The sequence below is a fragment of the Lucilia sericata genome, unplaced genomic scaffold, assembly GCF_015586225.1.
Source record: "Lucilia sericata isolate MDLA Ls3-8-SP2 unplaced genomic scaffold, ASM1558622v1 Contig000500F_arrow, whole genome shotgun sequence".
Taxonomy (NCBI): domain Eukaryota; kingdom Metazoa; phylum Arthropoda; class Insecta; order Diptera; family Calliphoridae; genus Lucilia; species Lucilia sericata.
Genome location: NW_023994514.1, coordinates 76089 through 136104, shown reverse-complemented (window position 1 = coordinate 136104; position 60016 = coordinate 76089). Strand labels below are relative to the sequence as shown.

General features: G+C 28.1%; 7 protein-coding genes and 1 non-coding gene across 10 annotated transcripts; 5 read left to right on the top strand and 3 right to left on the bottom strand.

Moving 5' to 3' along the window:
• Positions 1 to 12319: 12319 nt before the first annotated feature.
• LOC119605607 (cytochrome c-type heme lyase) lies at positions 12320 to 13818 on the top strand. Its single transcript, XM_037958817.1, has 3 exons — positions 12320 to 12540; positions 12783 to 13397; positions 13459 to 13818. The coding sequence occupies exons 2-3, from the start codon at positions 12802 to 12804 to the stop codon at positions 13715 to 13717; spliced, it is 855 nt and encodes a 284-aa protein (XP_037814745.1). The 5' UTR covers positions 12320 to 12540; positions 12783 to 12801; the 3' UTR covers positions 13718 to 13818.
• Positions 13819 to 16632: 2814 nt separating this feature from the next.
• Positions 16633 to 20911, bottom strand: LOC119605597 (MICOS complex subunit Mic60). 2 transcript variants are annotated; one of them, XM_037958804.1, is made up of 12 exons: positions 20666 to 20911; positions 19721 to 19860; positions 19440 to 19654; positions 19335 to 19375; positions 19084 to 19268; positions 18876 to 19024; positions 18644 to 18810; positions 18014 to 18542; positions 17915 to 17935; positions 17426 to 17584; positions 17069 to 17357; positions 16633 to 17006 (listed from the first exon to the last, which is right to left on the bottom strand). In XM_037958804.1, exons 1-12 carry the CDS (start codon positions 20708 to 20710, stop codon positions 16829 to 16831), a joined length of 2118 nt encoding a protein of 705 aa, XP_037814732.1. In that variant the 5' UTR covers positions 20711 to 20911; the 3' UTR covers positions 16633 to 16828. The 2 variants fall into 2 exon arrangements, with proteins under 2 accessions (XP_037814732.1, XP_037814733.1); XM_037958805.1 differs by lacking the exon at positions 17915 to 17935.
• A 477-nt stretch (positions 20912 to 21388) lies between these two features.
• Positions 21389 to 22131, top strand: LOC119605610 (39S ribosomal protein L35, mitochondrial). Its single transcript, XM_037958819.1, has 2 exons — positions 21389 to 21505; positions 21566 to 22131. Exons 1-2 carry the CDS (start codon positions 21481 to 21483, stop codon positions 22084 to 22086), a joined length of 546 nt encoding a protein of 181 aa, XP_037814747.1. The 5' UTR covers positions 21389 to 21480; the 3' UTR covers positions 22087 to 22131.
• Positions 22132 to 22644: 513 nt separating this feature from the next.
• Positions 22645 to 22728, top strand: Trnal-uaa. Its single transcript has one exon. It is a non-coding gene; the product is annotated as a tRNA-Leu (tRNA).
• A 130-nt stretch (positions 22729 to 22858) lies between these two features.
• Positions 22859 to 24733, bottom strand: LOC119605608 (fumarylacetoacetate hydrolase domain-containing protein 2). Its single transcript, XM_037958818.1, has 4 exons — positions 24418 to 24733; positions 23947 to 24343; positions 23199 to 23530; positions 22859 to 23136 (listed from the first exon to the last, which is right to left on the bottom strand). The coding sequence occupies exons 1-4, from the start codon at positions 24525 to 24527 to the stop codon at positions 22980 to 22982; spliced, it is 996 nt and encodes a 331-aa protein (XP_037814746.1). The 5' UTR covers positions 24528 to 24733; the 3' UTR covers positions 22859 to 22979.
• Positions 24734 to 25904: 1171 nt separating this feature from the next.
• On the top strand, positions 25905 to 28821 carry LOC119605604 (isocitrate dehydrogenase [NAD] subunit beta, mitochondrial). The gene is made up of 8 exons (XM_037958813.1): positions 25905 to 26182; positions 26264 to 26352; positions 26565 to 26618; positions 26679 to 26777; positions 26857 to 26973; positions 27221 to 27676; positions 27740 to 27865; positions 27934 to 28821. Exons 2-8 carry the CDS (start codon positions 26311 to 26313, stop codon positions 28162 to 28164), a joined length of 1125 nt encoding a protein of 374 aa, XP_037814741.1. The 5' UTR covers positions 25905 to 26182; positions 26264 to 26310; the 3' UTR covers positions 28165 to 28821.
• Positions 28822 to 29081: 260 nt separating this feature from the next.
• LOC119605606 lies at positions 29082 to 31305 on the bottom strand. 2 transcript variants are annotated; one of them, XM_037958815.1, is made up of 4 exons: positions 30910 to 31305; positions 30778 to 30852; positions 30409 to 30719; positions 29082 to 29432 (listed from the first exon to the last, which is right to left on the bottom strand). In XM_037958815.1, the coding sequence occupies exons 1-4, from the start codon at positions 31182 to 31184 to the stop codon at positions 29167 to 29169; spliced, it is 927 nt and encodes a 308-aa protein (XP_037814743.1). In that variant the 5' UTR covers positions 31185 to 31305; the 3' UTR covers positions 29082 to 29166. The 2 variants fall into 2 exon arrangements, with proteins under 2 accessions (XP_037814743.1, XP_037814744.1); XM_037958816.1 differs by having other exon boundaries at positions 30493 to 30719.
• A 1339-nt stretch (positions 31306 to 32644) lies between these two features.
• On the top strand, positions 32645 to 34180 carry LOC119605605. Its single transcript, XM_037958814.1, has 5 exons — positions 32645 to 33043; positions 33121 to 33255; positions 33312 to 33411; positions 33536 to 33761; positions 33832 to 34180. The coding sequence occupies exons 1-5, from the start codon at positions 32751 to 32753 to the stop codon at positions 34092 to 34094; spliced, it is 1017 nt and encodes a 338-aa protein (XP_037814742.1). The 5' UTR covers positions 32645 to 32750; the 3' UTR covers positions 34095 to 34180.
• Positions 34181 to 60016: the final 25836 nt, after the last annotated feature.

Below are 60016 nucleotides of genomic sequence, written 5' to 3'. Positions count from 1 at the left end.
TCAAGACAGCAAATACATTTTTTATGTAAAATTGTGTAAGTATGTGTAAGTATCCGCACTATAGTATTGTAGGTTATTAATACCTTGTACAGTTGGGCTTGTCTTTAAGACATCCTCAACGATGGATACACGACAATGTAAAGTCCTGGAAGACAACTGTAGGACAGCCGGAACAAATCGTCAACGACATTTTCGAACAAGTGTCGCGAAAATCGTGGACGACTAGATGAGAGACAATGTCGCTCAGTTTGTCCTTCACCCAAAAATATAGATTAATTCCACCATTTTATCATCAACGACTATATAAGCCACAATATCATCCACTTTGTCGTGAACGATTATATGGGCGACAAGATCATCCACTTTGTCGTCAACGATTATATGGGCTTTGTCGTTAACGACTAAATAAGCGACAATATCGTCCACTTTGTCGTCAACGATTATATGGGCGAAAATGTCCTCAGCTTTGTAATTAACGACTATATTGATGATAGTATCATTCACTTTGGCGTCAACGATTACATGAGTGACAATGTCCTAAGCTTTGTCGTTCACTTTATTTTTTAAAAGAAAATGTTTTAAGTTGAATAAAAATATTTTAAAATATCACATTTAATTCAAAAACAATATTTATTTCATTTGAATACATTTTTAAAAACATATTAATTGTTATAAAAAGGGTTATTGAGAATTATTTGAATTTGAATTTTCTTTATTGTATTGTCTAGCTTTTTCCTTATTGTAAGTATTCTTGATTCTACGAAAGATACCTCTTAAATCTTTTATAAATTCCTCGTAGGTATATCCCTTTTTTTTGCGGATTCTGTTTAAAACATATGAATTTTAAAAAGTTATAGATATGTTTTTTTATTGCCAAGTAATATGTCTTAAAAATACTCACCATATAAAGCTTTGAGTACATTTCCGTATTTATTATTAAATTAAATATATTTTGATAACACTTTTAATTTCACTTTTAAACACTTTAAAACACTCTTACTTATGCAACTGTTCGCACTCAAATGAGTTTTTACTTTTCTATTTTGCCCTTTTTTCAAATGGCAGTTATTTTACCGTTATTTTACATTTTTTTTTTTTTTGCAATCACACTGCATAGAAACATTGACTCTCATCAAATAGAATTAAATAGGGGACAACTTGCAAGACAATGTCGCTCATCTTGCCGTCAGTATAGTCCAATATAAGACAACATCCAAGACATTGTCGCTCATATCATCATCGTGTGTATTTGTTAGAAGAAAATATTTAAGATTAGTCGCTCATACTGTCGTCAATAGAGTTATTTAAAAGACATCGTTGAAGACATATTATCTTAAACTGTCAGTAATATAATTAATAGAGAGAAGTATATACGAGTTTATTCTCTCAATAGCTTATATAGATGACGATTTTAAAGACATTGTCTTCTATGGTGTCTTCATAAAAAAAGCCCAGAAGACAACGCTTAAGAATTTATCGATCATATAGTCGTCAACAGAGTAAGTTACATGACAATATTCTAGACCTTGTCGCCCATCTTTTCATTATTTCTGTTTGATACAGGACTATTTTGAAGGCGTTGTCTTACTTCATGTCTTTGACATCGTTTATAGAAGAATATATTAAAGACACAGTCGCTCATCTCGTCTTTAATAGGATTTAAAAGACGACAACGAACAGGTCTTTGTCGCTAATCTTGTCGTTAACGAAGATTTCTTACACATTGTCGTTTAGATAACTTCAGCGATAGGGGACAAATTCGAAAATGTCTTGCATGAATCGTCGAAGACAATGTCGTCTACGATCATTTTTCCAACTGGGATATTCCGAAAACCACGAAAGCTTTAGGTGAAGATATCTCGAAGAAGAAAGAAGACATGTGGTTAGCCTTTATTTTAAAGTTGATAGAATAGACTTTCAGACGGTATACAATAACATCTCACAAGTTATGGTGGAGAAAATCTGAGATCAGATTTGAATTCAGCGCGGCTCAAAAATATAACATAGTCAGGGTTTTGACTTTTATCAAATTTTGTCGGCCTAAGTAATCCAATGAAATTAGTTGAAATGGTATTTTAGAATGAATGAAATTTTAATTTTTGGCGTGAACATCAGCAACTTCCATTTTGGGGCCATCCTAACGAAAATTAATATGTATTTATAACTTGTAAGAATGCCAAGAGTGTTAGCGAAAATACTTATATTAGAAATGTTTATAAAGTTAGCAATTATTCTTAAGCTTGCAAAAATAATTTTATTAAATTAAAAGGCATCACCTTGACATCTACAGACTTTACCAAACATATTTTCAATAATACATAAATGTTTTTTAACATTTGTATTTGACCGATTTTTTACCCTTCCTAAATCAAAATAATGGACATGGTGTAAAGGTACGTTCACACTTATAAAATATTTCACGAAAAAGATGTCACCAGTATTTTTTGTATAAGTTTTTTCTTTCTTTTTTTGATCTTACTTGATTTTTGTAATTGCAAGTAATGTCGAAAGAAATAATAAAGCAAATAAAAATACATATATTTAAAAGAAATCAAAATATCGACTGTTTAGGGGTCACATCATTATATCCTATAGTGGGAAGGGCTGGCTGTCCATATAAACCTTGTGCGCAAGATACAGGCCACAATTTTCAATATATTTGGATTAAATTTGGACCATACGAGAAATTTGGCACAACTAAGTTTTATATAAGCATAAATGATCATGCCAATTTTTATAATGATCGGCTAGCCCCCAAACAAACCCCCTTTAAAAATATTTTAAACGTCCAAAAATTTACTTATAACCTTTAGTAAGCCATGAAATTTAGCATAACTAACCTTTATATAAAGTAACATTCCTCTTTCCAATTTTTTGAGGATCGGCCCATATTTGACCCTAGCTCCCATATAAAGCCTCTTTTAGAAATTTCATTCTTCATCAATAAATTGCTTAAATACATCGGAATTAAGGTAAAATTCAACAAATTTTTTATGAAAAATAAATAATTTTTAAAATATACCCATGATGTAGGGCATCATATAGTCGGCCGTGTCCGACTATACTTTCCTACTTGTTTTCTTCTAATATTTGATAGGTATGAACGTAGCTTTCTTCCAACAAACTTTAACTTATTTTACGTAATTCTGACAACAAATAGAAAGTTTACTTTTTATTGTTTACACTATTATCTTTCAGAGTCAATATCTTCCTTATTTAGTTTATACCTACGTCATTTGTCTAGTCAGCTAGATTATTTGTCCAAAAATATATGTATGTATGTTTGAGAAGAAATTACTGATAAAATAAATTGTAAAAGTTTCTTTGGGAACCTTCTTTATAACAAACAACAATAAAAAACTACAAAATGCTGACTTAATAACGTATTAATTGCAATAATAAAATCAATCATAAGTAATATATATATATATATATATATATATATATATATATATATATATATATATATATATATATATATATATATATGATAAAGTTCAAGTTATAATTTATATGAAACTAGCTATACCCAGTGTGCTTTGCTACCCTAAAAGCAATATAAATAAAAAATCTTCCTTATAATTTTGAGGATTCTAACTGTAATGTTTTCCAGAGATGCATTTTTTCGGAACGTTAATTAAGATTTTAATGTAATCGATGACAAATTAAAAAAAAATCTAATATTTTTCCGGATATACGAAATTTTGTATTTAATTCATATAGGGGGTGCCAAGACCCCATTGAAAGTCCTCCCGTTATTCTCTAAATGTTCACATTAATGTCAAAGATCTTCATGTAGAATTTGAAGATTCTAGCTCTAATAGTTCCTCAGATATACGAATTTTTCTATTTAATTCATATGGGAACTCACAGTCCCCAGATGAAAGTCCGCTCTTTTTTTCTCCAAAATGTTCATATGTATAATAAGGTTCTTCTTGCAATATTTGAAGAATCTTGTTCGATTAGTTTCTCAGATAAGCGAAATTTTGTATTTAATTCATATGTGAGGTGCCAAGCCCCCCATTGAAAGTCCGCCCGTTATTCTCTGAATGTTCTCATGAATGTCAAAGTTCTTCAATTAAAATTAGAAGATTCTAGCTCTAATAGTTTCTCACATATAATATTTTCCTATTTAATTTATAGGGGGGCTCCAAGCCCCCCCATGACGAAAGTTCGCTCTTTTTTCTCCAAAATGTTCAGATGAATATTTAAGTTCTTAGCGCAAAATTTGAAGAATTTAGTTCTATTAGTTTCCCAGATAAACCAATTTTTGTATTTTATTAATATGGGAGGTGCTGCTCCCCTCATGGGTAGTCCGCCAATTTATTTCCCAAAATGTTTACATGTTAAAGTTACTCGTGCAAATTTTTAATTATATTGATACTAAAGTTGCTCCGACAAAATTTGAAGACTCTAACTGTTATATTATCTTAGACATACTAATTAAATATTTTCTTAATATGGGCGTGGCACCGTCGCCCACATGAAATTTCAAACATAAAAGTAGCCTATAGTTCCCTTCCAGACAAAAGGAAGAAAACGTTAAATTTCAGGAAAAATCGGTCCAGCCGGGGACGAAGGTACAAGAAAGAAAAAATCAAAAAAAAAGAACAGTACAGAACAACAACAATAAATACAACAGACACATACATACAGACAGACAGAAGACTACAGACAGACATACAGACACACAACATACAGACAACAGACAGACAAAAGACAACAGACAGACAAAAGACAGACAGACAGACAGACAGACAGACAGACAGACGACAGACAGACAGACAGACAGACAGACAGACAGACAGACAGACAGACAGACAGACAGACAGATGACAGACAGACAGACAGACAGACAGACAGACAGACAGACAGACAGACAGACAGACAGACAGACAGACAGACAGACAGGACAGAAGACAGGACAACAGACAGACAGACAGACAGACAAAGACAGACAGACAGACAGACAGACAACAGACAGACAGACAGACAGACAGAAAGACAGACAGACAGAAGACAGACGACAGACAGACAGACGGACAGACAGACAGACAGACAGACAGACAGACAGACAGAGACAGACAGACAGACAGACAGACAGACAGACAGACAGACAGACAGACAGACAGACAGACAGACAAGACAGACATACAGACAGACAGACAGACAGACAAGACAGACAGACAGACAGACAGACAGACAGACAGACAGACAGACAGACAGACAGACAACAGAAGACAGAACATACAGACAGACAGACAGACACGACAGACAGACAGACAGACAGACCAGACAGACAGACAACACATACAGACAGACATACATACAGACATACAAAATACAGACATACAGACAGAATACATACATACATACAGACAACATACAACATTACGACATACATACATACATACATACATACATACATACATACATACATACATACATACATCCATACATACATACATACATACATAAACATACATAACATACATACAGCCAATACATACATACAGACATACATACATACTACAATACATACAAATACATACATACATACATACATACATACAAACAAACACACTTTCATTTTTATATATATAGATACATATTATTAGATGTAATATCAACTAAATATCATGTGAAAGATCTATAAAGCTAAGATCTTTCTAATAATATTTAAAGCGAAACTACTTAACTAATTTAACAGGTTAAAATCGTAGGATAAGAATTGATTTAAATTTTGAACTGGTCTTCTAATAACATGCAATTACACGTAATATTTTTAAATAAATTTATTTCTAAAATACATACTTGTTGCTTTGGTTTGCCATGAACTTTAAACCAATTATTTAAAAATAAATCAATACACAAAGTAAATAGAAATACATATTGTTGCAAATAAATGAAATAAAAAGTAGAACAAAAGGAATGAAGACAAATAAAAATCGTTAATTCAATAACCTTTCGTTAAAAATAAAGCAAGACAAATTTTATTTTAGATACAAAAGAAATCGTTAATTGTTAAAGTTCAATAATTTCCCAAAATTATATTGAGGTTTTAGAATACAAGAACAATTTGATTTTTGAAGGAAAGTTTTTTAAAGATTTCCTATTTGATGGACAAAAATAACCGATTTTCGTTATTTTCTCAAATGGATACTTTTTAAGAAAATTTTTATTTAAGGAACTACAGCTGACTTTTAGGTATTTTACATCCATAGTTTTTCGAGTATATTTTTAGAATACACTCTGACTAATGAAATCAGAAATCAGAGGTAATCATATTTGCTATTATTAGTGTAAATTAGATTGTTGTAACTATTGTTGTTTGTTGCTATGTTATTAAAATAGCATTTTATTGTTGTGAATAAACTGTGAAAGAGTTAAACACTTGCCACTCACTCACCATCATTCATTAAATTTTTAATCAAAACGTGTTTGTTTGCGTAATGAAATTCGATCAGAGACTAAAATGAGTCAGTCATTGTTTTTATTGTTGTTGTTGGTGTTTTACAGGTAAAAATTGTGTATTTATAGGTATTTTATTTATTGATGGAATGTGTGCTATAAAATTGCCAAAAGGCTTAACAGATTCGATAAAAACGTGTGTTTTGTCGTCAGATAAAATCTGAAATGCGTCATAAGTGAATACTTTATGTACATATGCATGTATGTATGTATGAATGTACATATGTAAATATATGTGTAATTTCATAAATATACAAAATGTATTTCCACTATGTCATATATTTAAATCAAATTAAGTATAAGTATATGCTTTCGGAATTCTATTACCACAATTTGCTCATTAGATTAGATTATTGCCTTATAACAATAAAAATACTATTTTATGGACTTGGGTTAGTTATGGACTGATCTTTAATTTCATGTTTCTAGGTTCAATATTAAAGAAAATTCAAAAAGTACCGTTTGAAAAATGAAAAAGTACAAAAAAGTACCATTTTATATGTTCTCACTTATTCGGGGCTCTACATGCTCAATTGTGTGTTTCTAGGTTCAATATTATAGAAAATTCAAAACGAACGAAAAGTACCATTTTATAGGTTCCCATTTACTCCGGGACCTACATGCTTAATTTCTAGTTTTAAGCCAATAACAACACACAATATCGTCCGTATTGTGTTGCTACTGCTCTGATTTATAAATAGCGTTCTTCTCGAATGTATGTCTGATAGAAGTATTGAAGATTTGGATTTCGCAGATATCTGTTTTTTTCTGAAAACTGATTTCAACACACAACATACAGATAGAAAGACAGACAAAAAGACATTTGAAAACAAACTTAACTAAAAAAGGACATCGCTAAACCGACTTCGATACCTATAAGAAGTTACAAATCGTCTTTGTACCTTATGAGGTCACAAAATTTATATTTTTTAAATTATGATCAGAATAACAAACTTATAAATAAATTTTTTTCTGGGATATTATTATTATCAGTCTACTAAAACTCACCTGCAACTGTAATGGGCGTCGCGACAGTATTACATTCGAAACCTTTACAACTGGAACTACTTGTTTATTTGCCGTAAACTGTCCAGGGCGAACCAAAATTCAACGAACCCGTAGAGTCTAAATCAAATGGTCGCAAAACAGAATTTGGATGTAAAACCATTTCTCTTCTGCAGGGCGATTTAATACGATTAACCTTAGACTCCAATACGCATATATTAGGACACATCCAACAAGGGCGGCTTTAATGACAGACCAACAATTCGATTTGAGATTTGTATAATGCATATGAAGACCAACTTTGCTATGCTATTCAAAATGAAATGATATTCATTCAAATCCAAACACATTTCCTCATTTCTAAACTTATTTTGCCATTCTTGATGCAGACGCATGTACATATATCAAGTGATCGGAAGGAATGCCTTTTTTTTTCTTCTTTTATATTATGACCCAATAAATCTTTGAAGAGTTCATTTAAATAATTCATATAGTGTGCAACTCTACGGGATCTAAAGTCGACATAAATCCCACAATGGTTAGTACCGGATCCAAGCATTGCAACATAATAGCAAACACTAATATTTTGCTCAAATAACATTCCACCGGCACATCTATGTACATATATAAAACGACAGCCTTGCCAGGTGTTGGCCTATCTCACGGTGGTCTTTTTCAACCACCGAGTAAGCTTTGTGACGACTCACCACCGCCCTCTCAATCTTCAATGGAGAAATCAGGTGGCAATTTTTGTACATGAATAAAGCCGGTCCATGTACAAGCACTTTGCTCGAGTACTTGCGCTATCTAATCTCTGACCATTGCTGCCCCGTTGCTTAACTTCCGAGATGTAAAACATCATTCCGTTTACAACCATGCAGATGAGATAGCCTCTGTTCATTCGGCAACAGCACCTAGAGACGTAACCGGTAGACCGAAGTACGAATCCATCAAATAAACCGAGACTTTGTTCTTACTCACAGTGACACACTGTGGTAATTCTGATATGAACAGAGTTTACTCTGAACATATCTGGACAAGGAAGGAAAATTCAATGGTATAATTTCTATATGATACCTTTCATCCATCATCATACAGCCCAGCACACTTCTCATTCATCCGACACATTCGTCAGAGAAAAACATACGACACACTTATTCTAGGTAAACGGGTGGGTGAGGCCCGCATACCCCACATTCATTCCGTACCCTATACAATTAACACCAACTCATTTCGGCAACAGCACCGAACTTATCCCGAAATATTGACTTTACCTTACATCAGTCTTTTAACCGCCACTTACTCTTCCCGAGAATTTGGGTTTAAAACACAGCCACTACGTGGATCCCGAAGGAACCTCAACCAACTGATCAGCCAGGACATAGTCCTACGGGCAAATGGCTACCCGTAGTACCAGATTATGTGGTTCTCTGGTTAGACCTCATGTCAAATCATACCAAGGACAAGCCACCAGTTTATAGTCCCGGCAGACTAGGGGTACTGGTAGCACCTCTATACCCTCGGATTTCAATACACCAAGATGGTATCTATCATCAAGGAAACATGCCCGGGGGCATTCCCTAGATGACAGAATAGCTTAGTTTTCTTTAAATTCTCTACAGTGCTATAAGTTCCTATAAAAGGTTTAACAATTGTTTCTTGTAAATGCATATACGGCCGCCATAGCGTTTGTTGACAAGAGCTTCAAGATTAAAGACACACACGATCCAAATTCATATTCAATATTTATATTCAAACAATAAGTAGTTGAATTATTCAAATTTATATAATTTTTATTAAAAATAATCAACACTTTGAAAGACAAAAATGCACAAATTCACAGAATAATGTTCATTCAAGAGGAATAAGAAAATGCATCAATTCCACGCAAAGACACACAAACACGTACATTTCTTACCGGACGATTTTGCCGAGATACCCCGCATCTCAGTAGCTTGCTGAGTTCATATAAAAAAACGGTTGTTGGAAATTTTTGCTGAGCCTCAGCAAAAAATATCCAATTTCCAACATTTTGTTGGAACCCTCATATGTAATATACGTGTTTGTGTGTTGAACGCAAAATAATAAAATTATTCAAGACACAAACCTTTATAACAGTTTGAGAATCAACAACGTAATGCAGAGGGCGCCATACAAATAGGAAATAAAAAGACAGGAAACCTGACAAACAACATGGCGAAAGATTTCCAAATACACTTTGCAACACTACTATTACTTGTAGAAACAAAGTCTACTTTTCGTGATTTATGAAAAGTCAATTTTTCGACTTTTTTCGTTTTATGAAAAGTCGATTTGAATTAGGGTTCTATAAATCGACTTTCGAATAATCGAACAATCGACTTTTTGTCGAAAAAAGTCGAAAAGTCGAAGTCGACTATTTTGTTCCAAAAAAGTCGATAACTCGACTATCGTCTGTGAAAAAAGTCGAAAAGTCGACTTTGTGAATAAAAGTCGAAAAAAGTCGAAGAAAGTCGACAAAAGTCGAAAAGTCGAAAAAAGTCGGAAAAAGTCGAAAAATCGAAAATTGTAGAAACAAGTCAAAAATAGTAAAAAATTTTAAAAAAGTGGAAAAAAAAGTCAAAAACTCTAAAATAGTCGGAAAAACTCGAAAAATAGTCGGAAAAAAGTAGAAAGAAGTCGAAAATAGTCAAAAAGTCGAAAAAATCGAAAAAAGTCTAAAAGTCGACTTTTATTTAAATGAAAAAAGTCGAAAAGTCGAAAAATCGACTTTTCATAAAATGCAAAAAGTCGAAAAGTCGACTTTTAACTAAATGAAAAAAGTCGAAAAGTCGACTTTTCGTTTCAACTATAGAACCCTAATTTGAATTTCGTTTTATGAAAAGTCGACCGTTTTTATGTTTATGAAAAGTCGATTCGAATTTTGTTTTATGAAAAGTCTTTTTGAACTTATTCCAACTTTTCGGCTTTTCTCCCGACTTTTTTTTCGACTTTTATTTCCAAAATCAACAAGATAGTCGACTTTGTTAGGACAAACAGACGACTTTGACTTTTTCCGACAAAAGTCAATTCTTCGATTATTTTGAATTTGATTTATAGAACCCTATTTAAGTTGGTATTATACGACATGTATTTTACATATGTACTGTCTAGGGTGATCGGCTCGGTTTTTAATAACAACCGTTTTTTTGGTTAAGTCGGTTTCGGTTTTCCTAAAAAGCTCACATTTCGAATATCAAAGAAACCGGGGTTTTCTCCTCAAATAGCCGGTTTTTTTCTAAAAGTGTGTTTTTATGAATTTTAGTATTAAAAACTTTAAAAAATATTATTTTTTAATGTATAATTTCAATGAACTGTTTTTTTAGTAAATAAAACTTTTTTCTTATTATTTCTAGGCGTTTTAATATTTTGCCAAAAAACCGGTTAACCGGAACCGAATGTATATCAAAATTGTCATTTTACATACCATTCAAAATTTTTGCTATCAAACCTGCATATGTTATTCCGTATGTTATAACCTATAAATGTAATCAAAGCTGTCTTTTTGTGTGTAAAAATTTTTAAAAATATTAATTGGTTTATTGAAAATTGAAAAATATTTACTTTTTCATGTTCTTTATTCATTTTCTTTAATATATTTTTTTCAAAAAATTTTATTTCAAAACAAAACAGCTATCAAACATGCATATGTTATTCCGTATGTCATAACTAGGGTTCTATAAATCGACTTTCGAATAATCGACTTTTTGTCGAAAAAAGTCGAAAAGTCGAAGTCGACTATTTTGTTCCAAAAAAGTCGATTACTCGACTATCGTCTGTGAAAAAAGTCGAAAAGTCGACTTTGTGAATAAAAGTCGAAAAAAGTCGAAAAGTCGAAAAGTCTGAAAGTCGAAAAGTCGATAAGTCGAAAAAAGTCGATAAGTCGAAAAAAGTAGAATAAAGTCGAAAAAAGTCGAGAAGTCGTAAAAAGTCGAAAAGTCGGAAAAAGTCGAAAAATCGAAAATTGTAGAAACTAGTCAAACATTTTAAAAAAGTGGAAAAAAAGTCAAAAACTCTAAAATAGTCAGAAAAACTCGAAAAAAGTCAAAAAATAGTCGGAAAAAAGTAGAAAGAAGTCGAAAATAGTCAAAAAGTCGAAAAAATCGAAAAGTCGAAAAAAGTCGAAAAAAGTCGGAAAAAGTCGAAAAAAGTCGAAAAAGTCGAAAAGTCGAAAAAAGTCGAAAAGTCGGAAAAAGTCAAAAAAAGTCGAAAAGTCGAAAAAGTCGAAAAAAGTCGAAAAGTCGACTATTTATAAAATACTTATAGTCGAAAAGTCGACTTTTATTTAAATGAAAAAAGTCGAAAAATCGACTTTTCATAAAATGCAAAAAGTCGAAAAGTCGACTTTTAACTAAATGAAAAAAGTCGAAAAGTCGACTTTTCGTTTCAACTATAGAACCCTAGTCATAACCTATAAATGTAATCAAAACTGTCTTTTTAATGTGTAAAAATTGTTAATAATATAAATTGGTTTATTGAAAATTGAAAAATATTTACTTTTTCATGTTCTTTATTCATTTTCTTTAATATATTTTTTTCCAAAAATTTTATTTCAAAACAAAACAGGTGTTTTGTTCTTGTTTATCACAACCTATATATGTAATCAAAACTGTCTTTGTAATGTGTAAAAATTGTTAAAAATATAAATTGATTTATTGAAAATTGAAAAATATTTACTTATTCATGTTCTTTATTCATTTTCTTTAATATATATTTTTCCAAAAATTTTATTTTTTATGTTTTTATCAAACGATATGTACAACACTTTTACAGATGGAAATTTTGACAGTACATATGTAAAATACACGTCGTGTAATAACACCTTTAGAAATCAAAACAAATTCTGACAGCACGTTCTTTATCAGTAGTCTTTCTACCCCCCCAGATTTTGACATTTCTTATTAAGAAATTTCTCAAAAAAACTAGCATACACTAGAGAACGCGTTTTATTACGAAAAAAAACTAATGTATTAAATAATAAAGATTTCAATAAAAAATTACTGCAAAAATTTATAATCTAAATTTTAAGTTGTGTTTTTATAAAAGGTGAGTTAAATGATTAATAAATTTCAGTTGGCTTAGAGAGAATTCTGTTGGGAAAATTACAACAAAAATTACGCAATAACAAGCACCTTGTGATGTGCTCCACATATGTATATGTACATATCGTTAAGAAGAACACACGCACAATATTTAGCAGACAGGTTGGGGATTACCTCCAAACATGTGTTAAATGACACTAAGAAAAAAATATTCCCTAACTTTTTTGATCTAAATTTTCATTTTAGATTTTAAAACACTACAAACATGGGAAACGCTGTTTCTATTGCCCACATGCAGGCCAGCCAAAGTGTGCCTAAAAGTCATGAACATATGATGGCCTCTGGTGCCAACCCACCACCAGAATGTCCCATGCATCAAAAAGATGGCGGTGCAGCTGCTGCCACTAAGCCTCCACACCCAAAAATGGAAGCCACTACCGCATCTGCCTCTGAATGCCCTGTCAAACATGACAACAGTGATATTAATCCCTTAAATATGATGCCTCCTGCCAATCAACAGCCTTCACCTGGTCAACCCTTCCCCTTGTCCACTGAGCGTCAGACCTCATCAATTCCTAAGGTTACTGAAGATGGCTCGACACAATTCTGGCAATATCCCAGTCAACAAATGTTCTGGAACGCTATGTTGCGCAAGGGCTGGCGCTGGAAGAATGAAGATGTCTCGCAAAAAGATATGGGAGATATTATCCGTATACACAATGCCAACAACGAACAGGCCTGGCGTGAAGTTTTGAAATGGGAAGCTTTACATGCTAAGGAGTGTGGTAATCCACGTCTCAAGAGTTTCGGTGGCAAAGCTTCGGACTACAGTCCTCGTGCTCGTTTCCGCAGTATGTTGGGGTAAGTCATTTTAAATATCTTACGAATTCTTTGTTACATTATACCTAATTTTTATTTTCAGTTATGAATTACCTTTCGATCGTCACGATTGGATTGTTGATCGTTGCGGCAAAGATGTTCGCTATGTTATCGATTACTACGATGGTGGTATTGTCGATAGTGATTATAAATTTGCCATACTTGATGTTCGCCCAGCTTTAGATTCTGTTGACAATGTCTGGGATCGTATGCGTGTAGCTTATATGCGTTGGAAGTTCGCCGCACTCGATATGATTAAAGGTCCCGAGACTTCTACCAGCAGCGGCAAAGTAGACCATTAAATTTATATATATTTAAAACTCTTAACTACCCGTAAAACTTAAAGGAAACTATTAGGTTAAATAAATTAAATATAAATCAATTTTTTTCATTTATCTTCAGAGATTTCAAATTGTATGATTTCATACATCATAAACAAACAAAAAACCATATACACAAAAATTAGACTTTATGTAAATTTTACAAATTTTATAAATCATTTAACAAACAGTTTTTCATGTGTAACTTATTTTTTATTACTTCTTGTACAAATGAATAACTGTGTTGGAAATGATTTGAAGATTTTATTTTATAATTTGTAAATTCAAAATGCTAAATATATAGCCATGTTATTTATAGTATTTAATAGTTATGAATTGAAAACAAAGATGACAGACAATTTATTTTAAGATAATTTGTTTTGGAATTTCTAATGACTTATGCAATTTTAATGTCATATTATGCTATTAGCCATTAGTTACAATTTCAAATTTCCCAATTATCTTATCTTGAATTGTTAAAACGTTGATAAAAACGAAATAATGTTAATAATTAAACTATAGAATAACAATAGAAAACTATAAAAAATCTAAATAATTGTTTTATTTTCGGACATAAAAGGATTTTACTGTGGCGTAAATTCGATTTCAAATTAAATCTGCCAAACAGCGTTGAATGGAATTATTGAAATTTTAGTAAAAAGTAATCAAGTCGTAACGTACTTAGTTCGAATTTCATCAATCAGAAACATATTTAAGATATGAGGCGGCGCTTACAGCCGAACGGCTCTTTACTTTAGGCGAACTGGCCAAAAGCGGTTATAGGACATGTCATCAATGTATACTGGACACATTGAAAGGTTATACACAATCATCGGACGTGCCTGATCGTATACCAGACACATAATATGTCGGAAACTTTGAAACGCTGATCCCAGATAGAATGTCTTGGTCAAGCGGAACATTAGAGCAAATACCATTAGGAATCCGTTGTTACACGGATGGCTCTAAATTGGGGGACAAAGTGGGGCTGAGTTTCTATATTGAAGACCCAGAAACAGAAATATACCACAGTTTACCAAAGCATAACACAAGCTTCCAGGCAGAAGTACGAGCAATAACGGAATGCGTAAATTGGATTAGAATAAATATGGCGCACACAGCGCTTAATATATTTACCGACAGCCAGAAGGTAATTAGGGCGATATCAGGCGATAGAACTAAATCTAAGACCGTATTGGATTGTAAGAAAGCTTTAACTGAATACTCTCCCAGAGGTAAGGTTCACATCATATGGGTACCAGCCCACTTGGGAGTAGACGGTAACGAAAGGGAGAATGTAATAGCTTTAAAGGGAAGGGAGCTCGAGGCAGTTAACCTGACAAACGCAAAACCATTCTACGCAACAAAAGCTGAACTAAAAATATGGGTGATAGAATCCCATAAGGCCTCTTGGAATAATGAAACAGTGGGTAGAACCACGAAGATCCTATGGGGTGACCCTGATGAGAGCAAGACGAAAAATCTCCTCAAAATGAGCAAGTCTGAAGTTAGTATGATGGTACGTATTCTGAGTGGACACACAGGACTACGAGCACATCTATGCAAAATTGGACGTGCGGATTCAGACGAATGTAGTGTATTTCTTCGGATTTGATGTAGTATACATCCTTCGGATTTGATGTAGTATACATCCTCCTATCGACCTACCTATCTACCTACCTACTTCATCAATCAGAAAAATAAATACGAAATCAAGTCAATTGTGATAAATTTGAAATTAGTCCTGGGGCCTCAACAACAACAACGTAGTGGAATTGTTTTCATGAAATTGAAATTTACGTGAAACGGATCTTTAGATCAAAATAATAAGTACTGTTTTGAAACCATCCAGATCGGCTGTATGACATATCGAGCCAATTGTGATCAATTTGAAAGAAGAGTTGGGGCCTCAAAATTGTGTAGCTATTGCAGAGCTGTAAATGTATTATTATTTTTTGATTTTAATTCGTTACGAATTACAAAAATTCTTTTCACAAAAAAGAAAGTATTGAATGAAATTGCAATCAATTCAAACGAATCTATAAAATGAATTGCAATTCATTTCCAATTCAAATGAATTTGTTAAAGTGAATTTGGTAAAAATGAATTGCAATACATAGCAATTCATTCTACAAATTCATTTGAATTGGAAATGAACTGCTATTAATTTTTACCAAAATTAATTTGTATTGATTCAAAATTTCATTAAATTAATTTTTATGTGAAAAGTATTAAATCAAAATTCGCTAATTTAATGCATGAATAATTCGTGAATTAAAAAATTAATGATTTATTTACAGCTCTGAGTTATTGTAGTATTTTGATAAATCCTCTTATTAACATAAATAAATAAGACACAATCTTCTATCAAATTAATTAGGTTGATGACTTTTATATTGCCTAGGTTCAAAAATTGGCCGTATTCCAATACAAAATCTCATTCATTGTTTTCAAAATGTCACATTTTACACCATATGCGATTAAAAAATAGCACCTTATTATTTAATAAAATAAACAAATGTTGCACGTTAGTTTAAAACAGCGTTTGATACTATATGACCTTTAAGAATTGTTAATTTTTTTTTAATTAAAAATTAAAAACAATTAAATTTATTTCAAAAGAATCGCAAATCTTAAGCTTTGAACATAAAAAATAAATGCACAACATTGATATTATTTCTATATACGGTCGATATTTATTTAAATCTTGATAAAAATTTAAGACTGTTTCAACTTTTGTCATTATTATGTATTATGTAGTTATGCACAGCAAATAAATATTAAAAAAAACACTAAAAACTAATTATGAAATAAAACAATTAAATTGTTCAATTGTTGTTAAATTAGGGATATTTAATTTTAATTAATTATATTTTTCAATTGCATGATTTCTTTCGCCAATAATAAAATTAAAACAATACATTTTTACAACTTTGTTGGTTTTTTTTTTTGCATTCTAAATATTTAATTTCCTTTATGTTTGTTTTTACTTCAACTTGTAACTATTGCATTAATTTTGTTTATTAAGTAATATGTAGATAGATGATTTTTCTCTCTGCTAAGTTCTCTTCTTTAATTAATAAAAAAAAATAATTACAAATACAACAAACCACTAGCGGCAGCATGAGCCATTAGAGTATTGGCAGCTTGTTGAGTTTCCAACAGTAGACGGGTTTCTTTCAACCAATCGGAAGCTATTTTACGGGGGGCACCCTGCAAAAGGTTCATGTATCTCAAGGCCATGATCAAATCGCCACGATCAACAAAGTATCTTTTTTAAAGAAAAAATATTATTTATAATTTGAAATATCTTTAAGAAAATATTCCATTTACCTGGCTCTGTTTAAAATATCATAGGTATCCAATTTGCTGTAGTCGAATTTCTTATTTTGTAATTCATCTTGTGAAATGGGATCGCTGGGCTTAAGAATGAACAAGGATTGCAAATAGGACAAGAAGTATTTGGGCAAACTGGCTCCCTCTTCGGGTACCAAAGCCAATTTACGTGCCACACGTTCAACATTTAAGAAACGTTCACGTAAAGCATCCTCGGGGAAAACACCACGTTCTTGGGCCTCACGTGGTAAGTTTTGTATGACAACAGTTACTAGTTCATCGCCCTCTGTAGGAAAATGTTTTTAAATTATTATTTCAAACGTTTTAAAGTGTGAAATATTGACTAGATCTTACCCGAAACTTTAGCAATTGCCTTAATTTCATTCTTCAAAGGACGCAATTTAGTTTTCCAATGTTCACCAGGTTCACCAGTTCTTACAGTTGCCCATAAAGCTTGACAAGCAGCCCACAAGGCTTGAGCTTGATGGGCCGAACGTTCAGATTCAGCACGAGCTAATAGTAAAAAGTAATATTGAAATTTAAAAAGTTATTTAAAGAATATGAAACATTACAATAAAAATAAACAAAAAACCTAAAAAAAATTTCCAAGAAAGGGTTTCTTTAATTTAACTTTTTTAAATATTTACAGATTTCAGTAGAAAACAAATCAGAAATGCGAGAAAATAAGTTGAAATATTGTAACAAAATAAAAATGTTGTTCTATTTTAGTTTTTAAGTTTACATTACACGTTGTTTTTTTATGTTGAAAAAGAAAGATGGTTTAGAAAATGGTAAACAAGAGGAAATTACTTTCAAACAATTTATTTTCCTATTAAAAAATACCTTTCAATTCTTCATCAATTTCTTAAAGCCGCATTTTAAAACAAATCACAATTAATAGACTTATAAAAAGACTCGAATTAGGAAAAAAACACTACTCACCTTGCAAAGCAGCATCCATACCGCGCATTTTACCCAACATAGCAGCCAATTGCAATTTATAATTTGCCTTTTCGGTGGCCAGTTTATCCTCCAATTCCTTAGAGAAATTACGTTTCATTTCATTCTCCTTTGAGCTGACGGCATCCTTCAAATGATCGACATGAGCTTCAGCCTGTTGTTTCAACTGTTGACGCAATTGTTTCTCAGCATCGGCACGAATTTGGAATATTTTCTTTTGATTTTCTACAGCCAACTTGCGTTTTTCTGCCTCCAAGAGATATTCCAATTGGGCCTTAACCGCTTCGGAATCACTGTCACCGCGCAAAGAATCAATGGCACGTTTTAAACGTAATTCACCATCGGTTTGCAAGCGTTCCAATTCCTTTTGCAAGGCCAAGACATGCGAGTAGGCGTGTGTAATGAAAAGATCCAAATCCTCTTGGGAAAGTTTCAATTTTTGTTCGGCCAAATTTAAGCCGGGGAAAATTGATTCGATTTCATCAACGAAATAGTTGCGTGCTTTTTCGACCTGAATAAAGAGTAATAGGAAAATTTTAATTATAACAATTTACAATATGTAATAAACTGGGGGGACATCAACTTCAAGTAATTATTGATAATTTTACTTACATTTCTCCAGTATTTTTCGGACATACTGGCAATATCTTTGTTCTTGTAAAGCTCATCTTTAACATTATTAATATGATCGACCAATTTCTTAATCTTGTTACGTACAGCCAAGATTTGATCATGATTTTCAGGTTTAGCAGCCTTAGCCAAAGCAATTTCACATTTTTCTAAAATCAGCCATAAACCATTAATAAAAAACAATTATTTAAAAATCAACAAATAATAAACAAACCAATTTTTTCCAAAGCTTCACGAGCTAACTGTTCAGCAGTAGCTACAGAACTGTCGCGAGCATTAGTTTTATTTCTTAATGAGGTCCACAAGGAAGTGTCTACATTTTCGACAGCCACATCAACAATACGACGTACATCATTGTTGAAACTAAATAAAATAATAGTAAAATTAAACATTTTCAACAAAAACCTAAATAATTGATATACTTTTTAAGAATATCTATGGCTTTGTTGTATTCTTTTACGGCCAAAGCGGCGGCATGTTCTACAGCGTGTTCCAGTTCTACAACACTTGAGGGCAAAGGTTCCACGGGTTTGGGTGCGGGTTTAGGAGGTTCAGCTTTGGCAGCTGGTTTACTTTCGGCAGCTTTAGGGGGAGAGGATAAAGGAACCTGTTTTAAGCACAAACATTTTAGTAAACAAATTTTAAATGTAATACATTTTCGTTAAATACTAACACTTTTTTGTACAGCAGCTTTAGGTTTAACTTCTTCAGTTTCTAAAATGTTAACATAAAATTATTTAAAAAAAAAATTTACGAAATTTGTTGCAATAAAACTTACTTTTAGCTGCATCTTTGTCAGAGCCACCAAATAAACCTGTCACTGTGGAGGTGGCACTTTCAATAGTTTTGGCCACACTATCGAATTGTTTTTTAACACTATCAATTTGTTGGCTAACACCTTGGAAAGGTTTTTCTTCTTGTAAAGCTACTTTAATTAAGGACTCGGCACCGGGTACATTTTGTTCCAGCATTTTTCGAAAATCTTTATCGTATCTGTTGTTAATTGATCATTTTTGTTTACAAATATTTTTAAAATATTGTGATTATTTTAAAACTTACTTCGCATATGTTATCGCACCGCCAACTGCTGCCAATGGTGTTAGGAATACAATCACTTTACCAAAGCCAGCTTCTCTAACATTTGGTGGTAAGCCATTACTGTTGCTGTATTGTCTGCGTGATTGTTGTTGCAGGGTTCTCTAAATAATTTGAAAAATAGGGGAAAGATTAATTTGGTCAGACATTTAAAATCAGAGTAGCATCACTAGAAATATTGACAATCACCCGAAATAAGATATAAATACAACAGTTATTCCAAGTAAAAGGAATTTTTTCACTGTGTATACTTCTATGGGTTTCATATGAAAATAAACTAGAAAATAATCGGAAACAGAATCCCCTTTTCTTCATCCTTATTGCAGTAATCAAATTACAATAAACTTATTTAAATAGATGAATCACATGCAAACAAATAACTTAAGTACAAGAAGACTCCTCATCTTACAAAATCTTTGAAAATTAAATACATACTACATTTCCAAAAGGAAATGAAGCACATATTCAATGTCAAATTGAGCTTCTGAAGAAACAAAAATAGATGATGGCATCAGCTGGTTGCTTGCTAATCAAATAAATAAGTACGAATGCCACCACCAATAGCAATAACAGCAAGAAAATGTAATTCAACCAGCCTTTTTAAATAGTTATTTCCCTGGATGGAAGTAAACAATTACAATTTTTGGACACATAAAACACTCTAAAAATTATGGGTCCAAACCCAATGTGGAATTTTGGAATTATGGTGTCTCAGCGATATTCCATTCTCATGGTGACATAACAGCCAAGCAAATTTTTCTATTTTTTGTATTGCCATGTACGCAACTAATATGAGTATTAGTGGGCAAGACAGGCGGGGGCATGAGTAAATTTGCTGCAAACATTGTGACAAACACACACATTGCTTTTAAAAGCCCCTCACAATTTTTGGTAAGAAATCGAACTTACCTGCAGAGCACTTTTGCAAGGCTCCCTCAAGGCCAAACGATACATGTTTCTGGTTAAGCAGATATTTTGGAATTTTGTAACACGTTAATCCAAGGCGTTTGGACCGGCTTTTAACGTTTTATTCGATCGCGGAATGAAGAAAAAAGTTTCTTCCGAAATCAATTTTCCTACGAGAGCAGCAGAATAACTACAGAGAGCTAAAATTTAATGACAGCTAAAATGTCAAAATAAAAAATGAACTTAAAGAATGTCATGTTGAAAAGAATAGTAAAAACAAATGAAAAAATTAAATTCTTTTAAAAATAGAAATTTGCTAAAAAAAAAATCATATTAATTTATCTTATATTTATCTAAAATTCAAAATAAATCATTAAAAATTTGATTTAATAAAATGTTTTATGTAAATAAACTAAAAAGCAATAATGAAGTCGATACAGCAGTGCATTTGTAATTTGCCAAAATATGCGTAATTTATTTATGCAATTTTCCTAAGATTTTCTTTAAATATATAGCAGAAACCCATTTCATATTATTTGTATTTATTTTCAAATTTATTTCCTCTATTTATTGAAAATAATATTACTTTTAAATACAATTTATTTTTGTTTACTTTTTCTTCTTGCTTATTTTAAACACCTGGGAGTGATAACATAATTAGTTTCAATCGATAAGGCCGTTCTTTTTTTAACATATGACTTTGACATTTTGTTTTACTTTTAATTTTTCATTTCACAGGTTTTTTGGTTATGGCATAACACGGAGTAGCATTAAATATTTACTAAAAGTACAAGTTTTTTAAATTAAAATTCACAAAAATGTTACGCACTTTAATAGGAAGCGGTAAATATTTATTATTTTCCACATTAATACGAACAAATAAACTTTTATTTCAAATTACAGCTCTTAAAGGTGCTTCATATGCCGCCACCAATGTAGTCTCAGCAGCCGCAATGCGTTCTTCAGTTGCGGCAGCTCCCTTACAGAAAGCTCTATTTTCTTCATTGCAAACTACCGCCAATTGTACAGTACCTAAACTCTACGCTCCAGTAGCCATTAACAGTAATCTTCTACAGCAAGCCGCCACCATGCAGTTGCAGACTACCCGTGATCTTACCAAATTTTCGCTCAATAAAGGTAAACGCAAGTCGGTGAAAGCGGTAATTAAACGTTTCCGACGTTTGGATTGGGGTGGCTGGGTACGCACTCATACTGGTCGTCATAAGAAGATGTTTAAGAAGTCCGCCGCCTTAAAACGTCGTTTGCGTCAACATATTTTCACCAATTCCACACAAAGTTGGTTGCTAGATTCAATGGTGGGCAAATTTTGGCGTCGCCCCAAAAATTGGGTTGACGATCCATATGCCCCCTACAATAGACGTGATGAATTCTTTGCTACGAAAATGAAATCTTTTAAAGTTTAAAATAAAACTGTTTTGTTAAAATAAAGTTAAAAGTAAATTTAAAAAGTAGAGTTGTGATATTGTATTTAAATAAGATGGAATTAAAATTAAGTGCATAGGTACATGTCATTTAATTATGTTATTAAATTATTACGTTATGTAGGGACACTATTTTAGGTAGATAACAAATAAAGACTAGACAAATATTCTCATAGACATATTTTTTCATGCAAATTGCACTAATTATGTTTGGATGCGGTATATTTTTTGAAAAAAAGTTTATCCAAATATTGTGTCATTTTGTATACTACACATTCTAATTAATATTTTGTTATTGCAAATTTTAGATTGTTATGTCATTGTCGTAATATATTGTCCTTAAATATTTTATTTTTTATTCTATTATTTTTATAATGAAAGCCGTTAAAAATATACTGTATTACCATTTCTATGAAAACAAAAAAGAAATAAAGTACTTAAAAATACAACACTGTTTGGTAAATGTTTCACTTATTGTTCTAATTAGATTTTATAGTAGTATGACGTTTAAATTGGCAATTTGATACACAACGTTCACAAGTCAGGTTGGCCGAGCGGTCTAAGGCGCCAGATTTAAGCTCTGGTTCCCGAGAGGGAGCGTGGGTTCGAACCCCACACCTGACAAACTTTCTTTTTTTTTTTTTTCTTTAACCAAACATCGAATTTTTTTATATCAGAAATGACTTGCATCTTAATTAGGGAACTAAATATACTTTTTAATAAGAATTTATTTAGCAAATAAAACATCTACATATATATTTAATTTTATACAATTATTTAAATGCACATTTTAATCACTTTTAAAGACAAATTATTGAAATAAAAAACACAATTGAACAAATTTAACAAACAATTTGGTGGAAAAAATACTTCAATTAAGGAGCCACAACTTTGTTGATCATTTTTCCCAAACATTGAATTTCACTTTCAATAACATCTCCTGGCTTCAAGTATTCTGGAGGATTACGATGCATACCAACACCCTTGGGTGTGCCAGTTAAAATTACATCACCAGGCACTAAAGTAATGCTCCTAGAAATATTTTAATAGAGTAAATTATTATATACAAAATTATATCATTATTTTCCACTTACTGTGACAAACGACTGATAATATCATCGATTTTGAAAATCATATTACCACTTATGCCATTTTGCTTTTCAACGCCATTAATTTTACAGGTCATTTGCAAATCATGTGGATCGGCAATAAGACTTTTGTGTACGATCGATGGTCCAAGAGGTAAAAAGGTGTCCATTGATTTACCTATCAAAAATTGACCACCATTACGTTCCTTCTGCCAATCTCTAGCGGATATATCTTGGGCTACACTGTAGCCAAATACATAGTCCATGGCTTGTTCACGTTTAACATCTTTGCACTTTTTACCAATAATCACCGCTAATTCGACCTCCCAATCAAGTTTCTGAAAACAAAGAAATTATTTGTATTTATTCCGTTGTTATTAGTTCTTTTGTTTTAGGAATATTCGACAAAAACTTATTTGTAGGATTCAGGAATAGCTCAGGAATTATTTTTAAATGAATCTAAATGTTATCTATATTTTTTATGTTATATTCAACCTTTTTATTATTTTTTTTATTATTCTGTTATCATTTTTGTATTAACGATAATATTTTCTAAGCTTTTCCAAATTAAATAGAAATCCCGGCTAGTAAAGTTGTTAATTGTTACTAGAACAATTTTTCTGTGACCGAAATGTAAATTTATTGCAATCTACAGTACATAAACATGCCCAAGGTAAACTGGATTTTTTAAGTATTTATAACTACAATTCTTTTATATAGAAATATAAAATCTTTTCATAAAACTTTTACTTACATTGGTCAATTTATTGGCAATAACATTGCCTAAAGGTCCCGTCAAGGTGTTATTGTATTTACTGAAGAACATAGGTTCTTTAGGTGGCTGCTTATTCTGCTCCTCACAATGATCTTTGTAATTCAAACCAATACAAATAATCTTATCCGGATTAGTAACAGGTGGCAATAAAGTAAAACTATCGTTCATTTCTTCGGTCTTGGCATCATCCAATTTCTTTTGCAATTCCGACAAGGGATAATTTTGCGATATAAAGGTTCTCATATCATTGGAGACGCATGAGCCACCCGATAATTCTACAATTTTAGTACCATCTTCAGAAACAACACCCAAACGCATACGTTCATCATTTTTACGTAAGAATTGTACAAAACGCATTTTGGGTACACTAGGAGATCTGAAAAAGAAATCATAAAATTTTTATTATTAAAATTATTAAGTAGTTTATTGTTGTTTTCTTCAAGCACTTACTTGGCACTGTGATAAGAACGCACACTGTCGTAACAAGTTCTGGTAAACAACTGTTTGATCGGTTTTTGCTGTGTGCGAATCAATAGTGTTCCCATCAATTTTAAAGCCATTTGTTGTTATGTATTATTTCGCTATTATTTTTGGTATTTTATCTAATATTTATACTTTTGATTAAATTATTATACAATAATTTTTTATTAAATACAATTTAGATTCTAAATTTTTCTAAAATATATAAAATTAACGGTTAATTTTAATTAGATTTTGAGAACGGAAAACTTGGAAATTTTCCGAAAAACAAAAATGAGCAAATAATAAAAATAAATACAGACATTCATAGAGAAATGATATCATAACAAAAGACCAGGGCTGTAATATAACATTATAAGGCAAGACACAAAGTAAATAATGTATGAAATTATTAAATTCTAAATATTTTTTAATAAATGCATACATTTTCAGTAATACAAAAAATAAGAAATAATTAGTATTAGCCAATAGTTTGGTAAAAAATAGTTTACATGTTTATTTTATTTATTTTTCATTTATACTCTTATCAGGTCGTTAAGGCAGTGTTTTTCCTCTTCCATTTCTTACTACAAAAGTTTACAAGCAGGGCTGCCAGATGAATTTTTGAAAAAATCGTCAACTTCCCTATAAATTTTTAAATAATCGTCATTTTGGTTTTAAGAAATCGTCAAAAAAATCGGAGAATATCACCCAATTTACATGATGATTTTTTTTCATGTTTGCCCAGACGTCTGTTTTCATGTTTGTCGATGATTGGCGGTGAGCGGGGTAGAGAAGAATGGGGGGTAAGAAAACAAACATGATTTGGGATTTTCATGATTGTTTTTGACATTCCTCTTTAAACTCATTCGTACTGTTGATATTATGCTCATGTAAAAAAATAATTATGTCTTTTTTTTACATGAAAACATTAAAATTTGCATTAAAAAAATACTATAGCGTGTTATTAAATTTTTTTAAATCAAATTAAATGGTTTTTATGTTAAAAATTTAATTTTGTTTTTATTACGAATAAGTAATTAAAAAGGATTATACAATTAAACATCAAAAAAAGACATGCATAGTTGCATGTAAAAAATCACCGTATAAATGTTCATGATTTTTTGGAAGATTCTCAAAAGAGAATTGGAAAAAACAGACGTCTGAAAAGTCTTCATGTAAATTGCGCCTATGAAATGCTTAAAATGTTTATAAAAAATTAAAAATATTGTAATATTTTAAGATGAAATATATTAAAAAATTTATAATATTAATACATATTTATGTAAAATTCGAAAAATACGGAATATTATTGCTCAAAATTCAATAAACTTTGAGTTTTGAAGAATATTCGATAGTAATATTAATTCTTTTCTAATGTTCTCATAATGTTTTCAATGTTCTGGCATTTTTAAAAATATCAAACATAACTACTGCTAAAATTTACATAGTGTACACATATAGTTTTTAGGTATAGAAACTTGTTCATCTTTTTCCTTAAATTTCTCAAAGTTTGTTGCATCACAATATTGCTTGTTTTGGTGCACAAGGAATATTTTAATATTTTTAAGCAAAAAACTGTTTTTTAAATTATTGAAAGTTTTCTGTAAACAAGTACTTATCCAGAAACAGTTTCAAGGAAAAAATCGTCAAATCGTCACTTTGCTATTTTTGAAACGAAGAATCGTCAAATCTGGCAGCTATGTTTACAACCCAGCCATAAATTGACAGTTCACAGCTGCTGAGGGAGAGGAAGGTAATTTTTTTTTGCGAATTTCTTTTGCAATTTAAAAAATATATAAAAAATATAAATTTAAATTTATTATATTCACTACAGTAATTAAAAGAACCTACTTAAAACACTTCATTTGAAAAAGCAACAATATGGCTATGTTAGCTAAAACATTTGGACGCACATTGATGCAAGTAAGTAAATTTACAGAAAAAAGTCTTATGCGGCTCAACCAACTGCTTACATAAACATTTTTTTCTTCTGCCTTAATGGAATACGAGTATTTTTAATTAGAAGCAAATTTAGAGACACTGCTTTTGAGGTTATAATCCTTTTTACAAAATATTTACTATAAAAATTATTTGGAAAAAATTTTAAACTAATAAATTTGTTAAACATTTTTCAGGGCCTACAAACTTCGGCTGCTCGTTCTATTCATACTACAGCTGCTGTCAATTCGGTAGGTAGTTTTCAATTTGTATGGGCATTATCATTGCTAATTTTATACCACGTCTTTTAGGATCCTGGTGTACATGGTGGTAACCGAACCACTTGCACTCTCATCCCTGGTGATGGTGTTGGTCCCGAATTGGTCTATGCCTTGCAAGAGGTTTTCAAGGTAATTATCAAAATATGTACCTAGTAGTTTAAAGGTTTTATAGCATTAATTGGATATATTTTTTGTTTTATTTTTAAAGGGTGCTGATGTCCCTGTCGATTTTGAATCTTATTTCCTTTCCGAAGTTAATCCCGTGTTGAGTGCTAAATTGGAAGATGTTGTGGCTTCTATTCAAAAGAATAAAGTTTGCATTAAGGTAAGTGAACGAATAATATAAATGTGATGTTTCATGTTAAGTTATTTATTTAATTAAATGGCTTTAAAAGAATTAATAAGAATTTATGCAAAGTTAAGTTAAATTTTAATCATAAAATTTGGAATTTACCTGAAAACATCTTAAAATTTTGAATTTATCTAAAAGCTTTATTAAAAATCTAATATCAAATATAAAGCTTCATTTACGATATATGTAATGCCTTTTCAATCAATTTTATTATATTTAGGGTATCTTAGCCACTCCCGATTATAGTGTAGCTGGTGAATTGCAAACTCTCAACATGAAACTACGTAACGAATTGGACTTGTACGCCAACGTTGTACATGTACGCAGTTTGCCCGGTGTTAAGACACGTCATAAGGACATCGATACCGTTATTATTCGTGAACAAACCGAAGGTGAATATTCTGCCTTGGAACATGAATCGGTGCCCGGTATTGTTGAATGTCTTAAGATTATCACTGCCAAAAAATCTATGCGTATTGCCAAGTTTGCATTTGATTATGCCACCAAAAATGGCCGTAAGAAGGTTACTGCCGTACACAAAGCCAATATCATGAAATTGGGTGATGGTTTGTTCTTGAAGTGTTGCGAAGAAATGGCTAAATTATATCCACGTATACAATTTGAGAAAATGATTGTTGATAATACAACCATGCAAATGGTATCGCATCCTCATCAAGTGAGTACTTATTTTCGCTTACAGTTTAAGAGTAAATATTAAAGATTTATGTTAACTTTTTAGTTTGATGTTATGGTTACTCCCAATTTGTATGGTAACATTGTTGATAACTTGGCCACCGGTTTGGTGGGTGGTGCTGGTGTTGTAGCTGGTGCTTCTTACTCCTCGGAAACTGTAGTATTTGAACCTGTAAGTTTTATTTGTAACAATACATTTATTGAATTTGCTAAATCATTTTACCTTTCCTTACTATTCAGGGTGCACGTCACACTTTCGCCGAAGCTGTTGGCAAAAATATTGCCAATCCCACCGCCATGTTCTTGTGCGGCACTAAAATGTTGCGTCATATTAATTTGCCATCCTACAGTGAAAGAATTCAAAGTGCCCTTCTACGTGTACTTAGCGATGGTAAAGTGAAAACCAAGGATGTGGGTGGTCAATCTACAACTCAAGATTTTACACGTGCCGTTATTGCCAACATTCAATAAAAAGCTTACAACTAGAACCGACAATAAAAGTTTCTAATGTTGCTTTGGTTTACTTACTTTCCTTTACACCGACCGACAGACAACAAAAACTCAAAAATACACACAACACCAAATATTAAGTTATATTATGAAGAAAAGAAATGTAAATACAAATGGCCAACAATTAAGTTATAACTCTTAAACAAATTGCTATTTGTTTTAAAGTTTCTTACTAGTGAAAAGAGAAAAAAAAAACTAAGTTTATTGTTTTATTTGATGATTATTAATTTAATTAATTTTTAAATCCTTTGAGTATTAATTTGGCGAATATTTTATTTAATTCATTTATTTCTTTATTAAGTTTAGTGAATTGTATTTATGCTCTTGTCCCATATGTCCTCCGTTTAGTATCCACATCAAATGTATTGTTTATTTTTAGTTTTTTTTTGACCCCCACCCTCCTACTTATACTCGCCCCTTATTATGGTAGTTGTGCGATTTTTAATTATTTGTTAAAATGAAAACAATTTATTAAAAGTGCGTTATGTTAAGAAAATTATTTATATTATTTATAACGTACTGTAGTTATCATACATATAAACAATCGTCTCAAATTGCATGCAAACACTATAATAAACGTAAAACAACTAAAATGTAATATGTTATAACAACAAAAAATAAAAAAAACGTATAACAACAATTATTGAAAGAAATGTGGGAAATTGTTTTATTGTTGGGGGAAATAGTTTTTGACTAAGAGAAACATTTTCTCAAAAAACGCTCTATAAATGATAGATGTATGTATGTATCTTTTTATAAAGAATTTAGGAAATTTGTAAAAATTTCAAAAACTCTTTAAAGATATAAAATTTTCGAAAAATACTCCAACAATTGAGAAATTTTCGAATATTTTCTAAAACTTTATAATCAAACGAAATTTATCTTAAATTTTAGTTTTAATCGAAAATTCTTTAAAATTGGAGTATTTATCAAAAATTCTAACTTTGTATTGTTTTGCAAACATTACTTAGCACTAGTTTTTGGTTGGGCCAACTGTTTAACACGCGCTGAAGCTTTAGCTTTTAAAGCTAACCTAGAAACTTTATAAGGATTTGCTCTTATGTGTATATTATAGTAATCCTTAGGAGTAGCCAACTCTTTAATACGTTGAGTAGCTATAGCTCTTAAAGCTTTTGGTTTTATTTTAAAAGGATTTTTCTTTTTCGCCTCCTGTAAGATTTTGTGGTTGATATTATTAGGTTTAGCAAGTTCTTGAATTCTTAAAGTGGCTAAAAAATAGATAATGAAAATATATTTTTATACCCACCATCAAAAAAGATGGGGGGTATATTGATTTTGTCATTCCGTTTGTAACACATAGAAATATTGGTCATAGACCCACAAAAGTATATATATTCTGGGTCCTCATTAAATTCTAAGACGATCTAGCCATGTCTGTCCGTCCGTCTGTCTGTCTGTCTGTCTGTCTGTCTGTTGAAAGCACGATAGAGTCCGAGTGGAAAGAGCTAGAGGGTTGAAATTTTACATAAATATTTCTTATAGGTAAGGTTTGTTTGGTATTGAAAATGGGCAATATCGGTCCACGTTTTCGGATAGCCCCCATACAAGTGGCCCCTCGAAAAGCAGCTTTAACAGCCATAATTTGTTTAAAAATACGAATATAGCGATGAAATTCGACATAAGTAAGTTTCTTATGATCCAAAATCAATATGCGAAATTTTATGAGGATCGGTTCATAATTGACCCTACCCCCCATATAAGGTCCCCTTCAGAAAATGACTTTAACGCTCATTACTGGCATAATACTAGTATATAGATGAAATTCGACATAAGTAAGTTTCATTCGAGTCAAAATCTATCTAAAAAATTTTATGAGGATTGGTCCATGATTGACCCTACCCCCCATATAAGGTCCCCTTCAGAAAATGACTGCAACGCTTATTAATGGTTTAAAAATACGAGTGTAGCGATGAAATTCGACACAAATAAATTTAATACGAACCAAATTCTATCTACCAAATTTTATGAGGATCGACCCATAATTGACCCTACCCGCCTATATATGGTCCCCTTCAGAAAATTACTTTAACGCTTATAACTGGCCTAAATATACGAGTATATAGATGAAATTCGACATAAGTAAGTTTCATTCGAGTCAAACGAGGTTTGATGGTGGGTATATAAGATTCGGCATAGCCGAATATAACACTCTTACTTGTTTAATTATTTATATAGTTTAATTACCCTGGTAACTTAAAGCCTTTTCGGGCACTTTAAATGGGTCTTTATAGTCGTTGTTATAATACATTTTTGGTTTAGCTAACTCACATAGTCGTCTAGTGGGTTTATAATGTTTTAATGCCTTCGTTAGTACCCATGTTTTTGGTTTATATTCTGGATATTTTTTAGGTTTACTTAATAGCTTTATACGATTTTGAAGTTTACTTGCATAAGCCTCTTTTAAGCTTTTTAGTTTAGAAACTTCAGTTGGGGGTTTAAGTTGTTTTTGTAAAATTTCCTTTTGACATTTCTTTTTCAAATGTTTGGATTTGCAACTAAAATGGATTAGATTATAATATTGACCCATTATTTATAAAAAATTTAACCACTTACGTTTTCCCTTTCTGTGTATTTTGATATTTTTTTAAATTTTTATCTGACTCGATTCTTTTTAATTTCGCAAGCTTTCTGCAAAGTTAATAATTGTATATCATTAAAATTCCATATACTGCCTTATCCAAATACCTATCATTCATTCGGTTCCTAAATACATTATCGTTTTTATCTTTACTTATTAATTTAGCTTTTATGTGATGTAGAGGTGCACATTTTTCATGAAAAATTGGTTCAATCTCTTTAGGTTCGGAAAAGCAGCACAAATTTGTCTTGCACATTTTCGTCTTATTATTAAGTTGACATAATTTTGTATAATCGTTCTCAATTTCTCTGCGTATGCAATTGTCATGGTGGATTGGATATATATGATTTTGTGGGCAACATTTTAGACTATAATCACGCATAACTTTTTTTACATGAACGTATTTAACTGTTAATTTTATTTATTTCACATAAATTTATTAAACATTGCATAATAATGCAGTAAAACTTAAAATTTTAATAAATTTTCTAATATTTATAAAATTTTTGTTTTTATTAATTTTAAAGAAAGATTCTAAATCGATAAATGTTTAACTTTTTCCTTAAGAATGAATCCTATTCGAAATCGGTTCGGTAAGCGTATCGTTCTACTGTAGGGGTAATAGTTGATACATACGAATGAGATTCTCGAGTATTATTTATAGCTATAAAATCCTTTAAATTAATTATATTTGGACCTTAATTTCTCTACTAAATTTCTTTATACCGAGTATAGGTATTAATATTAAAATCGACTTAAATAAGAAGTTCCAATAAATCACACTCGGTAAAGTTCGATACACTACTGAAATAATTAGGTTCTTCATTAGAAAATCTGTTTAAATATCGTATTAAATTAAGTCTTTGATAATACCCTATGTCCTCATATAAGAGTTTTTTCTTTCGTAATATATTTTATATATTTCAAGATTGGGAACCGTTTCGAAACGGTGAAGAGATAGCGGTATACGTATTTAAACTTATTTCCGTAACCTTATTTTATTGCTTACTGCCAAGAGTTAAGCTTTACTTAGGTCTTATGGGTCCCTTTGTATTGTCTGTAAAGAAAGATAGTAAGAGGGAAAGGTGGAAGAAAAAGAGAAAGGAGATAGTCTAAGAGAACGAGGATAAAGAAAACAAATTTAGACGAAAAGATGAACAGTCTCCTTGTTAAAATGATAAAGTTCACAACAAAAAATTTAGAAATAATAGGATACGTTCCAGTTGAACGTTTGACAGATCAGATAGATCAGAGAAATGTGACGATCCTAACGTTCGATAGCGAATCGTTTCTAGGGCCGTTCAGTTACACAGAAGATTAGAAATTGTTTCCTCCTCATTCTCATTTTCTTAGCTTCTACAGAAGTCGTTATATGGAAGACTCATAACTCTTGCATGGTTTCCAAACATGCAATGACCAGTACTAACTGCTAAAAGAGCGCTCAGATGCATTCTGCTGAGACCTACTAGATAGGATGTTCTGTGATCGGTAACGGTATCTTAGTATTATCAGTATTTTGGTTTAATTCGGTACTTCGATAACGGTATTTTAGCGGTATTGGCATTTTAACTTATTACGGTAACGGTATGTTATGGTTATCGGTATTTTGGCTTAATTCGGTATCGGTATTTTAGCAATAGCAGTAACGGTAGTAGTGCTGAAAAGGTATTTTTGTATCAATGGGAGCTTAGGGATAACTGTTGTCAATATAAATAAATGAGATAATCATTAAAGTAAAATCTTTGTGCAACAACCAATATAGATCCCACCTTTATAAATCGTTTGAACATCCCATCGCTATTTAAAAAAATTCTCATCAAAAGTTATTATCAAACTTTTCATTTCTGAAAAAAATTCCAACGAGTAAAAACGTAAAAATTTTCAGTTAAATATTATTCATAAAAAAATATTTTAAAATTTCCAAAAAAAAAAAAAAAAAATAAGAAAAATGTGGCTAAAAGAAACCAAACCTGAGTGTTGCGTGGAGCACGAACCATTGCCAGCAGATATTCAATGTTTGACTCCCGATATTTGTCGAGAATTGGGTCGTTTGTATTATAAACATTGTAAAACGTTTGTTAGAAATCAACGTATAATAGAATTGGCCAAATCGAAATCCAGAAAACGTGTTCATCGCGTTATAAATAGATGTCCTTGTTATCTAAAGAAATCCATAGAAATAATACGTTTAGATCAGAGGGCTAATACTAGAACAGAACAATTGGCTTTTCCAAGAGCTAGGTAATATAGTTACATACATAATTATTTAAAAAGGAAACATTGTTTTATTTTTATTTCATTGTGGTTCTTAATTTCAGACATTTGCTTTTATTTAAGGAACAAATTCTTCGACTTTTTTCTTCTGAACGTATTTTGAACTTAAATCGTTTAATACGCAAAAGTTTATTTTCATTATACAGTCGTTTGGCGAATGTACAGCCGCCTCAGGAAAGGTATGTTTAAAAATCTTTTGTATGGAATTTTATGTTTAAAGAGGAACGTTTTCTAGGAAACCTATAAAGAAATGGGACAGTTCAGATTGGGAAAAACATACAAAAATATTAAAAAAATTGGCCAAACCTAAAGTCGCTCCCAAACCACCAGCAATGGTAAGTCCTTTACCTTTAGTTTTCAACTCATACCTTGATGTCGAAAGAAATATGAGTGAAATTATAAAAAAATCATTTATAGAGGGATTATGAGATTTTATCAAACCATTTTTCTCAATTTCAGCCCGTCAAAAGAATGCCTTTGCGTCAAATGAAACGTTATAAATACTTGGCAAAACCTAAAAAATCACAATATGTCGAAAAGGCCGACTGGGTGTTTACCTATGAAATGCGTACCCATAAAGCATCGGAACGTACTAAAAATCTAGCGAAACCGTTAATACGAGATACAACAATGTTATACCAAGATTTACCCATAAAAATACCACTAGGCGTCTTAAAACATAAAGGTTAAGTCCATGTTGAAAAGACATTTATTTATGAGTCATTACTAAAGTTTAAATTTACTTATTTCAACAGCTTCCAAACGTATTATAGAATTAGCCGAACCTAATGCCCGACGTACGGGACAAGCGGCACCATCCGATTTGAAAGAGAATCCCTTTGGTATATCACCGAATGCCCTTAAGACTAAGGCCTCTAAACGTACCCAAGAATTGGCCGAACCAAAAGAGTATGAAAATAAACATATACGCGATGATCCGTATGCCATATCGAAAGCGGCTTTGAACGCTAAGGCCAAGCCACGTACTATAGAATTGGCCCAGCCGAAGAAGCTTTAAAGAAATTGTTAGTTAAATAGTGTTTAAAGTTATATTTTGTAAATAAAATTATAAGATTTTGTTATTAAAAAAGCAAATAAATTGTCTATTGGGTTTCATAATCTAAACAAGGAATTTTAAGGGTAGGGTTCAAAGTAGGACCAACCATAAAGAAAGTATCTATCTACTAACTAACTAACTAACTAACTACTAACTAACTAACTAACTAACTAACTAACTAACTACTAACTAACTAACTACTAACTAACTAACTAACTACTACTAACTAACTAACTAACTAACTAACTAACTAACTAACTAACTAACTAACTAACTAACTACTAACTAACTAACTAACTAACTAACTAACTAACTAACTAACACTAACTAACTAACTAACTAACTAACTAACTACTACTAACTAACTAACTAACTAACTAACTAACTAACTAACTAACTAACTAACTAACTAACTAACTAACTAACTACTACTAACTAACTACTAACTACTAACTAACTAACTAACTAACTAACTAACTAACTACTAACTAACTAACTAACTAACTAACTAACTAACTAACTAACTAACTAACTAACTAACTAACTAACTAACTAACTACTAACTAACTAACTAACTAACTAACTAACTAACTAACTAACTAACTAACTAACTAACTAACTAACTAACTAACTAACTAACTAACTAACTACTAACTAACTAACTAACTAACTAACTAACTAACTAACTAACTACTAACTAACTAACTAACTAACTAACTAACTAACTAACTAACTAACTAACTAACTAACTAACTAACTAACTAACTAACTAACTAACTAACTAACTAACTAACTAACTAACTAACTAACTAACTAACTAACTACTACTAACTAACTAACTACTAACTAACTAACTACTAACTAACTAACTAACTAACTAACTAACTACTAACTAACTAACTAACTAACTAACTAACTAACTAACTAACTAACTAACTAACTAACTAACTAACTAACTAACTAACTAACTAACTAACTAACTACTAACTAACTAACACTAACTAACTAACTAACTAACTAACTAACTAACTAACTAACTAACTAACTAACTAACTAACTAACTAACTAACTAACTAACTAACTAACTACTACTAACTAACTAACTAACTAACTAACTAACTACTAACTAACTAACTAACTAACTAACTAACTAACTAACTAACTAACTAACTAACTAACTAACTAACTAACTAACTAACTAACTAACTAACTAACTACTAACTAACTAACTAACTAACTAACTAACTACTAACTAACTAACTAACTAACTAACTAACTAACTAACTAACTAACTAACTAACTAACTAACTAACTAACTAACTAACTAACTAACTAACTAACTAACTAACTAACTAACTAACTAACTAACTAACTAACTAACTAACTAACTAACTAACTAACTAACTAACTAACTAACTAACTAACTAACTAACTAACTAACTAACTAACTAACTAACTAACTAACTAACTAACTAACTAACTAACTAACTACTAACTAACTAACTAACTAACTAACTAACTAACTAACTAACTACTAACTAACTAACTAACTAACTAACTAACTACTAACTAACTAACTAACTAACTAACTAACTAACTAACTAACTAACTAACTAACTAACTAACTAACTAACTACTAACTAACTACTAACTAACTAACTAACTAACTAACTAACTACTAACTAACTAACTAACTAACTAACTAACTAACTAACTAACTAACTAACTAACTAACTAACTAACTAACTAACTAACTAACTAACTAACTAACTAACTAACTAACTAACTAACTAACTAACTAACTAACTAACTAACTAACTAACTAACTAACTAACTAACTAACTAACTACTAACTAACTAACTAACTAACTAACTAACTAACTAACTAACTAACTAACTAACTAACTAACTAACTACTAACTAACTAACTAACTAACTAACTAACTACTAACTAACTAACTAACTAACTAACTAACTAACTAACTAACTAACTAACCTAACTAACTAACTAACTAACTACTAACTACTAACTAACTAACTAACTAACTAACTAACTAACTACTACTAACTAACTAACTAACTAACTAACTACTAACTAACTACTAACTAACTAACTAACTAACTACTAACTAACTAACTAACTACTAACTAACTAACTAACTAACTACTAACTAACTAACTAACTAACTAACTAACTACTAACTAACTAACTACTAACTAACTAACTACTAACTAACTAACTAACTAACTAACTAACTAACTAACTAACTAACTAACTAACTAACTAACTAACTAACTAACTAACTAACTAACTAACTAACTAACTAACTAACTAACTAACTAACTAACTAACTAACTAATAACTAACTAACTAACTAACTAACTAACTAACTAACAATAACTAACTAACTAACTAACTAACTAACTACTAACTAACTAACTAACTAACTAACTAACTAACTAACTAACTAACTAACTAACTAACTAACTAACTAACTAACTAACTAACTAACTAACTAACTAACTAACTAACTAACTAACTAACTAACTACTAACTAACTAACTACTAACTAACTAACTAACTAACTAACTACTAACTAACTAACTAACTAACTAACTAACTAACTAACTAACTAACTAACTACTAACTAACTAACTAACTAACTAACTAACTAACTAACTACTAACTAACTAACTAACTAACTAACTAACTAACTAACTAACTAACTACTAACTAACTAACTAACTAACTAACTAACTAACTAACTACTAACTAACTACTAACTAACTAACTAACTAACTAACTAACTAACTAACTAACTAACTACTAACTAACTACTAACTAACTAACTAACTAACTAACAACTAACTAACTAACTAACTAACTAACTAACTAACTAACTAACTACTAACTAACTAACTAACTAACTAACTACTAACTACTAACTAACTAACTAACTAACTAACTAACTAACTAACTAACTAACTAACTAACTAACTAACTAACTAACTAACTAACTAACTAACTAACTAACTAACTAACTAACTAACTAACTAACTAACTAACTAACTAACTACTAACTACTAACTAACTAACTAACTAACTAACTAACTAACTAACTAACTAACTAACTAACTAACTAACTAACTAACTACTAACTAACTAACTAACTAACTACTAACTAACTAACTAACTACTAACTAACTAACTAACTACTAACTACTAACTAACTAACTAACTAACTAACTACTAACTAACTAACTAACTAACTAACTAACTAACTAACTAACTAACTAACTAACTAACTAACTAACTAACTAACTAACTACTAACTAACTAACTAACTAACTAACTAACTAACTAACTAACTAACTAACTAACTAACTAACTAACTAACTAACTAACTAACTAACTAACTAACTAACTAACTAACTAACTAACTAACTAACTACTAACTAACTAACTAACTAACTAACTAACTAACTAACTAACTAACTAACTAACTAACTAACTAACTAACTAACTAACTAACTAACTAACTAACTAACTACTAACTAACTAACTAACTAACTAACTAACTAACTAACTAACTAACTAACTAACTAACTAACTAACTAACTAACTAACTAACTAACTAACTAACTAACTAACTAACTAACTACTAACTAACTAACTAACTAACTAACTAACTAACTAACTAACTAACTACTAACTAACTAACTAACTAACTAACTAACTAACTAACTAACTACTAACTAACTAACTAACTAACTAACTAACTAACTAACTAACTAACTAACTAACTAACTAACTAACTAACTAACTAACTAACTAACTAACTAACTAACTAACTAACTAACTAACTAACTAACTACTAACTAACTAACTAACTAACTAACTAACTAACTAACTAACTAACTAACTAACTAACTAACTAACTAACTAACTAACTAACTAACTAACTAACTAACTAACTAACTAACTAACTAACTAACTACTAACTAACTAACTAACTAACTAACTAACTAACTAACTAACTAACTAACTAACTAACTAACTAACTAACTAACTAACTAACTAACTAACTAACTAACTAACTAACTAACTAACTAACTAACTAACTAACTAACTAACTAACTAACTACTAACTAACTAACTAACTAACTAACTACTAACTAACTAACTAACTAACTAACTAACTAACTAACTAACTAACTACTAACTAACTAACTAACTAACTAACTAACTAACTAACTAACTAACTAACTAACTAACTAACTAACTAACTAACTAACTAACTAACTAACTAACTAACTAACTAACTAACTAACTAACTAACTAACTAACTAACTAACTAACTAACTACTAACTACTAACTAACTAACTAACTAACTAACTAACTAACTAACTAACTAACTAACTAACTAACTAACTAACTAACTAACTAACTAACTAACTAACTAACTAACTAACTAACTAACTAACTAACTAACTAACTAACTAACTACTACTAACTAACTAACTAACTACTAACTAACTAACTAACTAACTACTAACTAACTAAACTAACTAACTAACTACTAACTACTAACTAACTAACTAACTAACTAACTAACTAACTAACTACTAACTAACTAACTAACTAACTACTAACTAACTAACTAACTAACTAACTAACTACTAACTAACTAACTAACTACTAACTAACTAACTACTACTAACTAACTAACTAACTAACTAACTAACAACTAACTAACTAACTAACTAACTAACTAACTAACTAACTAACTAACTAACTAACTACTAACTAACTAACTAACTAACTAACTAACTAACTACTAACTAACTAACTAACTAACTACTAACTAACTAACTAACTAACTAACTAACTAACTAACTAACTAACTAACTAACTAACTACTAACTAACTAACTAACTAACTAACTAACTAACTAACTAACTACTAACTAACTAACTAACTAACTAACTAACTAACTACTACTAACTAACTAACTAACTACCTAACTAACTACTACTAACTACTACGAACTAACTACTAACTAACTAACTAACTAACTAACTAACTAACTAACTAACTAACTAACTAACTAACTAACTAACTACTACTAACTAACTAACTAACTACTAACTAACTCAACTAACTACTAACTAACTAACTAACTAACTACTAACTAACTAACTAACTAACTAACTAACTAACTAATAACTAACTACTACAACTACTAACTAACTAACTAACTAACTAACTAACTAACTAACTAACTAACTAACTAACTAACTACTACTAACTAACTAACTACTAACTAACTAACTAACTAACTAACTAACTAACTACTAACTAACTAACTAACTAACTAACTAACTAACTAACTAACTAACTAACTAACTAACTAACTAACTAACTAACTAACTAACTACTAACTAACTAACTACTAACTAACTAACTAACTAACTAACACTACTAACTAACTAACTAACTAACTAACTAACTAACTAACTAACTAACTAACTAACTAACTAACTACTAACTAACTAACTACTAACTAACTAACTAACTAACTAACTAACTAACTAACTAACTAACTAACTAACTAACTACTAACTAACTAACTAACTAACTAACTACTAACTAACTAACTAACTAACTACTAACTAACTAACTAACTAAACTAACTAACTAACTAACTAACTAACTAACTAACTAACTACTAACTAACTAACTAACTAACTAACTAACTAACTAACTAACTAACTAACTAACTAACTAACTAACTAACTAACTAACTAACTAACAAACTAACTAACTAACTAACTAACTAACTAATTAACTAACTATCCAACTAACTAACTACCTACCTAACTAACTAACTAACTACATAGCTAGCTAACTAACTAACTAAAATAGATTTCTGGATTTAGGTAAGAAAGTAAGAATAACTATCGGTTAAACAATATTTTTACTTACCAGTTATTAGGAGCAAATTTTGATCCCCTTTCATAATAAAATAAAATTCTAAATGCAAATGTATATATTTTTTTTTGTAATTTTTATTTCTCATATAATAGCAGTATTCATAAAAAATACTGAAAGAGTTTATGCTCCATGTTCACATTTTATTTATTTTATTTATTTATCATTTTATTATTATTTGGTTTTAATATTATTTTTTATACAATAGGTAAAGTACACATTTTTTGTTTGTTTCATTTGTTGGTTTTTGTCTTTGCTATTTTCAAATTAATTTTCATTTTATTTCAGTTATTTTACAGTGTTGTTCATTTCTTGTTCTGCTTGTTATTGTGGGGAGTTTTATGTTTGTTAATAATTTTTTTTACACACTTTTACTTTGTTTTTATTTTTGGTTCAGTTTTGACTTTTTGTAATTTTAAAGCGAAAAATCCTTCATTTTAGTTAAATTTCTTAAGTCATTTTTTTTTTACATGAAACATAAAATGAATAATTTTTTTTTTCAATTTTTTGCAGTTTTCAGTTAATTTTTTTTTATATAAAATAAAACAATAAATACAAATACAATATAGTATATAAATAGCACACATAATACACAATAATAATGAATACGCAAATTTTGTAATAAGTTTTGTTTTTTTTTTTGGGTTTTTTTTACAAAACTTAAATAAGTTCAAAATTATTATGTGTCTTAATTTTCAAAAATTTTGCTAATAATTTGTTTTTGTTATAAGTTTACAATCAATAATAATAATAATAATTAATTTGTGTTTTACATAAATTATAAATTTTGTTTAAAGTTTAAGATTTTTTTATTTATATAATTTGTTTAGTTTTAAATACAATTTTGTAGAGATTTTTTTTAATAAATTTTGAATTTTTTTTGATTATTTTTTTTTTTGGGAAACCCACTTAAAATGCAATGATTTTGTAAAGTGTTGTTTTGTGTTTAATATTTTTTTTTTTTAAATTTATGTTATTTTTACACACATCAAATTAATGTATAATTTATATTTTAATATTTGCCAAAAATTTAATTTGCCTAAATTTATTAATTTTCTTAAATTTTAGTCGTATACGCCTGAAAGTTAATTATATTTCTTTTTATACATATTTTTACAACATTTACTTTAGTTTATTATAATTTCTTTAAGTTTATCCAAAAAGTATGTATAAGTTGTTTTTGTTTAAAAAAAAATTTTATATATTTTTGATTGATTTTCCCCAAAAAAGTGTTTATTTACAAAATTTGTTTAAATTTTTAGGTTAGTGTCAAAATGTGTTTTGTTTTTTTAATATTCCTTAGGCCTTGATATATTTATTTATTTTTTTTGAGTTTTTGATTTTAAAGATATGAATGTAATTTGGTTTCAGCATTTTCTTTTTTTTTAATTTATGTTTAAATCCTGGTTGTCGCGATTTTTTTTTGATTTTTTCTTAAATAGTTTTCTTTTTTTTATATCATGTCTATTTCAAAAAATGTTTTGTTATTTTTCTTTCTTAATATTTCTTACTTTTGGTCCCTGAATAATAAGTATTTTTTTGTTGTTTGTTTATGGTTTTTAGTCAAAAATAAATCTTACTTTTTGTTTTAAACTATGTTTTATTGTTCAAAATTTTTACAGTCATTTTTTTTAGTTAAATATAATTTAAAAAATTTCATTTGAAGAAAATTTATAAATAAGGCAGGGTGTTTAATTATGAGTTTTAATTTTAATAGTTATGAAATCTCTTTCATTCAGAAAGCGCTTTCCCCAAAACCTAAAAAGTTTAAAGGAAATCATGCCTTATTTATGATTAGCGTCGTAGTGTTGTATTGTTGTATGTCTTAAGTATATATACATAGTCGGACTTGGCACCCATATGGTCCCCTACACTAGTGAGTATTGACATTATTTTCATAAAAAACATTTAAGTTGTTTTTTTACCTTAAGTCCCAAATATTTTAACAATTTGTTGACAAAAAAAGGATTTTCTGAAAAAGGGCGAGGGTAAATTTGGGCCTATCACCATAAATTTTTGTTGAGGGATTTATGTTTACATTAAAGTTATTTATGCAGAATATTATAAGTAATTATTTTGACCTTCAAGGCATTTTCTGAAGTGTACTTTGTATGGGGTCTAAAGGTCGTACACAACACGCGTTGAGGCTTTATAACAATGCGTGTTGTGTACTTCCACCTTAATAAGGTCCGACTTATATATGAAACTTATCCGACTTATCAATGAAAGAGTATGTGCCAAATATCAACCAATTATCTATAAAAATACTAGAATATTTAATCTACTTTTGAGCTCAAAAGGCTTATTCAGAGTGTACAGTTGTATGGGACCTAGATGAAATAATGGTCCGATTTTAACCTTGGATCAGTGGCAGAAAATGTGCCAAATATCATCCAATTATCTATAAAAATAATAGAATATTTGACATACTTTTGAGCTCAAAAGGCTTATTTTTTGGGGTGTAAGGTTGAATGGGGCCTAGGTGAAATAATGGTCCTATTTCCACCTTGGTTTAATAGAAGAGTATGTTTCAAATGTTATCCAATTATCTTCAAAATTACATGGACACACAGATTGACGAACATAGCTTAATAGAAACAAAAAGTGATTCTGACATCGGGGTATACGGTTGTATGGTGCCTAGGTGAAATAATTGTCCGATTTCCACTGACGGTTAATAAAAGAGTATGTGTCATATTTCATTCAATTATCTTCAAAATGGCGATCTTCATCGTGAGCAGAAGGTTCACTTGGATACAAAGACCGACGGACATAGCTTAATGGAATCATTAAGTAATTCTGATACCGATTGGGTGAAGGACCAATATTTTTGGGTGTTATCAACCACTATAGCGGGGAGCACAAAAGGCTTATTCGGGGTGTACGGTTGTATGAGACATAGGTGAAATAGTGGTCCACAAATTATCTTCAAAATTGCTACCTGTAGCGAACGTAGAAGGTTTATATGGACACATAGACTGACGAACAATGCTTAATTGTATCAAAAAGTGATTCTGATACCGATTGGGTGAATGACCAATATTTTTGGGTGTTACCAACCACTATAGTGGGGTGTAGGGTATAAAATTATGACAAACAACGATACTAGGCCTATATAATCTATAAAGATTTAAATATGGCATCACAATGTGAACTGCATGAGAATAGTCCAGAAAACTATAAATATGATAATTTCATCCCCTCCATGTATGTCTATTTATATAAACGAATACATATTCCTTTTCTTATATGAGAAAAAGAGATGCCTGTAACCGAACTCAGTTCAAGTCCCAATATCTCGCATATCATTAATCCTCTTATTCACTATAATCGTAGTAGAATTATGCTGGAAAAACTTCAAGACAAGTCAAATCCCTTTATACTTTAGATTACTATATAAAGGGTTTAAACTGCACTGAATACAAATTTTAATTGATGTGATTAAAAAAATAATACCAATTTTTTTTAGTTTTGAAATAATCACAAATATTTCAACTTTACTAAATTTTTAACTCTTCCATTACTTTCCCCTTCTCCTCATTTATGAATTTTCTTCAAATGTTTTATAGTTTTGGTTGTTTTAGTTTTTTAAAATTAAAATCTATCAAAAGCTTTAAGTGGGTTATTGTTTTTAAACAAGAAAATTATTTGTTGTAGTTTCAAAAAAGTTTATTTAAATATATTATCAAAAATAGTTGTTAAAAAAAAACTCAAATTAAGTAAAAAAAAATTAAATAAAAAAATTCACAGAAAACAAAAATTTAGTTGTCATTATATGTTTGTTGTTAGGTCTATTATTTTGGTTTCAAGAATTTTTTTTCTATTTAATGCTTTGTCTATTGTATTTGTTGTTATTTTTTATACCTTGTTATTGTTGTTGTTGTTCTTGTTTTATTGCTTAGGAGCCAATTATAATTATGTGAATATGGAGCAAATAATGACAGTGTTAATTTCAAAGTTTTATATATAAATGTAACGTTTTCTTTAAAATAATTTTGGGTGACCATTTTTGAGAAAGAATATTTTTATAGAAGTTCTTCTTCTGAAAATCAACTTAATATCGAAATAAGTCAAGGTTTTCACTGTGGTTATCGGCATAGTCGACTATAACACTGTTACTTGATTATAGATTTTATATATTTCCTTCTCCTTTGATCACCCAGTTTTCTGTTTACCGTTACATACTTCTAATAACACCAACACCGCCAATATTTACTTTGGTCTATTGTTTATTTAGTTTGAATAATATATATTTTGTATTTATTTTCGTTAAATATTTTATTTTTTTATATATATTTTTAAAATTTTTTTCTTTTGTTTTTGTTATACTGTATTTGTTGTAATTGTTGTTGCTGTTGTTGTATTGTTTTATATTGCTATTGATATGGGTTTAAGAAAAAGATAAAAAAGGTCAAAGTTCAATTATGGAGCTAAAACGTAAACAAAAGAGAAGTTGCTGGTGGTTCTGTGTGTGTGTGTATGTGAGTGGCTAAGAGCAGGCATGAAAAAGTACTTTTTGACATTAAAATTTAATCCAGAGTGTAGTCTAGTGTATATTATAGTGTATAGTCTAGTGTATACTCTAGTCCGTAGTCTAGTCTATAGTCTAGTCTATAAACTAGTCTATAGAGTAGTCTATATTCAAGTCTATGGTCTAGTCTATAGATTGGTCTATAGTATAATCCATAGTCTAGTTCAGAGTCTAGTCTATAGTCTAGTCTATAGTGTAATATATAGTCTTATCTATAGCGTAGTATTTAGTGTAGTTTGTCAATAGTCTCGTCTAGTCCCTAGTCTAGTCTATAGTATAGTCTATAGTCTAGTCCCTAGTCTAGTCTATAGTATAGTCTATAGTCTAGTCTATAGTCTAGTCTATAGTCTAGTCTATAGTCTAGTCTATAGTCTAGTATAGTCTAGTCTATAGTCTAGTCTATAGTCTAGTCTATAGTCTAGTCTATAGTCTAGTATAGTAGTCTATAGTCTAGTATAGTCTAGTCTATAGTCTAGTCTATAGTCTAGTCTATAGTCTAGTCTATAGTCTAGTCTATAGTCTAGTCTATAGTCTAGTCTATAGTCGTCTATAGTCTAGTCTATAGTCTAGTCTATAGTCTAGTCTATAGTCTAGTCTATAGTCTATCTCTAGTCTATAGTCTAGTCTATAGTCTAGTCTATAGTCTAGTCTATAGTCTAGTCTATAGTCTAGTCTATAGTCTAGTCTATAGTCTAGTCTATAGTCTAGTCTATAGTCTAGTCTATAGTCTAGTCTATAGTCTAGTCTATAGTCTAGTCTATAGTCTAGTCTATAGTCTAGTCTATAGTCTAGTCTATAGTCTAGTCTATAGTCTAGTCTATAGTCTAGTCTATAGTCTAGTCTATAGTCTAGCTATAGTTCTAGTCTTATAGTCTAGTCTATAGTTCTAGTCTATAGTTAGTCTATAGTCTAGTATCTATAGTCTATAGGTCTATAGTCTAGTCTATAGTCTAGGTCTATAGTCTAGTCTAAGCCTAGTCTATAGTCTAGTCTATAGTCTAGTCTATAGTCTAGTCTACAGTCTAGTCTATAGTCTAGTCTAAGTAGGTCTTAGTCTATAGTCTAGTCTAGAGTCTAGTATTAGTCTAGTCTATAGTCTAGTCTATAGTCTAGTCTATAGTCTAGTCTATAGTCTAGTCTATAGTCTAGTCTAGTCTAGTCTATAGTCTAGTTATAGTCTAGTCTATAGTCTAGTCTATAGTCTAGTCTATAGTCTAGTCTATAGTCTAGTCTTAGTCTAGTCTATAGTTAGTCTATAGTCTAGTCTATAGTCTAGTCTATAGTCTAGTCTATAGTCTAGTCTATAGTCTAGTCTATAGTCTAGTCTATAGTCTAGTCTATAGTCTAGTCTATAGTCTAGTATATAGTTATCTATAGTCTAGCTATAGTCTAGTCTATAGTCTAGTCTATAGTCTAGTCTATAGTCTAGTCTATAGTCTAGTCTATAGTCTAGTCTATAGTCTAGTCTATAGTCTAGTCTATAGTCTAGTCTATAGTCTAGTCTATAGTCTAGTCTATAGTCTAGTCTATAGTCTAGTCTATAGTCTAGCCTATAGTCTAGTCTATAGTCTAGTCTATAGTCTAGTCTATAGTCTAGTCCATAGTCCAGTCTATAGTCTAGTCTATGGTCTATAGACTAGTTTATAGTTTAGTCTACAATCTAGTCTATAGTCTAGTTTATAGACTAGTCTATAGTTTAGTCTATAGTCTAGTCTTTAGTATAGTCTATAGCCAAGTCTATTGATTAGTCTTTAGTCTAGTCTATTGTTTATTATATAGTTAGTCTAAAGTCTAGTTTATAGGCTATTCTATGATCTAGTCTAAAGGCTAGTCTATAGTGAATCTATAATCTGCCGAAAAATCAGTTTAGTACTTTAAAACCTAAAAAACGACCATTTTGGTTACAAGTTAGTACTATTTTAAAATTTGAGTTTTCCATGCCTGTGCCTGACTAGGAGTGTATAAAAGAGAGGGCATAACTAAAAAATTGCTATTTTTGTTGTTAAATATTGAGCGGGGTTTATTTGGTTGTTATTGTTGTTTTAAGGAAAAGTGTTTTGTTTTTGGTGTAAAACTGTAATTTAACCTAAAATAATAGAAATAAACAAAAAGAAGTTTTCTTTTTTTTTGTAACTAATTTATTTATTAATAAAAAAATATGCAAATATATTTTTGTAAATTTTTAAGAATTATATTGTAAAAAATAATAAAAATTAACGAAAAAGATTAAAAATTAATAAAAATATTTTTATATTTTTATATAAAATAAAATAATAAAACAAACATCCAGTTTTTTTTCCATACTCTGTTGACAACTTATTAAATACATTTAATTTTTTTTTTGTTTTGTTTATAATTATAATAATATTAAAGTAAAGGTATAAATCTTAAAAAAAAAATTGTTGTATAATATTGTATCTTGTTTTTTTTTTATTTTATATTAAATATAAACTTAAACAATTAAAAATTCTAATTTCTTTTATTTTTCAACTATATTGTTTTAAAAATATAATAATAATTATAAGTTTGAAGCATAATATTTTACATATACATTAAAAAAAACGAAAAAAATAACATAGTTAGAATTAGACAAAAAATAAAAATAAAAAAAAAAATTATAAAGACAAAATATGGGGAGAAAACATTAACAAAAATTAATAAAGAAAAAAATTATATTTAGTATTTTTTTTTATTTAAAATTAGAGTATAATATAAATTAACACAGTTTATAAATTTGATTTATAAATTTTAACTCTCGTTTTTTTTTTCTTTTTAACTAAGAGAGCTTAAAGTTGTATACAATATTTCATTTTGCAATAAAAATAATAGTAAAATAAAGAAAACAAATAAAATTTTTTAAAATTTCTGTTTTGAAAAATATTTTTTTTTTTGTTTTTGTAGGTTATTTTTGTATGGAACTTAATTACTATTGTTTTGTTTTTTATTTATTATATGGTAAAAGTGAAACATATTTATTTTATTTTTTTTTTGTTTTTATTATTTCGTGGTGTTTTTTTTTAGTAATTTAATTAAAAATGTATTTTCCAAATAATAAAATTTAAATAAAGAATGTCTAAATATTGTACTTTTTTCAGTATTTTCTTAATTTTTTATTACTTTTGTTTTTTTTTTTGTCTTGTTTTAATAAAAATTATTTGTTTTTGTTTTTTTTGGAAATCATAAATTTTCTAAAATATATTTCAATTTTTAGTTTTCTTACTTTTGTTTTTATTTTAAAAACGAGAAACATTTTTTTTGGTTTTATAAATAATTTGTTTTAAAGTTTAAAGTGTCTTTGTTGTTGTTGTTGTGTTTGTTTTACTATTGTAGTTTTTGTTCTATTTATATTTTTCTTTAATATTTAATTTAAAATCTATTGTAATTTATATGTTTTGTATTTATTCTGTTTAGTTGAAGCTTAATTACTATTGTTTTTATTTTCTTTTTTTTTGCAATTTTTTTTATATGCTGTTCTATTGTAGAGTTGTATTTTGCAAATTAATTAGAAATTATTATGTTTATGTTTTAAAAAAATTACTATTTTTAATTAATTTTTAAAATTGTTTCTTTATATGCTATTGTTTTGCTTAACTATTGTTTGTAGTTCTGAGTTTAAGGTTTAAAAAGGAAGAAAGAAAAAATTTTATTTAAAGACAGTATTAGGTTTTATTTAAAAAAACAATTATGGAAATTTTAGAGAATTTTTATGAAATTTTTTTTAAAAATATAAAATTTTTCTTCTAGAAAAAGTTCTTTAAATTATATTTAACTCATGCAATTTTTCTATAGAAAAAAGTTACTATTTTTTTAGTCAAATTTTCTATACAAAAGTAGATACATTTTAGACAACTTTTCTGTAGAAAGTAGATGTGATTTAGAGAACTTTTCTATAGAAAATGTTGCTGGGATTCGGATATCTTTTATATAGAAAAAGTGAGTGTGATGCAAATAAATTTTCAGTAGAAAATTTTGCTGGGATTCAGAAAACTTTTCTATAGAAAAAGTAGATGTGTTTCAGAAAACTTTTCTATAGAAAAAATTGTACAAAAGTAGATATATTTCAGACAACTTATCTGTAGAAAGTATTTGTGATTTATAGAAATTTTCTATAGAAAATGTTGCTGGGATTCAAACAACTTTTCTATAGAAAAAGTTGCTGTGATTCGGATAACTTTTCTATAGAAAAAGTAACTGTGATTCTTATAACTTTTATATAGAAAAAGTAGCTATGATTCATATAACTTTTGTATAGAAAAAGTATATTTGATTCAGATAACTTTTCTATAGAAAATGTTGGTGGGATTCTGAAAACTTTTCTATAGAAAATGTTTGCTGGGATTCAGAAGACTTTTCTATGGAAAATGTTGCTGTGATTCAGATAACTTTTCTATAGAAAAAGTAACTGTGATTCTTATAACTTTTATATAGAAAAAGTAGCTATGATTCATATAACTTTTGTATAGAAAAAGTATATTTGATTCAGATAACTTTTCTATAGATAATGTTTCTGGGATTCAGAAAACTTTTCTATAGAAAAAGTTGCTGTGATTCAGATAACTTTTCTATAGAAAAAGTAGCTGGGATTCAGAAAACTTTTCTATAGAAAAAGTTGCTGTGATTCAGATAACTTTTCTATAGAAAAAGTAGCTTTGATTCTTATAACTTTTGTATAGAAAAAGTATATGTGATTCAGAAAACTTTTCTATAGAAAATGTTGCTGTGATTCAGATAACTTTTCTATACAAAAAGTAGATGTGATTCAGAAAACTTTTCCATAGAAAAAGTTGCTGTGATTCAGACAACTTTTCTGTAGAAAAAGTATCTGTAATTCTTATAAATTCTCTATAGAAAAAGTGACTGTGATTCATATAACTTTTCTATAGAAAATGCTGCTGGGATTCAGAAAGCTTTTCTATAGAAAATGTTACTCTGATTCTTATAACTTTTCTATAGAAAATGTTACTGGAATTCAGAAAACTTTTCTATTGAAAAAGTTGCAGTGATTCAGACAACTTTTCTATAGAAATATTAGATGTGATTCAGATAACTTTTCTATAGAAAAAGTTGCTGTAATTCAGACAACTTTCTGTAAAAAAAGTAACTGTGACTCTTATAACTTTTCTATAGAAAAAGTACATGTTATTCAGATATCTTTTCTATTTACATAACTTTTCTATAGAAAACGCTTCAGTGATTCACACAACTTTTGTATAGAAAAAATAGATATATTTCAAATACCTTTTCTGTAGAAAATATTTTTGTGATTCAGATAATTTTTCTATAGAAAATGTTGCAGCGATTTAGATAATTTTTCTATAGAAAATGTTGCTGCGATATAGATAACTTTCTATAGAAAATATTACTGTGATTCAGACAACTTTTTTATAGAGAAATTAGATGTGATTCGGATAACTTTTCTATAGAAAAAAATCATCGTGATGCAATTCACTTTCCCTTGGAAAAGTTGCTGTGCTATAGGAATCTCTTCCATAGAACAATTTCGAACAGTTTTATAGAAGAAAACTTTAATGTTTAAATTCTCCAAAAAAAAACTGTCTTTAGATTGTATTTATTTTTTAATTTATATTATTTGTTTTTTTTTTTTTTTTTGAAACAAAAATATTTCCTCGAAATATGAATAAATTGTTTACTGTTGATTTTGTATAACAGTTTAAGTATAACAGTCAAAATATGTTTTCATTTCTTGATTTGAACTAAAATGTAAATTAAAACTGAAAAATAAAAAAAAAATAATTAAGAAAAATTAATGAAAAATAATTGTTGATTTTTTGTTTTATTATTGTTGTTGTAGTTGTATTACTGGCTATTGTTTGTTTTAAATGTGAAAGAATTTGTTTATTGGATATTTAGTTTGTTTTAAGATAAAAACTATGGTTAAATTGTTAATATTTAATTGAATGTTGCTGGTTATTACTATTGTTGTTGTTGTTGTTGTGGTTGGTATATATTTTAATTATATTGTAGGGGTTTTAAAGGGTTAAAATGGTAGCTGTTTGAGGATCGGGAAGGGGGGCGGGGGTGTTGTTTTTAAGGTTTGTAGGGGGAGGGGGCCTTAGTCAATTTGCATCAATTATTTAAGTTCTATTGTTAATTATGTGGTAAGTTGTAGAGGTTTTAGTACTATTGTAGGTTAATTCTGGATTTTTGTTTTTTTTTTTTAATTTGATATTATTTTATTGTTTATATGTATGTGTATGCAATGTCTATTGTTTAAGCTAATTAATTAATTCTTTTTGTTTTATTTCTTGGTAGTAATTAACAAAAATTTTGGTTTTATTTCTTTTATTTTGTTTTTAGTAAATTGTGTTAAGTAGTAAGAACAAAAAAATTGAAAAATACATATACATACATAATGTTAAAAATTCAAATTATTAGTTTTTATTTAAACAAAAAAATCAACAATCGACTGTTTCGTTTTTATGTTATTGCTTGTTTGTTGTTGGTTTTTCTTTTATATAAATTTCTTTAGGCATTATTGTTGTTTTTTTTTTTTTTTTGGTTTGTAACAAAATTATAACTGTTATATTTGTTGTTTCAAAGAAAAAAAATCTGTTAATAGATTTTTTTGTATTGTTGTTATTGTATTTTTTATTCAATATTAACTGGGCTATTGGTTTGTTGTTGTTGTAGTTGTGGCTGGTTATTTGTAAAAAAATTTTTCATTGCTAAAATTAAAACCAACATTTGGGATTACATAAGAGGTATTTTCTCTCGGAAATTATAACAAAATAATTAGTATAACAGTTTAACATAAAAGTCACATTTCGACAGGTATAACAGTTTTTTTCCACAAGAAAATTTCTTAAAAAAAGGTATAAACACCCATGTGTCCATATGTATATAGAACTATGGGTTCAAAATTATAACTGTTATACAATTTAATTTGAATTTTAATTTCAATTTTATTATTTTCTAACAGTTTGTTAATTAAGTAGCAAAGTTTGTATATTAATATAAAGTAAAAATTTTTGTTATAACTGTTATACTTATTAATTTTAGGAAATTACTTCTATCGCTTTAAAAGTACCTGATTTTTTCTGTATCAAAATTAAAACTGTTATACGATTTATTTTGAAGTTTAATTTTACGATTTTATAACAGTTTGTTAAGAAATGTTTGTTTATCAATGGAAAGTCTAAATTTTTTGAGTTATAACTGTTATACTAATTTCGAAAAATTTCTTTAATTCTGTTGAAAGTATGTGATTTTGTTTTTTTGTTGTAATCCCAATTGTTGTTTAATTTGTTTTTGTTGTTTTTTTTTTTGGTTTGTTCTATATTAAAGTGCATTGGGCTATTGTTGTTGTTATTTGCTGTGGATATGGTAGTTGTTGTTGTTGTGGTTTTATTGTTGTTGTTATAATGTAATGGTGAATTGTATAGTTCTATTGCTATTGTTGTTGTTTCTTCATATAAATTACAGTATAACAGAAATTTGTTAAAAAGTTTGGGAATTTAAAAAAAATTTTTGAAAATTTTATGGAAAATTTGAAAATTTTATGGAAAATTTGTATAACAATTTCAAATATTTTATGTTTTCCAAATTAAAACTGTTATACGATTTATTTTGAAGTTGAAATTTTCAAATTTCACTTTTTAACAAATTTCTGTTTCAACCATAATCTTTTAAAACTATTGTTGTTGTTGTTTTAATTATATCTTTTTTATTGGTAATAAATTTATTCATTATTCTCGGCATATTTCTTTCATCTGATTGATTTTAAATAATATTTTGATATTTTTATTTTTCAAATTTTGTTAAGATCCAATAAATTTCTATTGTATTTGTTTTTTGCAGCCAAAAAAATATGTTTGCATTGCTGTAGAAAGAAAATTAAAAGAATTATTTGAAATAATTAACAAATTTGTTATTTTATTAAAAATAAAATTATTATGTTTCTCGTTTTTGTTTTAGAATTGTTATGTTATATATATTTTTAAAAATTATAAAAAAATAAAAAAAAAATTCTGTTATAAAAGCTTTTTAAGGAGAAAAAAAGCCTTTTTAGTTTTTTTGTGAAATTGTAAAGTATAAAATATCTAAAATAAAATTTTTGTAAGTTTAAAAATTTATTTTCGTTTTCTGTTTACATTTGGTTAAAGAGAGGTCATTGCAACTTAAATATTTCATTTGTTTTTGTTTAAAAATAATTAAGTAAAATTAAGGTTTGCTGGATTTTTGCTATATAAAATTTGGGTTTTTTTAAATTATTATTAATTTTTTTTTGATTTTTTTTGTTTGTTTTTAACTTTGGAGCTTTTATCATTTCTTTTCATTTATTAATTGTAAAAAAAAATATTAAATATTTTTTGTGTAAAAAATTAAGTTTGTTTTGTTTTCCCTTCAATTCTGTTGTTAATTTTAATTATTAATTATAAATCATTAAACAATTGCACTATAAATTCAATATTAATTAATATTTTATTTTGTTTTTACTTCACCTCATCCATTCATACGTCCCTTATTACTGTTTTTTTCTTTTAAAATTTTTCTTTTTTTTAAATTTTTAACTATATATACAAAGTAATAAAATTATATAAAAAAGTATATATTTATATAAAGCCTAAGGCCTTAATTATTATTAAAATAATTCATTTATTAAATAATTTTTAACTTAATTAAAAACAACACAATCATACACAAGAAAAAAAATTTCGTTTGTTTTGAAGAAATTTTAAAATAATAAATTTTTAGAATTTTTTTTTTAAAAATATTTTCAATTAATATTAGTAATCAATCTTTTTTCTCTCCCTTGCTAATAGAACACATACCTGAGGGATTTTTTTCTCTGATTTACTAGAGTTATTATAAATTTTATTTAAATTCTTTTAAACAAAATTTATAATTCTCAAGTTTGTCTTTAAAACGTTTCGAAATTCCCCATTTTCTTTAATTAAAATGTTTAACATTTTCTAAATAAATCTTCTCTTGGTCTTTTTTTCCTTTAATTAAAACTTAATTTTTTTCAGATGATGGCTTAATTATTAAAGTAAACTATACTTTGTTGCATTAATTGTCCCTCCTATTTAAGTTTTGTTATTTTTAGTTTTTTTTTGGTAATTTTTTAATGACATTAAAGAGGTTTTTGGTTCTAGAAATTTGGGAATTGTTCTGTTGCCAAAATATCTATTATGAATTCTTTTTAAACTGAAAAATTAACTTTGAGAGAAAACAAAAAGCTTTTTTTTTTGGAGAAAAATTAAAAAAAAAGGAAATGCTCATATGCTCAATTATATTTTCATTGAAAAAGCTTTTTTATAAAAAACTTTTTCATAAAAATCTGTTTTTATTAAAAGCTTTTTCATAAAAATCATTTTTTTAAAAGCTTTTTCATAAAAATAAGTTTTTATAAAAAGCTTTTTTATAAAAATAATATTTTACAAAAAGCTTTTTAATAAAAATAATTTTTTATAGAAAGCTTTTTCATAAAAATCATTTTCTATAAAAAGCTGTTTCATAAAAATCATTTTCTATAAAAAGCTTTTTCATAAAAATCATTTGTTTTAAAAATTTGTTTATATAAAATAATTTTCATATAAAAAGCTTTTTTCATGGATTTTTTTATATAAAAATCGTTTTTTAGAAAAAAAAGAATACAAAATTAATTTTTTCTTAATAACGCTTACTTAATTTTTGAAGAAAAGGTTTTTAAAAAAGGAAAAGCTTTTTATGGAATCAATTTTTCATCGAAAAAGCTCTCTTCACAGAAAAGTTTTTTTATATAAAAAGCTTTTTCTTAGAAAATGTTTTTTATAAAACACTTTTTATAAAGAATAATTTTAATAGAAAAAGCTTTTCTTATAGATTGTTTTTATATAAAAAACTTTTTTTTAGAAAAATAATTTAATAATATATTTTTAATAAAAGTTTTTTAAAATGCTTTTTCTATAATACTATTTTTCATAGAAAATTATTTTTATATAAAAAGCTTTTCTTAGAAATTTTTCATATAAAAAGCTTTATTTAAGAATATAATCGAAAAAAGCATATTTTTTTTCTTCTGCAATAATAACGCTTACTTCATAAAAAGTTTTAAAAAAGAAAAAGCTTTTAATGGTAATATTTTTCGTCGAAAAGCTCTTTTTACAGAAAAGCTTTTTTATATAAAAGCTTTTTCTTAGAGAATTCTTTTTTTTATATAAAAAACTTTTTCATAGAAAATAATTTTTATATAAAAAGCTTTTCTCATATATTGTTTTATTTAAAAAGCTCTTTTTAGAAAAAATTGTCATAAGAATATATTTTTTAATACATTTTTTTTAATAAATAACAATTCTTATTCATATATTTTAGTTAATAAAAAAGCTTTTTTTATAATAAAAAGTTTTTCAATTAAAAAAAGCTTTTGCTATAAAAAAATCTTTTTCATAGAAAATGTTTATTTTAAACGTTTTTAATAAAAATTCTTTCCAAAAAATTTTTTTTTACAAAAAAGCTTTTTCCTATTTTTTAGAACAGACGATTTTCTCACTTTCTATCGAACGATTCTTACTTTAATGTCAATAAATATTTGCACTTAAATTCAAATAGAATTATTACTGCTAAAGAAAAGATAATTAATATATATTTGAAAATTGTTACATTTTTATGGCCAAATTATTTTTTTTTTTTAAAAATGTTTTAAAATAAATTGTTTGCAAATGAAACATTAATTAAAAATTTTATAAATTTTAAATCAATTACAAAATAAACTAATTATGACAACTATTCAAATATTAAACAATATATATTTTTTTATTAATTTTTATATTTTAAGCTTTTCAATTTTAAATGAATGCAAACATTCAATTTTTTTTATATTTTTACTAATTTTTGTTTAACGATCAATTATTTAATTTTAATATTATGTTTTAATTTTTGTAATTTTTCTTAGTGTGTTTTTTTTGTGTATTTTTCAACTTTTACCATAAAACAATTATTGTTTTTTACAATGTTTCACCAATTTATTGTTGTTATTGTTTTTATTACTTTTTATTATAATAATTATTTATTTGTTTTTAATATTTTTAAAAATATTCCACATAATTGCACTTTTAATATTGTTGTTTTTTTGTTATTTATTTATATTTTGTGTTATTTTAAGGTTTAAATATTATTATTGAACATTTTTTGTTTAATTTTCTTTAAGTGTAAAAGTAAATTATTTGTTTTGCATTTTACTGGTTGGTATTGTTGTTGTTGTTTGTTTACAAGGGCATTTTGTTAAAAAAACCACTGTAATTATTTATAGCAGTTCTTTCTTTTTACAAGGCCAAGCTTAATTTTAACATGGCATTTCTCTAAGTGTAGTCAGAGTGTTTTACTTAAATTGCCTTTATTTTTGTTGTTATTAAATAAAATATAATAAATACATCCAAAATATAGCAAAAATGTTTTAGATTCTTTTGTGTTTGTTATCATTTGTTTAAAAGCTTTGAAAGTTTGTTAATTTTAAATATTTATTTAGGGGGCTAATGTTAAAAGTTTCAGTGTTTGGTATAAGAAATGTTGCTTGGCAACATGTTGAGCAATATGTATACATATTAAGGCGTTTAAATAGAGTTTATGCTTTTTAGTCAACATGTTGTCATAATGTTTAGCAACAAAACTTAATTTCCATATAAAAAATTAACAAAAAAAGGTTGCTAGCAACTTGTTGAGTTAATTTGGTATATGACAATTTTCGAAACATGTTGCTAAACATTGAAATATTCAAATTTGTTAGATTCATGAAAGATTCTTTGTTGTTGAAGCCGATGTAACATGTTGCGAACATAATTTTTAAGTATTTTTTTTTGGAATAATAATCAGTCCGGTCACAGATTTCACTTCCGATTGAAAAAGTTGTTATTTAGCTTTTAAAAGAAGAAAATTGGGAAAATAATTCCATTTTTGATCAGAACGGAACTCAGTGACAGGCCCGTCAACTCTTTCATACATTTGTCCAATTCAAAATCGGTGTTGTATGGTTGTACAATATTTTTATGACATACAACGATACGTCAACGATTGTGAAAGCTTCTAAACAATTGTTTAGAAGCTTTTTGCCACTTACATGTTGCTTAAAAAAAATTTGCAACATGTTGCCAAACAAAATTCAAAATTTTGAAACTTAAACACTGAAAAATCTCTTACAATTTCAAACCCCTTTTTGTAAAAAGAATTTATAATAAAAAAATCTACAAGATTTTTTTTTGGTCAATTCTATTAAAAGTAGTTGTTGTTGTTATTTTCCTAGTATACATAATATATTTTGTTGTTGTATTATTATAATCCGATCATTATTGTTTATTATTATTATTATTTATTATTAATATTACTTTTTCCCTTTTTTCTTGTTGTTTGTGGTTGTATATAATTTTTCTTTATTATTATTATTAATAATTATGATAATAAATTATTTACTAATAATTTTAATTCCTTAATTTGTTTTGTTTTTTTGTGTTATTTACTTCCTTGCATTTCATTTTAATAATAATATTTTCTTTTTTTAATATTTTTTAAATATATTATTTTTTTTTGTTTGTTTTTAATATATTTTATTTAGAAAATTTTCATCAAAAAATTTTGGATTAAAAATCACAGATAGTGTCTAATGTGTATATAATAAATATTTTTGTTGTTGTTTGTTTAATATTTTTTTTGTTTGTTTCTTGTCAAAATACCATAAAATTAGCAATAATAAATATGATTTTTGTTGTTTTTTTGTTTATATATAATAATTTGTTTTAAATTTTTCATAATTCTACCAAATATTGTTTAATATGACCACGACATTTATAATTTTGTTTATTTTTTTTTGGTTGGGTTTTGTTTTTATTTTTAATAATATTTTTGTTATAAATTTTTTATATTTAATTTGGGGTTTTAAGATCTAAATTTTTATATATATATATTTTTTTTATATATAAGTAAGTATGCCGAAATATTTATAATTTTTTTATATATGTATATATTTTATAGTACTATCCAACAATGGCAGGGAAGGAGGGGTTTAAATGCGCAATAGGCCGTCTGTTTTTGATTTAAATTTGCAGATATTTAAAGAGAATGTTAATATAAATTAAACTGTATGAAGAGTTTTTATTCATTTAACTTATTCAGCAACAGATGTTGCTGAACATGTTGCCAATTTAACTTTCTAGAGGTTTGCATCCGAATTTAATCTTAGAATTTCTCTAACAATGAATCAGATTCCGATTCAGGAAATATCTAATCTCTGGAATAGAAATTGTTAAGACTGTGTTATTGTTTAGTTATAGAATGTATTAAAAAAAAAAATTTCTTTTGAAATAAGAAACATTTTGTTTGGCAACATGTTGCCGAATTTGTTACATATTGATCGTAAGTTGGCGCAATCATAGATGTTTCAGAACATTATTCCCTATAGAGTTTTTAAACAATTAATAAAGAAAATACTTTTAATTTTAATTATTTTTGTTGTTGCTTGCAATATATTATTGGCAACATGTTGCTATCTTAGTAGACAGCAATAAAAAAAATCTTTAGTTTTTCTTATTGCATAAAAAAATATTAACACCAACATGATGAAGAAGTGAAATGTTAAGTTTAAACAAAATGTTGCTAAAAATATATATTTTTTCTTTGGCAACTTTTAAGAAGTAGGAATTTATGTAAAAGTAATGTTTAGCAACATCAAAATTTATATTAAAATTAAATTTTTACATAAATGTTCTTTACATTACTGGCAACAATTCAAAGATAAGGCTTTAAGCAGCAATGTATAAGCTATTTGTTTAGTAACAATCTTTAGCAACATATATATTTATATAAAACTCTTATTTACTTGATATTAATGAAAATAGTTCGTGAAAATTACGTTTTGCAACATGTTGCTTTAACAGAACTTGTTTCATATTGCTCCTAAGTTGGACGAACATAGATGTTTCAGAACGTTTTGCAACATGTTGCTTTAACAGAATTTGTTTCATATTGATCCTAATTTGACTGAAGTAGTTTTTAAACAATTAATAAAGAAAACACTACTAATTTTTTGTTGCTTTTTGTTGGCAACATGTAGCTGTCTGAGTTGCCAGCAATAAAAACTCGTTAGTTTTTTTATAGCAGCTAAAAGATATTATCACCAACGCTTTGAAGAAGTAAAATGTTAAGTTTAATTAAAATGTTGCAAGAAAAATATATTTTTCCTTTGGCAACTTTTGAGCCTAGGTATATTTGAGTTGCTATAAAATCGCGAAGACATCTTTGTTGATCAAATCTGTTATACCGTCTGAAAGTTCAATATGTTGACTTTAAAATAACGCTTTAAACTCCATCATATCTGCATGCTTCTTCTAGATATTTAACCTAAAGCCAATGAAATGTTTGCCCTAAGATAAAGGAAATATAAAGTTTTTGTTTTAGGCCTTAAGTGAAGATATATCGAAGAATGATGTAGATATAACAGAGTTTAAACCTTTATTTTAAAGTCGACAGATTGCACTTTCAGTCAATATAACTGATTTTATAAAAGAAGGTGTCTTCTGGCTTTTATAAGGTCTCAAATATGGTCAAAATCTGAGAATTAGGAATTTATGTAGCAGCAATGTTTAGTAACAATGTTTAGCAACATCTAAATTTATACAAAAATTGTATTATTACTGCGCTCTGGCAGAAAAAATGGAAATATCAAAATAGAAATTATGCCAATTGTTTAGAAACAATGTTTAGCAACATTAATATAAAACTTTCATTTATTATTTTTTTCATTTAAACTACACTTAAAATGTTTAGCACCAAACAACAAATGTTGCCGGCCATTTTAAACCCAACTTCCTGTGTTATGGCACTTTTTTTTTCAAAATTTGTTGAATAGTACATAGTTTCAAAATAAAATTTAATTTTTATCTTTTTTTTTTTGCCACAAAACATTTAAATTTTGATTAATTTTTGTTTGATAAGTTTTATTAGCTAAATAATTTAGTTTCATTTTTGGTTGATTTGATTTTTCTTTTAAATTGTTTAAATATATAATTTTGTTAATAATATTTGATTTTGTTTGTTATTTATCCTTTTTGACACTTACTAAACTAGCACACAAAATATTTTTTTTAAGGTACATTTAATTTGAAATTTTTTTTTATTATTTATTTTAAGAGGTTTTGGTTTTTTTTTCGTCTAACAATTTACAAAAGTTAAGAATTTTGATAAGAATTTTTTTTTATCTAGATCAGGGGGAGAGGGTAGAAAGAGAGGTTTAGGTTTGAGTTCGCTTGAAATTATAAGATTTTTTTTTTTTATAAATTTTTTCAATAATATTTTTTGAGGTATACGCGATAATAAAGACACACACATATATATATTTATAAATTTTATATATATTTTTGTTTAATTCTAGT

Coding starts and splice junctions, on each gene's coding strand:
- LOC119605607 (XM_037958817.1), top strand. CDS start 12,802: ATGGGAAACGCTGTTTCTATTGCCCACATGCAGGCCAGCCAAAGTGTG. Junction 13,398..13,458: donor CGTTTCCGCAGTATGTTGGG/GTAAGTCATTTT, acceptor TTTTATTTTCAG/TTATGAATTACCTTTCGATC.
- LOC119605597 (XM_037958804.1), bottom strand. CDS start 20,710: ATGTATCGTTTGGCCTTGAGGGAGCCTTGCAAAAGTGCTCTGCAG. Junction 19,376..19,439: donor TGACAAAGATGCAGCTAAAA/GTAAGTTTTATT, acceptor TTAACATTTTAG/AAACTGAAGAAGTTAAACCT. Junction 18,811..18,875: donor TGAAGCTTTGGAAAAAATTG/GTTTGTTTATTA, acceptor GGCTGATTTTAG/AAAAATGTGAAATTGCTTTG.
- LOC119605610 (XM_037958819.1), top strand. CDS start 21,481: ATGTTACGCACTTTAATAGGAAGCG. Junction 21,506..21,565: donor ACGCACTTTAATAGGAAGCG/GTAAATATTTAT, acceptor TTCAAATTACAG/CTCTTAAAGGTGCTTCATAT.
- LOC119605608 (XM_037958818.1), bottom strand. CDS start 24,527: ATGGCTTTAAAATTGATGGGAACACTATTGATTCGCACACAGCAAAAA. Junction 23,531..23,946: donor TTGCCAATAAATTGACCAAT/GTAAGTAAAAGT, acceptor CTTTGTTTTCAG/AAACTTGATTGGGAGGTCGA. Junction 23,137..23,198: donor ATTATCAGTCGTTTGTCACA/GTAAGTGGAAAA, acceptor AAATATTTCTAG/GAGCATTACTTTAGTGCCTG.
- LOC119605604 (XM_037958813.1), top strand. CDS start 26,311: ATGGCTATGTTAGCTAAAACATTTGGACGCACATTGATGCAA. Junction 26,353..26,564: donor TTGGACGCACATTGATGCAA/GTAAGTAAATTT, acceptor AACATTTTTCAG/GGCCTACAAACTTCGGCTGC. Junction 26,974..27,220: donor AGAATAAAGTTTGCATTAAG/GTAAGTGAACGA, acceptor TATTATATTTAG/GGTATCTTAGCCACTCCCGA.
- LOC119605606 (XM_037958815.1), bottom strand. CDS start 31,184: ATGCGTGATTATAGTCTAAAATGTTGCCCACAAAATCATATATATCCA. Junction 30,853..30,909: donor AGGAACCGAATGAATGATAG/GTATTTGGATAA, acceptor TTAACTTTGCAG/AAAGCTTGCGAAATTAAAAA. Junction 29,433..30,408: donor AAAGGCTTTAAGTTACCAGG/GTAATTAAACTA, acceptor TCTATTTTTTAG/CCACTTTAAGAATTCAAGAA.
- LOC119605605 (XM_037958814.1), top strand. CDS start 32,751: ATGTGGCTAAAAGAAACCAAACCTGAGTGTTGCGTGGAGCACGAACCA. Junction 33,412..33,535: donor CTCCCAAACCACCAGCAATG/GTAAGTCCTTTA, acceptor TCTCAATTTCAG/CCCGTCAAAAGAATGCCTTT. Junction 33,762..33,831: donor AGGCGTCTTAAAACATAAAG/GTTAAGTCCATG, acceptor TTATTTCAACAG/CTTCCAAACGTATTATAGAA.